At 42.8% G+C, this 55133-nt stretch overlaps 1 protein-coding gene across 1 annotated transcript; it reads left to right on the top strand.

Annotated features, from left to right (window-relative positions):
- The first annotated feature begins 28971 nt into the window (after positions 1–28971).
- vwa1 (von Willebrand factor A domain containing 1) lies at positions 28972–42140 on the top strand. The gene is made up of 6 exons (XM_039008224.1): positions 28972–29374; positions 33590–34147; positions 35072–35404; positions 35613–35888; positions 36145–36426; positions 41166–42140. Exons 1-6 carry the CDS (start codon positions 29290–29292, stop codon positions 41192–41194), a joined length of 1563 nt encoding a protein of 520 aa, XP_038864152.1. The 5' UTR covers positions 28972–29289; the 3' UTR covers positions 41195–42140.
- Positions 42141–55133: the final 12993 nt, after the last annotated feature.

Here is a 55133-nt window from a genome sequence, read left to right as displayed (position 1 = left end):
GCACAATATCTAAGTCTCGAGGTTTTGCTCGCCTGAGGTAGTGGGGTCTACAGCTTATCATGAGATACTCTATCTACCCAGAGAGTTTTCATCTGTATGTTTCGTAGCTGTCTACATACCACCACAGACCAATGCTGGCACTAAGACCGCACTCAATGAGCTGTATTCCGCCATAAGCAAACAGGAAACCGCTCATCCAGATGCGGCGCTCCTAGTGGCTGGGGACTTTAATCCAGGGAAATTTAAATCCGTTTTACCAAATTTCTATCAGTATGTTAAATGTGCAACCAGAGGGGGAAAAACTCTAGACCACCTTTACTCCACACACAGAGACGCGTACAAAGCGCTCCCTTGCCCGCCATTTGGCAAATCTGACCAAAGTTCTATCCTCCTGATTCCTGCTTACAAGCAAAAATGAAAGCAGGAAGCACCAGTGACTCGGTCAATAAAAAAGTGGTCAGATGAAGCAGATGCTAAGCTACAGTACTGTTTTGCTAGCACAGACTGGAATATGTTCCGGGATTCTTCTGATGGCATTGAAGAGTACACCACATCAGGCACTGGCTTCATCAATAAGTGCATTGATGAAGTCAACCCCACAGTGACCGTACATACATACCCCAATATGTTATCTAGAAGGAACATCATGGGAAAATAAGAAATATGAGGCATTCTGCGCAGGAGCTACAAGTTCAGTTCATATGATGCCACCTAATGACAAATCAATATTAAAAAAACGAGCAAAAAAAAAACTGATTTGAAACATTGCATAGTAATCAGATGTAGGCTAACACTGATTGAAACATTGCATAGTCAAATCTGATTTCTCGGGATGCAACACTGATCATATGCTTTTCAATTGATGAGCATATGTGCACTTCACAAGAGGTTTCAAAGAGAAAAGACCAGACAAAAGTTTATGACTCAAAACCACAGTTTCAGAAGTTTATAAAACACTGTACATATGTGGGTGTAACGGATGTGAAATGGCTAGCTAGTTAGCGGGTACGCGCTAGTAGCGTTTCAATCAGTTACGTCACTTGCTCTGAAAACCTAGATGTAGTGTGCCCCTTGCTCTGCAAGGGCCGCGGCTTTTGTGGAGCGATGGGTAACGACGCGTCGTGGGTGTCAGTTGTTGATGTGTGCAGAGGGTCCCTGGTTCGCGCCCGTGTCGGGGCGAGGGGACGGTTTAAAGTTATACTGTTACATGGGTATGCATGTAAACACATTATATCATAGCTCAATGTGATGTAAAACGCACATTTATATTAGGCCTACTGCTTATAAAGCAGAGCACCTCTTTCCATAACAGCTGGTATCAGAATAGCACTTGGGATGTCAAATTAGAGGTTGACACGGGAGTGAAAATGTATTCCTGTCCTGTCTTGTCCGCCCATTTTTACAAGCGGAAATCAGAAATAACTTCCTCCATTAGCTGCTGTCTGTTTTGTCCCGGTCATCACTAGTTACCACAGTCACAAAGTCATAAACACAGCTTAACCTTAATCACACTGCTTAACTCTAACCTAAAACTTAATTTGAGTTTTCATGCATTTTTATGATATAGGCAATTTTGACTTTGTGGCTGTGCTATCTAGTGGAAATCGTCTGTCTCCCGCTTGGGTTGTGAGTAGCCATAGCAACTGCTTTGTTTGTCTGCTGCTCATCACTCACGAGACCATTGCCTGCACACACAGCTAATAACAACCACATTAACCTGTCTAGCCCCGGGGTTCCGCTAGCGCAACCCCCCCCACATTCCACTGAAAAGGCAGAAATATTTAACTTTCACACATTAACAAGTCCAATACAGCAAATGAAAGATAAACATCTTGTGAATCCAGCCAACATGTCTGCTTTTTAAAATGTTTTACAGCAAAAACACCACGTATATTTATGTTAGCTCACCACCAAATACAAAAAAGCACAGACATTTCTTTCACAGCACAGGTAGCTTGCACAAAACCCCCAAATAGAGAATTAGTCACTAACCAAGAAACAACTTCATCAGATGACAGTCTTATAACATGTTATACAATAAATCTATGTTTTGTTCAAAAAATGTGCATATTTCAGGTATAAATCATAGTTTTACATTGCAGCTACAATCACAAATATCACCAAAGCAGCTAGAACAATTACAGAGAGCAACCTGAAATACCTAAATACTCATCATAAAACATTTATGAAAAATACATGGTGTACAGCAAATGAAAGATAAACATCTTGTGAATCCAGCCAATATTTCAGATTTTTTAAGTGTTTTACAGCGAAAACACAATGTAGCATTATATTAGCTTACTACAATAGCCAAACACACAACCGCATTCATTCACCGCAAAGGTAGCGATCGCAAAAGATATAAAATTATTCACTAACCTTGACAAACTTCATCAGATGACAGTCCTATAACATCATGTTACACAATACATATATGTTTTGTTCGAAAATGTGCATATTTAGCGGTACAAATCGTGGTTTTACAATGTGAATACGTAGTCAAAATGCACAAAATTGTCCGGAGATATTTTAGACAGTGACCTAATCTAATCAAATAACTCATCATAAACTTTACTAAAAAATACAGGTTGTACAGCAAATGAAAGATACACTAGTTCTTAATGCAACCGCTGTGTTAGATTTTTAAAAACAACTTTAGTACGACATACAGCTTACGTTATAGCGAGACAGCGCCTGCAATGAGGGCGGAAAATAGAACTAAACATTTTCCACAGAAATACAAAATAACATCATAAATAGTTCCTACTTTTGCTGAGCTTCCATCAGAATGTTGTACAAGGAGTCCTTTGTCCAGAATAATCGTTGTTTGGTTTTAGAATGTCCTCTTCTCCTGTCGAATTAGCAAACATAGCTAGCCATGTGGCGCAAACGTGCCCAACTTCACATGACGAAAAGAAAATTCCGAAAATCGCAATAAACGTTCAATAAACTGATATAACTCGGTTTAAAAAAACTACTTTATGATGTTTTTATCACATATATCAAATAAAATCAGAGCCGGAGATATCTAACGTGTATACCGAAAGCTTTTCAGAAGGCAGTCTGGTGTTCCTTCTCGCGCCTTCGAAGACAATGAAAATTCCAGACACGTCATTCCAAAAGCTCTTGTTCGGCCTCAGATCAAGCTAGACACCCCATTCCACCTCTCACTGCCTGTTGACATCTAGTGGAAGGCGTATGCAGTGCATGTATATCCATAGATTTCAGGCAAATTAATAGGAAGGCCCTGGAACAGAGCCTCGATTTCAGATTTGTCACTTCCTGACAGGAAGTTTGCTGCAAAATGAGTTCTGTTTTACTCACAGATATAATTCAAACGGTTTTAGAAACTTGAGAGTGTTTTCTATCCAATAGTAATAATAATATGCATATTGTACGATTTAGAATAGAGTACGAGGCCGTTTAAATTGGGCACAATTTTTTCCCAAAGTGAAAATAGCGCCCCCCCTACACACAAAGAGATTTGGGCAATGAAGGCAGCCCTTCCTCTTACGCAGAGTCGGATGAACTCATGGATATGGGCATGTGCAATTGTGGGTCTCCGCGATTCTTCCGATGGCATTGAGGAGTAAACCACATCAGTCATTGGCTTCATCAATAAGTGCATCGATGACGTCAACCCCAAAGTGACCGTATGTACATACCCCAAACAGAAGCCATGGATTACAGGCAACATCCCCACTGAGCTAAAGGCTAGAGCTGCCGCTTTCAAGGAGCGGGACTCTAACCTGGAAGCTTATAAGAAATCACGCTATGCCCTCCAACGAACCATTGAACAGGCAAAGCGTCAATACAGGACTAAGATCAAATCGTACTACACCGGCTCCGACGCTTGTTGGATGTGGCAGGGCTTGCAAACCATTACAGACTACAAAGGGAAGCACAGCCGAGAGCTGCCCAGTGACACGAGCCTACCAGACGAGCTAAACCATTTCTATGCTCGCTTCGAGGCAAATAACACTGAAGTATGCATGAGAGCACCAGTTGTTCAGGACGACAGTGTGTTCCTATCCACGCAAACGTCCCACCGGCCAATAGCCAGGGAAAATACAGCGCGCCATATTCAAATAACATGATATAAAAATCAAACTTTCATTAAATCACACATGTAAGATACCAAATTTAAAGCTACACTCGTTGTGAATCCAGCCAACATGTCAGATTTCAAAAAGGCTTTTCGGCGAAAGCATAAGATGCTATTATCTGATGACAGCACAACAGTAAACAAACAGAGTAGCATGTTTCAACACTGCAAGCACGACACAAAACGCAGAAATAAAATATAAATCATGCCTTTGACGAAATTCTTTTGTTGGCACTCCAATTTGTCCCATAAACATCACAAATGGTCCTTTTGTTCGATTAATTCCGTCGATATATATCCAAAATGTCAATTTATTTGGACCGTTTCATCCAGAAAAACACAGCTTCCAACTATCGCCACTTCTCTACAAAATATATCAAAAGTTACATGTAAACTTTACCAAAACATTTCAAACTAATTTTGTAATACAACGTTAGGTATTTTTAAACGTTAATAATCGATCAATTTGAAGACGGGATGATCTGTGTCCAATACAAAAGAAAACAAACTGACGCAACTTTTTTCGTAACGTGGCTCTCTCAAAACATGTACTTCATGTGACCCTCATTTACGATAGCCTTACTTCTTCAGTACACAAAGGAATAACCTCAACCAATTTCCAAGGACTGGTGACATCCAGTGGAAGCGGTAGGACCTGCAAGCAAGTCCATTAGAAATCTGGTGTCTCTAAAAAAACTAATTGAAAAGACAGTGACATCAAAAAAATACAAATTCTGAATGGTTTGTCCTCAGGGTTTTGCCTGCTACATAAGTTCTGTTATTCTCACAGATATGATTCAAACAGTTTTAGAAACTTCAGAGTGTTTTCTATCCAAATCTACAAATCTATAATATGCGTATTGTTAGTAAAACGTTTACTGTTGACAGGAGAACAAGAGGAGACAATAGGACGAGGTGGATAATTTTATAATAAGGCCGTTTAATCACATGTAAAGATATCTTAGTAAAATCTTGCAGCAAGGCTCTTTCTGTCTGATTCCTATTGAATCGTCCGGGAAAGAGATAGTTTCAAGAACGGTACAGTATTATATAGACAACAAGCAAAGTAGGTAGATCTGCGAGTCTGGCCTTCCGATTGGTCAATCTGGGTCTTGGGTAGTCCTGAACAGGCCTGGTGTCCACGTTCCATTGGTTCCTGAGATAGTTCTTTGTCCTGAGCTCCAAGCATGAGTTGTGTGTGTCTGTGTGATTGTCATGGGGGAGGGGAGTTGTGGGTATCGTGTATATGTCTAATGAGTCCAGCATATGTCCAAGAGAAAGAGGGGGTGTGTATGTTGTGTCAACTATAGCTAATGTTGAGAAGTTGTTAAAACAAGTTACCAATATCTAATACAATTTCTTACAAATCCCCCTCTTCACGTCTCACAAGAGACGTGACATAAAAGTATATAAAAAGACAAAACTAAAGGATAAAATTTGTCAGAAGACAAATTTTTAATTCCCTCTCTTCACGTCTCACAAGAGACGTGACATAAAAGTATAAAAAGACAAAACTAAAGGATAAAATTTGTCAGAAGACAAATTTTTAATTCCCTCTCTTCACGTCTCACAAGAGACGTGACATAAAAGTATCTTAGTCCTCAAATAGATAGACAGGTCCAGCTTCCCCATCATCAAGCAATGGGAACATTTGGGCCCTTTCCTGATTAGGGTCTATAGCGGCAGTTATAACACGACTAGCAAGCGTGCGCGCACATGGAATGCAACAGCATCCACAAAGTACAAGAATGGCCGCAAAAACAGAAATTGATACTAGGATGGAGGAAACCAGCGTCTTATATTTACCAAAAGCATCCATCCATGAGTCCCACATAGTAGTGTCCACTCCAGAATGCTGCTTCATCTTACCATTAAGGGTACGAAGTCCCTCCAATGCTACAGTCAGACTCCCATCCGTAGCTGTGTTATTGGGAATGAAAGTACAACACTGTTCACCAAACATTGCACAGACCCCCCCCCGTTCAGCCAATAACATATCAACCGCGATTCTATTTTGAAATGCCATCAGGGACGTAGCTGCCAATTGTCCATGGACCGCCTCGAAGCCTTGTTGAGTCCAATTGCCCAGTTTCTGGACATTAAAATGAATGTAGTTAATTCTGTCCACATTTTTATTAACTGTACACCACCAACAAAATGATGATTCAAACCCAGCTGTCACTTGGTCCACCAGTTTATATTCATCTGGCACCCCCTAGGGACACCAATAGCATCAATGTAAGTTGAGTCGTAACTGAGCAAGGACCAAAAAGGAGACCACTCCAATAACTACACCTGGAGTGGCCAACCACACATTAGTAAACCAAAAAACGAGAATATGTTAAACCCTCCGGTCCATCCCTCTATACAACCTGTACCAGGTGGGCTCGTCGCCACCCGGGAACTTCAAACCTTCACAACAGGGAGGACAAACATCACTTTTTATTCATTCAACAACATCATCTACAGCAAACCAAGGGTCCTCCTCTGTCAACCCACTCTCCTGCGGAAGCTCGTTTTCGTATCAGCCTCTCCAACTGGAGCATCAAGCAGCGGCATCATACCAGAGGCCCCTTACACATCTGTAACAAACTTCTTCAAACAAGGTACGATACAGGCTACACAGAAATGAAAAACAACAACTAGTGTCAGAAATCCAGTAATCATCATTGCAGTGTACTTACCAAAACAACCACCCAGCCAGGGGAACAGTCCACTCTCCTCCACACCTGCAAGACCCTTCATCTCCACTGATAACCTTGCCAACCCACTCAGAGCTTTTGAAATGCTCCCATCCGGACTAGTATTGTTAGGAACAAACGTGCAACACTGTTACACCTCCCTAGTTGGCCAGACTTATGTCCAGTGTTAGTCTATTGTGTCTACTGGTTTGTGAGGTAGCATCCAATTGTTCAGCCATCCCTGTAAGTCCTGTGTGGGTGTGTTTAACAAATCATCATTAATTATAGTAGATATAATTGATCCAGACCTTTTGTTTTAGCATCAACAATAGCTGGGCCAATGATGGGCATCAGATGCCACAGGCCATCATTCCTGGTTAATGTCTGGAATTCGTGGGGGACCCCTATTGGGACCCCCAACAGGTTGGTGTGCATGTTATCTGTACCCTCGGACCAAGGAGCGTCACGTTTCTGCCGTCTCCTGGGTTGGTCCCAAGCCTCTGTGTCCTGTGTAGCTCCCAGAAGTTGATTAGCTATAATAATAGGCAATGGTGGTATCAGACTGGCCAAAACACATGAGCAACGACAATTTCCTTTCAAAAATGGGGTCAACCGCCTGGCAGGTCCACACATCCACCATACATCAGCAACACCTCTAGTTCCTAGTGGTATTAGTGATGCAGGTAGTAGCAGGGAGCCTTCCATAGTCTATACCTCTACCTGTACCAGTGATACAGCTGTTATATCCCCCATATGCCTTAACTCCCCACGGTACCTTCTGGGGAGGGACCACTGGGAACACAAGACTCAGAGTTTTACACAGGGTTGAATTTGGCTTGAACTTTTCCAATATGCACATCCAACCTTCCCCATTACTTAGGACAAATGGGTGAGCAGCCAGAATAGGTCTGGCATGTCCACATACGACACAGTCCTTTCTATTAAGTGTTTTGTAGGCCAACCACATATTCTCCCTTTCCTCATAACCAGTTTCAGTCCCCAAATGTTCACTATCTGAGATGTCTTTTATATTTATTATCTGTACCAGATTGGAGAGCTTAGGTGATGGCGTGGGACTTGGTCTTGAAGTGGTGGAGGAGGCCGGCTGAACCCTGGTCCGTTGGAACTGGTGGTGGTTCTGGCAGCACTGCGACGGTAACATCCCCATCGTATCCTGATCAGACAGCTCAGGACTACAAGCAGTCCTGTAAAACCCCACCCTCTCCCAGAGAACACATCATCAGCCAGAGATCAAGCAACACTTTCACTTCTATGAACGAACACAGTGAGGAAAGGTCGGGGGCAGGGAATTCTTCATTAAGGAGTTGATCCCCGAACTCTATTAGCAACGGTTCTTCTCCTTAACTCTGTGATCATTCGGCAGTGTCAGTGTGTCTCACCCTCCAAGTGCGATATGCCCCCAGGTCGAGTGATTCACCTTCTCCCTTAATTCACCTGCAATGTATAAACTCTTGGACATACAGGTTTGGTTAACAAACAGTTCCTCATTTGTTCTTTCTGATTATATATTTAACTTCTATGCCTAATTTTTTTTTAACTATAAATGTTTAATTTTAAATAAGTTTATTATCCAATAGGCCCCATCCTTTCCTAGTCCACAATGTACCCTCCTTCGTTTGATACCTGGCTCTGGCCAGGTATCAACCTTACCTACTCTAAATAATAACTTAGTACATCATATTCTAGGAACGTCCCTTTTATTCCCCGCATATCCAATTCTCCCTTGGGCGTACATTCATATCTATTCTTTTCCAATTCTCTGTCAAGTGACTTATCTACTTTGAAATGTATCTGTGCTGCTTATATATGTTAACCCCTTTCTCTCCTATCTTATTTCACAGCCTACCTTGCTCATTTCCTGGTCCACCCTCCCCACTCTGCTCTCAAACCTTCAAGGTCTCAACAGTGCGGGGTAGACCCATCTGTCTGCCTTTTTCTATGTGTTCCTTTACAATATTAACTAAGTGTCTCACTGTTTTGACTTTATCTGCATGGATTTAAAAATAACAACAGGTCTTATAGTGTCAATCTTTAAAGTCCTAACATAACCTTAATTAACCTATCTCTATCTTCTAATGGCCAATACAAATGCTTACCTTATGGTCAAGAGTTATAAACTCTATTATAATCAATTTACCTCAAAACTAGTATCCCAAATGACACAATCTCATTATTCTCACTACATTTCCCCGCGAGTGATCAAGTCGCCGGAAAATGCAATGGAAACAGAAAACAGGTCAAAATGTTACACCTACATTCGTGTTCCATATCTAGACATACCAAAAGAACCCTTTATCTTCTCAAAGTCCCTTGCCTAAATAAAACTCAGAAAGTAAAACTCCTATTCCCATATGAGTGTATTCTTTTAAGATATCTTATCTCTGGGTACACGGAAACCCTTAACCTTAATGTTTACTTCAAAAAACAAAATTATGTCACCAGCATTCAACCAGGCCCCCCCCGTCGGCTGGGAGACCATTGGGTGCTGCAATACTGCCATCTTCTGTCCATTCTCTGCACAGCTCTCCACCCACTCTTATTCAACCTTCTCAATTTGAGCAATGTTAGTTCCTTATTTTAACTATTGTTTTCCAAATTTTTAATTTTTTTTATTTTTTTTTAAATCTATTATTATCTAGTTAGACTAGAGTGTCCGTGACATACATCCATGGGGATCCGGTTATAGTTATTCTATTAACCATGTGAAAGTGCCCAGGGACACCCCAAATATCAGTAGGAATATCACAAATAAGGGGCCAGATATCCCTAGCCTTGTTCAGGGAGGGAGAAATATCCCTCTAACTGGGCGAGGTTCCTTTATCAGGGGAGGCGGAGTTTGATTCCGCATCACCTGAGTCAGAAATGTCTTCATTTGGAATCGAATTTAAGCTGTTTAAATCAGCTCTGACTTCTGTCAGTGTTCTAGAAGGGATTGGGGCTGGAGTGCAATGTGTGAGGTGGTGCCAAGGTGCGCCTGATTTACCTTTGACCTGGACTGAGTGTGAAGTAACCTCCCTCACTTCGTACAGTCCAGTCCACCTGGGTTCTAGCCACTTTCTCTTGTGGACATTAACCCCACCCAGTCACCAATTTTCCCTCAGTGGTGCCGGATCTCCCGTCAGCTTCCCTGTTGGACCTTGTGAATCTGTGTGAAGAGAGCTGCAGAAAGTTCCGTCAATTATCAGACATTACAATTTGTTGTACATCAAGGGCGGGCATATGACCTCCCTTCCTTGGTGGACCAAGCATGACTCCTCCAGCCATTGTCTCATGAGGAGAGAGATGGGTGCCTGCACCTGGAGAGGCTCTCATGGCCAGCAACGCCAGGGGCAGGACTTCAACCCAAATCAACTTCAAACCTGCACATACATTTGATTGGCGCGTTCCACGAGACTTATGAGATTGTGGCCTGTACACTAACCCCATCATTAAACAACAATCAGTTGACATTTACACATCCGACCCTATTGGTACATGGAGCGTTTGTCATTAAACAATACACATGAGTTCGGTTTGCAGCCACTTAATGACCTATTTTGCATCCTCCCTTGCTGTTGGTATTGCCTCAACCCATTTAGAGAACCTGTCTACCATAACTAACAGGTACCTTTTTCCATTTGTCACATTGTCTTTCCCCATATCTGTGTGTGTTGGTGAGTGGTTCGTTCCCCAGGTCAGGTCTCCGTTTCAGTTCCTGTGCAGCTCTTTCTGCACAGGAGTGGGGTAGACCTTCAGCATTGAGTGCGTCTGCCATGTTTTTGTCAGTGTTGACAAATGTGATGTGTGATTGTGTGCATTTATTCTGGATTTTCGTTTTCCTTTCAGCGCTGAACGTGAATTCTTTGCTCATCAGATATGCTGCAACCCCATGGTGGGTGTGGATTTCCAATGGATGGCACATTATCATGTGGGCTGTTTTTCCAATAGCTTTTGCCACTGCAGCCACATACCTGGAGCATGTGGTTTGCCCTTCTTCAATGTGGTCCAGTTTGGAGGAGTGATACCTCAACACTCTACTCTCCCCCTCTAGGTTCTGGAAAAGGATGGATGATGTAAATCCTTCTTTTTCAGAAACATCCAGATGGAACTTGTTTTTTTTTTTAGTCAGGTGCTGTTAGGGCTACTGCCACTTAGAGATCTGTTTTCAAGAGTGCAAAAGCCTTTGATGCTTCAGTAGTCCAGGTCAATGATGAGTGTAGGTTAGTGGTGAGCAGCTTCAGGGCCATGGGGCATATTCGTCAGCCATGCCCTGAAAAGGGGGAGGTGATTGCTGATTCGGGTCTGGATTGGGGTGATTGTATGCGGGTTGAAGGGCCGCACATGGTTGATACATCATTGGCCTGACTCCCCCTTGGTCTAGGGGCGTATCCTCGTCCCCTTTTGGCCAGAAACTGGCTTTGGGCCGGGGTTATTGGGTGCGGACACTGTCGCACCATATGCCCAGCTTGTTTACAATTATGACAGCTTCCATAAGATCCAGAGTACCTCTGGGGCTGTCCCCATGTGGGTGAATAGTTTGATTGTGGTAGTGGGTAGTAGGGTTGTAGTGGTGGTTCCGACGAAGGGTATGGCTGAAGCGGGTAGGCATACGGCAGTTGGAATGGCTGCTCCTGGGGTGGGTGTATAGGTGGTCCCTGCTGGGTGAAGATGGGTAGTTGTTGTTGCTGTATCATTCGGGAAACAGTTTTTTCAATAATTTGTGAGATTTCTTGTTGGTCTTCAGCCACCATCTGTTTCTTGGGTTTCTCTCCTTTCTGGGCCTCTTTCAATTGTAGTTTCAAAAGTTGTACCTGTAGGGACTGGATTTGTGTTTCAGCCCCTCCCTTATCCTTATTGTATTGGGTGATGTGGTGATGCACATGGGAGTTGAACTGAGCCTGGGGAATTGCCATTAACCCCACAGTGCCCCTGAGATGGATTGGGGCCGATGGGGCTGCTGTGGTGGTAGGTGGGGCGTCATTATTGTTGGGCCTGCCCTCTTTGGTGTCAGTTGGTGCTCCAGTGCCCACCCCCATCGTATCAGGTTTCCTGTAAGGGAGAGCTTTCCTAATTTCCTCAATCGCCCATAATCCTATTTTCATCTCAGCCTCTGCCTTTTCCCTTTGCTTTGTTCCTGCCTTTTTAAATAAGTGACTCTTATTCTTATCAACTTTACATTCTATCCCTTGCTTCACTGCTTCCTCCAATTCTTTCTCCATAATGAGGAGTTGCCCTTTTGATGGGGCGACTCCACTAAGGAAACCTGCTTGAGTCCATCTCAGCCTCACTTCTTCCCAAATTCTTTTAACGGGTTTGTAGTGTAATTTCCCGCCTGCTCTGTCTTTCATTCTCTGATCTAAATATTCGTTGAATTTGTGTTTGGGGACGATAGTCGTGGTCATTTTGTCGTTAAGCTATGTCTGGGTCTATTATTATCTTTGTTATCTTTACTTTACTATTACTATTACTATTACTATTTACTATTATTATCTTTACTTTAGCCCGTCACTGATCGAAACCAGCGATGTATTTTTCTTCCTCTAACCTCCCCCAGTCTCGTGTCCGACTCGCGTGGACAAAGAATTTTATTGCCGTGTATTCGATGAATTATTTTCGTTTTCCAACAATATTTCAGCTATATCTTTTTGAAACAATATACGAATATATTCACGCGCTCCTGTTATAATTGGAATGACAGTTTTAGGTACTTATAATAAAAAATATTATTGCTTTTCGCTTATTTAATTAATTAAATACTTTGGCAAAATATTTCAGAAGTTTCCTTTGGGGACAATATACTAATAATTCACGCGCTTCTATAATAATTTTCAAATTAATTCTAACCCTTAAGGATTTACCAACAGCAGAAGAGGGGAAAACCAGGTCAACTCATCAGCCGTAAATGGCTGCTTCAACGCGGCCCACAGATTCTGACTCGGCGGTCACTATGAACTGCAGCCCGAACTCAGCATATAGCTAATTAGTAGCATTCGGTCTCGTGGAACGTTCAATCCCCCACATTGCGACAACACAACTTACACATACAATTACAACACAACTTACACATGCAATATCACATTAGATTTCTCACGTAACACCTAGCTAAATATAGCTACTGCACGACTATTTGAATCGTATTATATTAATTATGGATTCTTCACGGTACCCCTATCTGATCGACTGTCAAATATGGCCCGACTGTGTGAATCGTTATATATTTTTATTTTTATTTTTTATGGGTCTTCACGGTAACACTTAGCTGATTTGCCAAATCTAACTACTGCCCGGCTATTTGGATCCCATCTTTTAATTGTGGATTCTTCACGGTAACCCCTATCTGATCGACTGTCAAATATGGCCCGACTATGTGAATCGTTATAAAGCTTATCCTTCACTGTACACCTACGCGATCAGCATACCACGTAGTGTCAGACTATGTGAATAAGTCTTTGACCTATTAATACTTAGATATCTGTACACAATGCCTTAAATTCTAAACAATTCCACATAAATTTAGCAACAATTCACACTCACCACAGTACTCCTGATCATTGAATTTAGATATTGGCTATAATACAATAAACAGATTTTGGTTAAACGGGCATCTGCTCACCTCTTTAGTTTCGAGCTCTCTGATCAGTTTCCTGGGTGGGTTGAATCGCGATTCTCCCTCGAAAAGGTCACCTCTCCTCTGGAATCTTTCTCCCTCTCGTCTCCTGTCCGATTAATTTTCTATTGGGCCGAATTCAAAGATGAAACCATCCTCTGCTTACCAAGTCTGTTAGTAAAACGTTTACTGTTGACAGGAGAACAAGAGGAGACAATAGGACGAGGTGGATAATTTTATAATAAGGCCGTTTAATCACATGTAAAGATATCTTAGTAAAATCTTGCAGCAAGGCTCTTTCTGTCTGATTCCTATTGAATCGTCCGGGAAAGAGATAGTTTCAAGAACGGTACAGTATTATATAGACAACAAGCAAAGTAGGTAGATCTGCGAGTCTGGCCTTCCGATTGGTCAATCTGGGTCTTGGGTAGTCCTGAACAGGCCTGGTGTCCACGTTCCATTGGTTCCTGAGATAGTTCTTTGTCCTGAGCTCCAAGCATGAGTTGTGTGTGTCTGTGTGATTGTCATGGGGGAGGGGAGTTGTGGGTATCGTGTATATGTCTAATGAGTCCAGCATATGTCCAAGAGAAAGAGGGGGTGTGTATGTTGTGTCAACTATAGCTAATGTTGAGAAGTTGTTAAAACAAGTTACCAATATCTAATACAATTTCTTACAGTATCTTATATTCTGGGGATGAGTAGCAGGCAGTTGAATTTTTGCATGCTATTTTTCCGAAAGTGAAAATGCTGGCCCCTGCCCACAAGAAATTAAACAGGTCAACATTCACAAGGCCGCAGAGCCAGACGAATTACCAGGACGTGTACTGCGAGCATGCGCTGACCAACTGGCAAGTGTCTTCACTGACATTTTCAACCTCTCCCTGTCTGAGTCTGTAATACCAACATGTTTCAAGCAGACCACCATAGTCCCTGTGCCCAAGAACACTAAGGTAACCTGCCTAAATGACTACGTCTGTAGCCATGAAGTGCTTTGAAAGGCTGGTCATGGCTCACATCAACACCATTATCCTGGACTTCCTGACGGGCCGCCCCCAGGTGGTAAGGGTAGGCAACAACACATCCGCCACACTGATCCTCAACACAGGGGCCCCTCAGGGGTGCGTGCTCAGTCCCCTCCTGTACTCCCTGTTCACTCATGACTGCATGGCCAGGTACGACTCCAACACCATCATTAAGTTTGCCGATGACACAACAGTGGTAGGCCTGATCACTGACATTGACGAGACACTCTATAGGGAGGAGGTCAGAGACCTGGCGCCAGGACAACAACTTCTCCCTCAACGTGATCAAGATAAAGGAGATGATTGTGGACTACAGGAAAAGGAGGACCGAGCACGCCCCATTCTCATCAATGGGGCTGTAGTGGAGCAGGTTGAGAGCTTCAAGTTCCTTGATGTCCACATCACCAACAAACTAACATGGTCCAAGCACACCAAGACAGTCGTGAAGAGGGCACGACAAAACCTATTCCGCCTCAGGGGACTGAAAAGATTTGGCATGGGTCCTCAGATCCTCAAGAGGTTCTATAGCTGCACCATCGAGAGCATCCTGACTGGTTGCATCAGTGCCTGGTATGGCAACTGCTCGGCCTCCGTCCGCAAGGCACTACAGAGGGCAGTGCGTACGTCCCAGTACATCACTGGGGCCAAGCTTCCTGCCATCCAGGAACTCAATACCAGGCGGTGTCAGAGGAAGGCCCTAAAAATTGTCAAAGACTCTAGCCACCCTAGTTATAGACTGTTCTCTCTGCTACTGCATGGCAAGCGGTACCGGAGCGCCAAGTCTAGGACCAAGAGGCTTCTTAACAGCTTCTACTCCCAAGCCATAAGACTCCTGAGCATCTTATCAAATGGCTACCCAGACTACTTGCGTTGCCTCCCCCACCCCCTCTTTTACGCTGCTACTCTCTGTTATTATCTATGCATAGTCACTTTAATAACTCTACCTACATGTACATACTACCTCAATTACCTCGATTAACCGGTGCCACCACACATTGACTCTGTACCGGTACCCCCTGTGTATATAGTCTCGCTATTATTATTTTACTGCTGCTCTTTAATTACTTGTTCCTTTTTATTTCTTATTTGTATTTTTAAAACTGCATTGTTGGTTAGGGGCTTGTAAGTAAGCATTTCACTGTAAGGTCTACACCTATTGTATTTTGCGCATGTGACTAATACAATGTGATTTAATTTGAAGTGATTTGGTTAAATAGCCCTGTTCACAAGTTATTAATTTGACTCTGGAAAAAGAGATTGTATTTACTTACAATGTGGCAGTAAAGAGAAATACTTTGATGGAGTTCACTGGTGACAAAATGAAGTCAGTGTTTCCCAAAGGGTGGGGCCGGACCCACTGGTGGGTCGCAGCCCATTTACTTTTGGGTGTTGCAAGGAAAAAAGTTTGTTTACTTGGTGCGTAAAAGGAAAAATCTGAAAGCCATGCGACAGAGAAAAAGTTATAATCACTGTTTTCTAAGGGATTATTTGTAGCTTATGTATCAAGTTTGCGAAACAACTTTGGCAATACATTATATTCCTTGATATATATCCGACAGATCCTATCTTGATTTTGTAGGAGGTAGCCGTCAATCCTTTAACCTTGGAACACTCCTGACTATCTCCTTTATCTATCCCCCCAGGTAAAACACACATTTCCGCATGCGTCTACTCTGAGCTATGTGACACACGCTTCAATTCTGTGTGAGATCAGCCTTAGACAAAGGATGGATTGATTACTCTTTGACCGCAGACAGGTAGACAGCAATGCTCTTGCAGACAAGTTCAAACAACCCCACTGGTACCATATCACTGACGGACAATGTGATGCCTCTTTTCATTTCCCTCTCGTTCCTTGACAAATTAAAATAAGGCAGACAGCCTCACCGACTGACCCTAGGGCACTGAGAAAGGGAGGGAGAGATATAAAGGAGAAGTGAAACATGTGGAATGAAAGGAAAACATTGATAATAGTAGAGTATGTTAACAGGCAGGATGAGCTGGGCACACTGACTGTCATCTTCCTGTGATTGAGAAGTAATTTGTCTTTGTATTTATGAAGCATCCCCATTAGTTTGGACTCTTCCTAGGGTCCAAAACAAGATTAAGGCAATTACATCACAAAAAAATATAAATAAAACAGTACATCATACACCACTATTCTAACACTACATATCTACAATACAAATTGTATAATACAACAATAATACATTACAATGTACATGTGTGTATCGTGCCTGTGTGTGTCTCTTCACAGTCCACGTTGTTCCATAAGATTTGATCTATTTTTTTATCTATCTGTTTTTATCTAAATCTATACGGATTTAAATCTATCTGATTTTACTGCTTGCATGAGTTACTTGATGTGGAACAGAGTTCCATGTAGTCATAGATCTATGTAGTACTGTGTTTCCCAGAGTCTGTTCTGGACTTGGGGACTGTGAAGAGACCCCTGGTGGCATGTTGTTTGGGGTATGCATGGGTGTCTGAGCTGTGTACCAGTCGTTTGAACAGAAATCTCTGTGCTTTCAACATGTCAATACCTCTCACAAAGACAAGTAGTGATGCAGTCAGTCACTCCTCCACTTTGAGCCAGGAGAGATTGACATGCATGTTATTGATGTTAGCTCTCCGTGTACATTTAAGGACCAGCTATGCTGCTCTGTACTGGGCCAACTGTAATTTGCCTTTGTCCCTCTTTGTGGCACTTGACCATATGACTGGGCAGTAGACCAGGTGCGATAAAACTAGGGCCTGTAGGACTTGTTTTGTTGATAGAGATGTCAAGAAAGCAGAGCAGCGCTTTATTACAGACAGACCTCTTCACATCTTAGTTACCGTTGAATAAATATGTTTTGACCATGGCAGTTTACAATCCAGGGTTACAGTTTAGTCTCCTCAACTTGCTCATTTTCTACATTATTCATTACAATAATTGGTGGAGGTTTAGTGAAGGATTTGTCCCAAATACAATGCTTTTAGTTTTTGAAATATTTAGGACTAGCTTATTACTTGCCACCCATTCTAAAACTGACTACAGCTCTTTAAGTGTTGCAATGATTTCACTTGTTGTGGTAGCTGACATGAATAATGTTGAGTCATCATACATAGACCCACAGTCTTTACTAGTGCCAGTGGCAGGTCATTAGTAAAAAACATTTAAAAAGTAAGGGGCTTAGACAGCTGCCCTGGGGTATGCCCAACTCTACCTGGATTATGTTGGAGAGGCTTCTATTAAAGAACACCCTCTGTGTTCTGTTACATAGGTAACTCTCGATCCACGATATAGCAGAAGGAGTAAAGCCATAACACCATTTTTTTCAGCAGCAGACTATGATCGATGATGTCAAAAGCTGCACTGAAGTCCAACAAAACAGTGCCCACAATCTTCTTATTATCAATTTCTTTCAACCAATCATTAGTCATTTGTGTAAGTGCCATACACGTTGAGTGCCCTTCCCCATAAGTGTGCTGAAAGTCAGTTGTTAATTTGTTTACTGTGAAATAGCTTTGTATCTGGTCAAACACATTTTTTTTCCAAAAGTTTACTAAGGTTTGGTAGTAGGCTGATTGGTCGTCTGTTTGAACCAGTAAAGGGTGCTTTACTATTCTTGGGTAGCGGAATGACTTTTGCTTCCCTCCAGGCCTGAGTGCTCACACTTTCCTGTAGGCTTAGATTGAAGAGATGGCAAATAGGGGTGGCAATATAGTCCGCTATCATCCTCACTCATTTTCCATCCAAATTGTCAGTCCTAGGTGGTTTGTCATTGTTGATAGACAACAACAAAAAATATAATTTTCCACAGTCACTTTACAGAATAAAAAATTACAATGCTTGTCTTTCATAATTTGGTTAGTTATGCATGGATCTGTATGTTCAGAGTTTGTTGTTGGGATGTCATGCCTAAGTTTGCTAATCTTGCCAATGCAAAAATTCATTAAAGTAGTTGACAATATCATTGGTTTTGTGATGAATGAGCTATCTGATTCAATGAATGATGGAGCAGAGTTCGCATTTCTTTGCACAAAATGTCATTTAAGATGCTCCAAAGCTTTTTACTATCATCCTTTTATATAATTTTTCTTTGTTTCATAATACAATTTCTTGTTCTTTTTGTTTAGTTTAGTCACCTGATTTGTCAATATACAGTACATTTGCCAATCAGCTGTGCAGCCAGACTTATTTGCCATTCCTTTTGCCTCGTCCCTCTCATTCATACCATTATTTTCTTAATTAATAGGTGCATGCTTATTTGTAACTGCAATAAGCAATATCATAAATATGTCAAGTGCAACTTCTGGTTGCACCACATTACACATCTTGTGAGAGATATGAGTGCAGGTTTGCACTGCTGTCTGTCTCCACAATATGTACACGCAGTTGCACACTCAGATACACACACTGTTGTTGTGTTTAGCTTGCAGAAACTGGGATGTGCAGCTGTGGGTACATCCGCAGTGGAATCTGTTAGGGCAGGTTCAGAGAGATTTGGAGAACTTGGCAACCAATCAAAGGTTTCATAAAGTAAACCCTTACTTGCATCCACTCGCTCCAGAAATAAAGAAGCAGAAGAAGAATGTACACAAAGACATTCATATAGTCTATGACCCCCAGCTACGGTACCTGGATCAGGAAAACACAATGGCCAACTCTTAGCAGATCCTTGCTTAGAGGACTAGTGAGTACGGAAAGTAAGGTTTGCACGTATGTAAGCAGTGTGTGTAAACAGTGCCTTCAGAAAGTATTCAAACCCCTTGATTTAGTCCACATTTTGTTGTGTTATAGCCTGAATTAAAAATGGATTACACAAAAAACATTTTTCACCCATCTACAGACAATACCCCATAATGACAGTCAAAACATTTTTAGAGATTTTAGCAAATTTATTGAAAATAAATTACAGAAATATCTCATTGATTTAAGTATTCACACCCCTGAGCCAATACGTGTTAGAATCACCTTTGGCAGTGACTACAGCTATGAGTCTTTCTGGGTAAGTCTCTAAGAGCTTTGCACACCTGGATTGTACAATATTTTGCATATTATTCTTTTTTTTTTAATTCTGTCAAGTTGGTTGTTGATCATTGCTAGATAGCTATTTTCAAGTCTTGCCATAAGTCAAAACTGTAACTAGGCCACTCAGGCACATTCAATGTCATCTTGGTACGCAACTCCAGTGTATATTTGGCCTTTTGTTTTGGTTATTGTCCTGCTGAAAGGTGAATTTGTCTCCCAGTGTCTGTTGGTAGGCAGACTGAAGCAGATTTTCCTCTAGGATTCTGCCTGTGCTTAGCTCTATTCCGTTTATTTTCCTCCTGAAAAACTCCCTAGTCCTTGCCGATGACAGGCAGACCCATAGCATGATTCAGCCCCCACCGTGCTTGAAAATATGACACTCAGTGATGTGTTGTGTTGGATTTGCCCCAAGCATAACACTCAGGACATAACGTTCAATAGTTTGCCATATTTTTAACAGTTTTACTTTTGTGCCTTATTGCAAACAGGATGCATGTTTTGGAATATTTTTTATTCTGAACAGGCATCCTTCTTTTCACTCTGTCATTTAGGTTAGTATTGTGGAGTAACTACAATGTGTTGATCCATCCTCAGTTTTCTCCTATCACAGTCATTCAACTCTGTTACTGTTTCAAAATCACCATTGTCCAAACCGTGAATTCCCTGAGTGGTTTCCTTCCCCTCTGGCAACTGATTTAGGAAGGACGCCTGTATCTTTGTATGGACTGGATATATTGATACACCATCCAAAGTGTAATTAATTACTTCAGCATGCTCAAAGGGATATTCAATGTCTACTTTATTTTTACCAATATACCAATAGGTGCCCTTCTTTGTGAGGCGTTGGTTCGTTGGAAAAACCTCCCTAGTCTTTGTGGTTGAATCTGTGTTGGAAATTCACTGCTCGACTGAGGGACCTTACATATAATTGTGTGTGGGGGTACAGAGATGAGGAAGTCATAAAAAAATCATGTAAACACTTTTATTGCTTATTTTGTGACTTGTTAAGCTCATTTTTACTCCTGAATTATTGAGGCTTGCCATAACAAAGGGGTTGAATACTTATTGACTCAAGACATTTCAGCTTTTCAATTTTTATTAATTTGGAAAAGAATTGGGGGGGAAATCCACTTTCACATTATGGGGTATTGTGTGTAGGCCAGTGACACAAAATCTCAATTTAATCCATTTTAAATTCAGGCTGTAACACAACAACATTTTGAAAAAGTTGAGGGGTGTAAATACTTTCTGAAGGCACTGTATGTGTACACATGAGTGTTACTAAGGATGCAAGGCAGCTGTGACATAAAGGGAGTGTGTGGCGTATTAAGAGTAAGGTCATGATATCACGAAGGGAGGAAGGAATGGAGAATGCAGTTGTATTCGGCCAAGGCCAAGACGTGCTGGAAAATACACTGAGAGAAAATCTCACACAGTATGGGAGGAAGAGGGTCAGAGAAAAACAAAGAATTAAAAGGGCTTAGGGAGATGATCACAGTGGTGCTTGAGAAGAAGAGAGAGAGAACGAAGGATAAAGGGGGGCCTAGGTGGAGAAGAAGAGAGAACAGAGGAGAAGAGAGGGAGATAGTGTGGCCTTGTAGCCGGAGAGGTGGAATCCTTATAATGTGAACAGTGACAAAAATACTTCTGCACAGAGCTGGAGGTTTGTGAGCACTTGTGTTGTGGTACATTTTAATTTTGCAGTCTTTCCACCAGATTTTATGACAGAACGTGGGAGTAAGAGCTTGGCTTGTGGAACTCTGACATCGATGACTCATGACACTGACCTTGGTCCATGGCTACTGAATAACTTGCTGTATATTTTTACCAAATGACAAGCTATTGAATGGAAGTTCAAGTCACAGTACAAGAATAAATTACATTTGGCTGGTACATTTTCTATTAAATGTTATTAACAAAGTAATTATTAACAGTGTTGTATGAAAATCATTCATTTTTTTGTTTATCCATTAAATTGTAGAATATAATTAGTACTGTAACCACATCTGAACAAATTGTTAAGAGAAATGGATTACAAAGCCAGTTATCATGGCTCTTAGACTGGCTATTTAGATATATCCATTTCAGTGTAAATTGTGAAAGACTTACCCCCATATGTTTCTCTGTAAATGAGCCATTTATCAGCATGACCACATTGGACCCCAACTCTAAATATAGACAGTCCTTGTCACAATAAGGCCAGTCCTCTGGAGAAGACAGCATATCTTTAGAGAGAACTTCCATGAGTCGATCTTGGCAATATGGGAAACTGTAATATTTCACTATGGAATCTTGAAATGTTGCATAGAATTTGGGAAAGACTCAATGCAGATTATAGCACAGATGTTTATCATTGCTAGATGAATATAGCAGTTGTCATTCATTCACACAAAGACAGTGCACAGACGAGTGTAGTATGTTTTACTTCCTAAATTCAACATACATACTGTTTGACATATCCATGAAAACGAAGTCAAAAGTACTGTGCATTATACGGTACGCTGTGTTTAATGTAACTTGTCAAATTTGTTTTTGAGGTCTTATGATGGATGATCGTTTCCCTGTGAGCTAGATGCAGTTTGGCTGCTGGCTCCCAAAGCATGGTGGGATCCCTTACAAAAGAAAACATGACAAAATCACATGTGGTTTTTGGACACATGTATGAACACACAATAATGAACAAATCACATGTTAAAAAACCTTTATATATTTTTTTCCATGAGTCAGACACGTATTTTTCACATGTGAATTCGTTTTTTTCCATAAGAGTAAGACACGTGGTAAGGTGGCATCTTATGACGGTGCCATGTTGAAAGTCACTGAGCTCTTCAGTAAGGCCATTCTACTGCCAATGTTTGTCAATGGTAATTGCATGGCTGTGTGCTCGATTTTATACACCTGTCAGCCACGGGTGTGGATGAAATAACCGAATCCACTATATACAAAAGTATTCGGCAATTTCAGCCACACCTCAACCCCATTGAACACCTTTGGGATGAATTGGAACACCGACTGCGAGCCAGGCCTAATCGCCCAACATCAGTGCCCAACCCCACTAATGCTCTTGTGGCTGAATGGAAGCAAATCGCAGCTGCAATGTTCAAACATCTAGTGGAAAGCCTTCCCAGAATATTGGAGGCTGTTATAGCAGCCAAGGGGGAACCAACTCCATGTTAATGGCTATGATTTTGGAATGAGATGTTCGACAAGCAGATGTCCACATACGTTTGGTCATGTAGTGTATGTGGATTTTTCACATACTTTTTTTTTTTTCATGTTATTTGTCATTTTTCACATGACTCAGACACACGGTTTCCCAACCTTTCACATGTGATATTCTAAGCTTCACATGTGTATCTTTGTAACCGGTGGGATTACAACCCGGGTCTCAGCCAATGTCTTGACCATTCGACCAAGAGGGCCGACATTGGGTTTTCTTCCCATTTATTATCAATTTCTCTCAATCTCAGAATATTGACTGTTCAATTAAAAATAGGTCTGTCAAATGTTTAAAAATGTAATTGAGTTAATCGAAGGATCACAAATGAGAAAATCACAAATTCTGAATTTAAGTAATAATTGAATTTAAGATATTTTATGTTAAAAGCATTACCAGAATACTGACATCTTGATTTTGTCCAAAGTAACGCTTAGCAAAATCAGGTAAATTGATAAACGCACATTTTCTTTAACCTCAATGTCAACTTGTTTTGACATTGCATTTTTAGCTGTATAGATGATGTATTTTTGATGTTTTTTGTGCATTTTGAATGCTTTCAGACAATGCAATAATCAAGATTATTTTTTTAAATTGTGCACAAAAATGTGCTCGAGTTAATTGATTAACTCTGACAGCTCTAATTCAAAATCATCTTTTTGTGGAAAAGAATCTGTCAACATTCATTCCTGAAGCAAACACATTCACACATTTTCAAATTCCTTAAAATCCCTTTTAGGACTGTGTATTAAATGTAACAAAAATAAATGGACCGCTAACAATTACAGAAGCTAAAAATAGCTAGCTAGGAGGAAATGGAAGGCTCGCTATCACCTATCAATAAGCTAGCTAGCGGTTAACAATTAGCATGTGACCATTTAGATACAAATTTCATAAAAAGTAACCTTCTAAAATGCATGTACACATTTAAATACACTCAATATGAGCCCTAGTTTGTAAAAATACAAAAGTGAGCATGTGAATGGAAAAATCTCCCTCGTTTTTCAATAGGTCAAAACAATTCAATAATACATCAAAATGACCAGAAAACTCAACACAGTTTAGTTAAACATGTTATCTCTGGATTTAAAAAAAAAAGTTACCAAACCTACAAACCAGAAAAGAGGATTTAAAAAATAAAGAGACACGGAGAGCTAGCTTCTTTGTTCTTTTTCTGTGCTTCTTCCAATTGTCAAGGAGCAACGCGTTAGAAGAGAGGCGCATCCCTGCAGCAGTAACACTCCGAATGACTCTCCCTAGTGGTAGCGCTAAGTATACATACAGTAGGGCAAAAAAGTATTTAGTCAGCCACCAATTGTGCAAGTTCTCCCACTTAAAAAGATGAGAGAGGCCTGTAATTTTCATCATAGGTACACTTCAACTATGACAGACAAAATGAGGGGGAAAAATCCAGAAAATCACATTGTAGGATTTTTAATGAATTTATTTGCAAATTATGGTGGAAAATAAGTATTTGGTCAATAACAAAAGTTTATCTCAATACTTTGTTATATACCCTTTGTTGGCAATGACAGAGGTCAAACGTTTTCTGTAAGTCTTCACAAGGTTTTCACACACTGTTGCTGGTATTTTGGCCCATTCCTCCATGCAGATCTCCTCTAGAGCAGTGAAGTTTTGGGGCTGTTGCTGGGCAACACGGACTTTCAACTCCCTCCAAAGATTTTCTATGGGGTTGAGATCTGGAGACTGGCTAGGCCACTCCAGGACCTTGAAATGCTTCTTACGAAGCCACTCCTTCGTTGCCCGGGCGGTGTGTTTGGGATCATTGTCATGCCACGTTTCATCTTCAATGCCCTTGCTGATGGAAGGAGGTTTTCACTCAAAATCTCACGATACATGGCCCCATTCATTCTGTCCTTTACACGGATCAGTCGTCCTGGTCCCTTTGCAGAAAAACAGCCCCAAACCATGATGTTTCCACCCCCATGCTTCACAGTAGGTATGGTGTTCTTTGGATGCAACTCAGCATTCTTTGTCCTCCAAACACGACGAGTTGAGTTTTTACCAAAAAGTTATATTTTGGTTTCATCTGACCATATGACATTCTCCCAATCTTCTGGATCATCCAAATGCTCTCTAGCAAACTTCAGACGGGCCTGGACATGTACTGGCTTAAGCAGGGGGACACGTCTGGCACTGCAGGATTTGAGTCCCTGGCGGCGTAGTGTGTTACTGATGGTAGGCTTTGTTACTTTGGTTCCAGCTCTCTGCAGGTCATTCACTAGGTCCCCCCCGTGTGGTTCTGGGATTTTTGCTCACCGTTCTTGTGATCATTTTGACCCCACGGGGTGAGATCTTGCGTGGAGCCCCAGATCGAGGGAGATTATCAGTGGTCTTGTATGTCTTCCATTTCCTAATAATTGCTCCCACAGTTGATTTCTTCAAACCAAGCTGCTTACCTATTGCTTATTCAGTCTTCCCAGCCTGGTGCAGGTCTACAATTTTGTTTCTGTTGTCCTTTGACAGCTCTTTGGTCATGGCCATAGTGGAGTTTGGAGTGTGACTGTTTGAGGTTGTGGACAGGTGTCTTTTATACTGATAACAAGTTCAAACAGGTGCCATTAATACAGGTAACGAGTGGAGGACAGAGGAGCCTCTTAAAGAAGAAGTTACAGGTCTGTGAGAGCCAGAAATCTTGCTTGTTTGTAGGTGACCAAATACTTATTTTCCACCATAATTTGCAAATAAATTCATAAAAAATCCTACAATGTGATTTTCTGTTTTTTTTTTCTCATTTTGTCTGTCATAGTTGAAGTGTACCTATGATGAAAATTACAGGCCTCTCTCATCTTTTTAAGTGGGAGAACTTGCACAATTAGTGGCTGACTAAATACTTTTTTGCCCCACTATATATATCAAAAGCAACACCATGAAGGACTACAATAATAATGGAGTAGATGGCTCAGAAATAAGAAATCACTCATTTTAATGCACTTCAATTATTCTACTCAGGTAGGCTAAGTAACCTTTTTACAGAATGGCATTACAGAATTTGAGGAAACATTGCTACTGCAACATGTTAACACCGCCTTTTCAAATGAGGAGAATAACACTATTTCACCCCCACATGTTAACTTGCAATTTTCACATGTGTAGTTTTTTTACATGTGAAACTGCAAATGTGATTGTTTTTCACATGTGAACTTGCAATTCTACATGAGAAAGTGAGATTTACACATGTGGAGGTTTCTTACATGTACAACAGCAAATGGATTTTCACATGTTAATGTTTTTCAAATGTGAACTTGCAATTCACATATGAGGTGAAGACGCTATTCTCCTCACATGTTGAAATGTGGTGTTTGTATGTCAACTCTAAATTTAATAAATATGTATCTTTTTTATATGTAATTTTTTTGTAATGGATATCCTGCGTTTGGCTAGTCATTTTGTCCTGAGCAGTTTATTAAGAAGTGACCATAAAACAGTAACAGTGTGCATAGCATCTGCCCTTGGCTTGGAAGTCCTCTGTTACTCTTTGGACCAGTATCTCACCATCACCCTGAGAACAGACAGTTTTTATTTTACAGTTTCCTATCAGGACTTCACAAACAGACCTGGTAAAAAAGCTTGCATGATGAGCAATGTGCAGGATCCAGACACAATGAGCAGGAAGATCTAGTGATGCAGGAACAGAAGAGTCAGAGCATGCCAGGAAGACGCTGTGCATTTTTGGCAAATAAGAACTTCAACACGGCCCAGTGATGGGAAACCCCTCTGACTTCCCCTTCCTGACTTATTTATACTTTTATTTATGGCTGGTGTCCAAGTCAAATCTATCAGAACATGGCATGCTACATAAACCTAACATTTCTCAATCTCACCAAAGAAGGGGGAATAACTGGCAAGTAGTGAAGGAGAGAACTGTCTTTACTAATGAAATGGGATTTCCATTGTGATGCCAGAAGCACTGGGGCCAACGTTTTAGTGGTAAATAACAGCGGGAGCGCTACTATGTGCCAAAGTGACAAGAGGCTGTATAAAACCCAATTACAAATGGTGCTCAGTTGTATAAACTTCAAGTGTTCAGAATTCAACAAAATAGATATCTCCTCTCATGTAATGCTGTTTCTCTGTGTTTCCATGTTGTCACGCTGTGAGGGTTGTCATATGGGACTCGTCATCCATCTGCGTCTTCCACCTCCCTTACTCTTTCACTTCCCTTCCTCCCTTATTCCCATTGCCTTGTCCACTGCCAAAAATGGTCAACTAACCACTCTTTGCAGCTTTGCCCAATCACTTTCAATGAAACTGTACTACAAAGACACATGAATCTCAGAGGAGCTTACTACTCTTTATAGGGAATGTGCAAATAAGTGAACAAAGACAACCACTTATGGTTTCATAACCTATGCTTATTGAGAGGATAGAAATGTGTTGACATGAACGTGTGTGAGATTTAAAACATTTCCTTTCCTCTGGTCCCCCGGTAACAACATGTTATGTGAATTGCATACAGCCGGGCCACTTACCTGATCCATCAGTTAAAACCTGCATGCCATGGACATACACACACACACACACACATACATACACATATGGTACACACATACCACTGCAAAGTTATTCCAGGTGGGTATTTCTAACTGATGTACTGCTTATTGGACAGTTGAAAGAGCAGGACTCCCATCTGCAGACATAAACAGTATACTATACAGTGGGGTCAGTGACCAGACTGAGGGGGGCAGAAGGGGTTGCATGTAAGGGCAAGTTCAGTGTGTGGGAAACACGATTCAAAACAGCCACTCAATACTGTAGGTCAAACACAACATACTATTCTGTTAGGAAATGGTCAACTACTTATCTTTCATAGAACAGCGCCTATCTTTCACAGGTTTGTATAGACTCAGTGTTTAGTTACTAGGTGTGTGATGGGGTGTTCTGTTACAATGGAACAGTAGAAATAAGCTTAGGTCATGTGATGTGTCACCAAGGTCTCCAGATATCAGACCTTTGTCCCTTCTCTTAATTCCCACTTTCGTCTTCTACCCTATCCCCACTCCTCATCACCTCTCTCTCTCTCTCTGTCTTTCTCTCATAAGCATGCTGCTTTTCACTCTCAAACAGACACCATCTCAATATCACATTCTCCAAATCTCCTGAGGCACTATAGGCTGATGCAATTCAATCAAAATAATATTTACCATGGAATCTATTTTGCCAACTTGAGCAGTTCATGCTGAAGTCCAAGAGCTTGACCCCATAATTGTGTCCCTCTGTCAGTAAACAGATTACCAGTCATCTGACAGTTTGTCAGCATACTGTAATTCTATATTCATAAAAAATGCTTTACATGTTCTTATAGTCTCACATTTAACTAAACATGCACATAGCCCACTGGGCAAAAACTGGTTGATTCAACGTTGTTTCCACGTCACTTCAACAAAATGCAATGTGATGTGATGACGTTAAATCGACAAAGAAAATTGATTGGATTTGCAAAAAGTCATCAACGTAAGAGAATTTCATATTTTTTTCTTCCCAACTTTTAACCAAAATCCAATGACATGTAGAAATGTTGATTTCATGTTGAATTCATGTTAGTTGATAACTCAGCGAAATGTACATAAAAAGTAGACGTTGAACTGATGATGTCTGTTCCCAGTGGAAGGCCAACAAATGAAATAGACAATAGCCTACATGTAGGCCTATCCAGGGGTGGACTGGGACCAGAAAACATCCCTGGCATTTCTAATACACTGGACCATTTCTTTTCCCTTTGAGGCCCCCACACCAGCTAATTTTTCTCCTTGAGGCCCCCCGCACCGGCCCATTTTATTCCTTGAGGCCCCCATTATTCACCAGATCATTATTATTTTGCACAAAAAAAACAAGTTAGACAGGCCCACGGGTCTAAAAATGGACCAGCCCATCTGGCATTTGCCCGAAATACCACAAAACCATTCCACCCCTGGACCTATGATCTTGAAAAGGCACTCTCATTCCAAGGATTTTAGTGCTGAAAGTCAGTGGCCCTCAGATAAGGCTCCATAATTAACTGCATTTCTTAGTTTTAATTGTCTAAATAATAATACATCTCCATTAGTTAATTTCAAAGCTGAAAGTTAAAATTCTTCCTTATATTGTTTTACATTTTAAAGACTCTCTTCGCTTTTTGCACGATTGTCTAGTTTGCCATAAAATGTAAAGATATGAGAAAATGGGCACCTTTCCAGAGCAATGACGTTTGGCCAGAGCTCTTGAGCCTATTGCTATTCGAAGTGTCTTGAAAGACCGTTAAGAAATAAGGGAGTGAACACTGGAGGGGAGGGGGGGAGTCAGAGCGAAGAATCGACTAGAATGCTCGCGCTTTTTACCTTGCGCGCGCTAACTCACGGAGGCTACCCGAGCAACTAACAGACAACATTTGATCTGTGGGAAATATTACAAGAATGTAATGTTCCAGAAAAGCGGAAACAAAACGGGAAAGTCTCGGTGAAAGTGAGAATTGGGGATATGAAGTTTCAAGCCGCAATTTATAGCCTAAGTACCCTGAATGGAAGGATCATTACCATTTCAGTTGGAGCGACGGTTCAGGAAATGAACACATTTTTGGAGGAAACTCTATTGATATCATCATAATTCTTTCTACCGAAATTGATCACAATAAACACTTGAGATGGAGAGTCGGATTTTGTTTACTTGCATACTGGTTGGAATGTTCCTGCGGAAATCATGTGGTCAAAACTCAGCAACTGAAGAAGGTGAGCATTGCAGGTGGTGGCCGATGGTCTAGTGGTGGGGTGACTGAGAGACTAGGGAGGAGAAGTCAGAGTATCTCCAACTGGTGTTATTATATTAAAGGCACAATACTTGTATCATCTGTCATATAATTTCTACACTGAGTATACAAAGCATTAAGAACACCTGCTCTTTCCATGACATAGACTGACCAGGTGAATCCAGGTGAAAGCTATGATCCCTCATTCATGTCACTTGTTAAATCCACTTCAGTCAGTGTAGATGAAGGGGAGGAGACAGGTTAAGGAAGGATTTTTAAGCCTTTGAGACATGTGTGCCATTCAGATGGTGAGTGGGAAAGACAAAATATTTAAGTGCCGTTTTGTTTTTCACGCTCAACAGTTTCCAGTGTGTATCAAGAATGGTCCACCACCCGAAGGACATCCAGCTAACTTGACACAACTGTGGGAAGCATTGAAGTCAACATGGGTCATCATCCCTGTAGAATGCTTTTGAAACCTTGTAGAGTCCATGCCCTGATGAATTGAGGCTGTTCTAAGGGCAAATATAAGGAAGGCATTACTAATGTTTGGTATACTCAGTGTATGTTGATATCTGTTCCTGACTTTAACACTATGTGAAATTGATGTGCTTATTATTCCATGCGATGTAAATTAAAACAAATGATTGATTATAACACCATTACTAATTACTGAATGCTTGTTACAACCATGCATGTGGTAGTTAGAGCTCATAACATATACTGTAATGGTGAAAACTAAACTTGCTGGTGAGTCAGTTCCATCTGTCAGTGGTCTGTCTTTATGACTCAGTGTAAGTGTACAGTGTACAGACTTCTCACACAGACTTCCATTTATAGAGAATAGACAGGCTTTGACTAACATAGCTTAATTACTTTCTATGCGTCTCACTCAAACATAGAAATCAGTGGCGGTCAGTGCCGTTTATGATGAGGGAGGACAGCATGTTGGAAGACTGTCATTCATATTCCATTCAACCCAGTTCAATGTAACATCGATAGGTTTAGGCAACTACATGATACTCCAATTTTCCCTATATCTATCATGAGGTTGCTACAACCTAGCCTATGAATAAAAGTTTACAACGTAGGTGCACACAGGTTGAGAGAAAAACAGACAGTGACGCATGGCCAGACAGTGACACATTCAATACTGCCTTAAGCTAGATACAGGCAAGAGTGTTTATCTAGGGCGTAATCATTAGTCCAACAGTTGCAAATGAGAGTTTCTTTTAGACAAATTCAGGTATTTTTTTATCTCCGTTTCATTTGCATCCGTTTAAGAAAAGTTTTTCAACAGAATCGGCAGAATGAATACACCCCTGATCACTTTCATAGTAGCCACATTGTATTCATTCTAGCCTCTATGCACTCTCCTCCTCCCTTTGTTTGTGGACTTCAATGAACAATACATCAGCTGTATGTGACCAGGTGAAAAAAACTTTCCAAGCCAAACCATGTCATAACCGCAACACACAGCCTACATAATTGTCTCCATATTAGCTAAAGTAACGTCCTAGTCAACATAGCTAATATAACTAATGTGTTAGTAAACCCGCTACAATCATGCAGTAATGCTACAGTGTATAGTTAGTAAGCAGTTAGACCGGCAGGCCCCGGTGACAATACATTAATAAAACGAAAAGCTTACCTTGACTTGGAAGACTTTCAGTGTTGTGTTGGATAGTCATAGCCAGCTAGCTAACATAGCATCCCACTGTTTGAGGTGTTTGAGTAACTAAACTAGCCAGCTGCATTTGCTAGCTAAGTAAGTTAAACTGAAAATGAAAAAAAATTGGTTTCTCTCTCTCGCTTCTCCTTAATTTTTGAAGAAATTAATTTGTTGAAAACTGTTAAACTATAATCTTTCTCTCTCTTTGAGTCAACTACTCACCATATTTTATGCACTACAGTGCTAGCTAGCTGTAGCTTATGCTTTCAGTACTAGATTAATTCTCTGATCCTTTGATTGGGTGGACAACATGTCAGTTCATGCTGTAAGAGCTCTGATAGGTTGGAGGATGTCCTCCGGTGTCATAATTACTGTGTAAGTTTATGGAAGGGGGTGAGAACCAAGAGCCTTCAAGGTTTTATATTGAAGTTAATGTACCGAGAGGAGAATGGAAGCTAGCTGTTCTCCGGCTACACCATGGTGCTGCCCTACAGAGTGCTGTTGAGGCTACTGTGTTTTAATCAATTATTTGGTAATGTGAATATATTTAGTATAGTTTTATCTAAAAAGGATAACTTTTTCAATGTTTTATCATTTTTATTTTTATGAAATTCACTGAGGAGGATGGTCCTCCCCTTCCTCCTCTGAGGAGCCTCCACTAATAGAAATGCTTTTAATACTAAAGACCGGCAGAGAATCACAGATGATCCAGGTTTGATCCCCTGTGATGATGTATTTTGATCCTACTTATAGCCTACTGATGGTGATATAACCACATAATGTTTTAGAACCAAGAAGAGCTGTGGAGGAGGCCTTTTCTAACACATCTGAGCTATGTGTATGTGTGCGCGCACATGCATGCATGCATACGTGTGTGTGTGTGTGTGTGTGTGTGTGTGTGTGTGTGTGTGTGTGTGTGTGTGTGTGCATGCATTTGTGAAGCAGGTCTAAAGAGTTATTGTCAGTTACTCCCATGCCCATGAAGACTCTGTGGTTTCATAATTTACATTCAGTGTGTAACCACTAATATACAGTATTAGTCAAGCTTGTTCAGGGTGTACTGTAAACCTAACACCGCAATAAAGCTAATACTAATGTACAAGACAGTTCAGACCCAAACAGTTGGTTTACAGTAAACATAGAGACCAGAGAGACACAGACAGAACTACAGTTTACTGGGGCTTAACATTAGAGGCCATATGTGCAGTGTAACTGCAGCCCCTCCCTCTTAGGGAGCTGGAGTACAAAGTCCAGATGTGCGTGCGTGTGTGTGTGCATGTTTGAGTGTACACTCGTCTTTCAACACTACACTCTTATCAGTACAGCGACCACACATCGAGTGTCAAATTGAAGCTGGAAAATTAACATGGCACATCTCTCTCTCTCGCTCTCTCTCTCTCGCTCTCTCTCTCTGTATATGGGTATACGTCTACTACCGCACATTCCTCTTCTTCTCACAAATGGAACTGCCAATACACACCTCCCCCTTAACATTTCTCTCTCTCTATTCCCACCTACCCTCCTCCTTATACCACCAATATAAGGAGTTCCTACAGTTCTCCCCCTCACCCCTTCTTACTCACTCTCTCACTTTAATGAGAAGCACTGCTCCGTGCTACTGTTATGAAATATGGAACATTTGTAAAATGTTGCCTAGTCTAAATGTTATGACAGTATTTTCATCCATCCCTCATCTGGCCACCCCTCCTCTGATCTATCTCACTTTTTCATCCCTTATTTTAGGTTGGCCTGTTTGTTTTGATCTGGTCTTATCGCTGTAATTACTTGTTTTCCACTCATTTCCTTTCTTCGGACAGTTCACACCTCTCCACACATTTTTTCTCTTTTCATTTTGTTTCAGTTTCTCCCGCTTTCAGACTTATGGCATTTTCTATAAAGGTTTTAATGACTGTGGGACAGTGTTGTTCCAAGGAGGTGGATGGTGAGGGGGAGATTCTTTGTGTGTGTGTGTGAGTGAGTGTGTGCACACTCACATACTGAACAGAAGGAGGACCACTGGAAAAAGTTAAGGGAGGGAGAAGGAATCAGAGAGAGAGTGAGAAAAGAGAGAAAGTTGAAAATAGCAGTGGGTTTTCCCACAGATGCTCCACACAGTCTCAGTGAGTTCTGGGATTGTACTTATCCCAGTAAATGTTTGGCTGGCTATCATTGATAATTAGTTTGCTTCTCTACGGTAAGTTTGTGGGTAAACGAATAACTATACCACATTGTTTCCCTGTTTCCCACATACACTACAATTAGTGTATCTCACACATCTATTATAAGCACTATGCTTATAGAAAGTTCCCCATCGTGAAGACCCACAGTGGTGTAAATATTGCTTAACTCTGGGAGTATTTAATTCTCAACAGTATGCTGTGACTTATTAATTTTCACATAATATTAGCATTATATTCTATAGCCTATAGATAGGGTATATAGAATATAGATTCATATCTCTGTAAAAATCTAGTGGATGTTTGTCCACCACCTGTAACGCTCTCCTTTCCTTTTCTCTCCTCTCAGTGTTGAACTGCTGTGAGGGCGACATCCTCTTCCTATTGGACTCCTCGGGCAGCGTCTCATCCTATGAGTACTCCCGCATGCTGGGCTTCCTGTCCGAGCTCCTCCTCCCCTTCTCATTGGGCGAGGACCAGGTGAGGGTGGGGCTACTGCAGGTGGGCACCCAACCCCGCCTCGAGTTTGGCTTTGATGCCCACAATACCCAATCTGGCCTCCAGGAGGCACTGGGGAACACCAAGGCTCTGAGGGGCGACACCAATACAGAGGAGGCCCTCAGGATGGCCAAGGACTGGGTGCTGAAGCCTGGAGGGGCCGGGGGGGCCAGGACAGAGCTACCCAGGGTTCTAGTGTGGCTGACGGACGGGGTGAAGCCGGGTGATGTGATTGGACCAATGGAGGAGCTGAGAGAGGAGGGCGTGGCCGTTCTGGTGATCTCCACGGGCCACGGGAACTACCAGGTGCTGCGGCAGGTGGTCACCCCACCTGTGGAGTCACACCTGTACTTTGTGGACATCGACGATATGAGTATCATCACCGAGGACCTGAGGGATGCCATTATTGGTGAGTGTGTGTGGCATTCTGTGTGTCCAATTTGATTCCTCAATTGACAGCAATTGACATGGACCTGACACGTTCTTTTGAGCTCTACTCTAGACTTTGCTGCTGTACAAATGCATGTCTCCATTCTACTCCTTTATCACATACCCACTCCTAGAGACTGTGAGACATAGAGGGAATGCAGTGACAGTGTATGTTAGACTGTAATGAGAGAGGGGGGGCTATTAATAAAGAAATGATCCTACCGTGCCCCTCTATGGTGCCAGAGATATATAGAGGGTATTTCTCTGGTCAGATAGAGTAGCAGTCATTTGGACACAATCACTTCCAGTAAACATATGTAGCTCTAAGACAGGATGCATACTGTAGTGATGGGCAGACGCATAGTGTAAATACAGGTTCTTTACGACACAGAAGGAGAAATCCATGGTCCCTCTAGCGAGTGCCTGAAGTTCCTATCCTCTGACACTGAAACCTTTCTTGGGTTTGCTATTTGTTACAGAAGTATCTTCAGAACTGGGTTGTCTATTTCGAGAGGTTTTATGGCATGCAATGTGAATGCATTGGGGAACCCACAGTCTGTGTGTCTGTCTGAGCTTCTCTCTTTCATCCTTTTCCTCCCTCTCTTTTTTGCCATCTTGTTCTGGTTATCCAAGGATGAATGCTCACCAGTGAGAGAAAGGAATCCGCACACTGTGATAATATGGTCGTAAAGGTGTTTAGGCAAGAGGAGGCTGGTGAAGGGAGGATGGCTCAAGTAATAGCTGGAATGGAATGAATGGAACGGTATACCGCCATCGTCCCAATATACCGTTCCATTCATTCAATTTCAGCCATTACAATGAGCATGTCCTTCAATTTAAAGTGGAGTTTTATATTTCACCAGTGTTTCAGTCCTTCGGTCTCGTTCTGTCTCTCCTCTAACAGAGATCCTCTGGGCTGAACGGCTCCAGGTGCGAGATGTGTCCACAGACAGCGCTGTGCTGCAGTGGCGACCGGTTTTGGCCGGTTTGACCGGCTATTATGACATCCGGTTTGGACCGGCTCCCAGTGGGGGAGTGGTTGGAGGAGGAGCAGGGGGGCCTGGTACCAGCCCCAGTACCAGCGGTGGCCAGTACCAGAGACTCACCCGGCCAGGGGACTCTAGCACGGCCAGGCTGACGGGACTAAAGCCAGACACCACCTACACAGCCACACTGACTCCTGAGTCCAACCTGCAGGTGCTCAACCCCCTCTCCGTCACCTTCACCACTAAGCCAGGTAAGAGGTGGCATGTTTACATTTGACATTTACAACATTTACATTGTTAATTGTAACAATGTTGGGATGTGGTGTCTTTGGGGTGTCCAGCATGGGCACCCTGTATACCGAATATTCTTTAGTCACTTTCGACAAAAGCACCTGGTAAATCACCAGATTATATATATTTTAATATTATATTATTACATATAACTTATCGTCTCCTCAGAGGTGTTGAGCCCAGCCGTGGTGACGGTGTCTGACTCAGAGGCCAACAGTGTGAGGGTGAGCTGGGGTCCTCTGCAGCCAGAGTCTGTCCAGAGCTTCCAGGTGGAGTACTCAGCACTCCCGGGGGGGAAGCTTCACATGACTACTGTGGGCCGGGAGCAGAACTCCACCATGCTGACCAACCTCCAGCCAGACACCCAGTACCTGGTCACCGTGAGCGCCCGTCACTCCTATGGCCAGGAGAGGGCCATGTCTGTCAAAGTGTGCACTGAGGAGGGTAAGGAGCATATAGCATTATGGATATGTTCTTAGGCACAGATGCGGTATGGGATTAGCCTCAAAGTTTTTAAACTGAAGCAATAAAATGGGAAAATGCTAAATGTACTATTACCCTTCACATACCACTGTATAGATGCAGCACGTAGGCCTTTTTCTCTCTCAATTTAATTTCAATTGCTTTATTGGCATGACGTAACAATGTAAATATTGCTAAAGTGTACTTTGGAAAATGAATCCCCTCCCTCCCTTCTCAGTGAGGCCGGATCTTGCAGACCTGCGGCTGACCACGGTGGGCAGTGACTCTGTGCAGGTGGACTGGAAAGCCAGCATGGACGGCCTCAGGGGCTACTGGCTCACCTGGGAGGGACAGGACGGCCACGGCTCTACCACAGCCCAGCGCTCCTCCTTCTACCTGCCCCCCAACTTACTGTCCACACGTCTGACACACCTGCCCCCCGCCACCAGAGTGTGTGTGTCGCCTGTATACCGGACGACACGCGGGAAGGGCCTCTGCTGCACGGCCCAGTTTTATTCAGGTGAGAGAATGGGCTGCCGCCATTTTGAATGAGGATATGAACCCTTCAGCACTGTTGGTTGGGGTCAGTTAATTTCAGTTGTGTTGAGTTGGTCAATTGGAGCAAACATGGATATTTTAAAGGCATGTTCAATTGGATCCTAGAATTGGTGCTTTTGAATGCATCCAAGCCAACTCTTTGTTTGGATAAGGATGAGATTTGAATTACATTTTGAATCTGAAAAGGTTGTCATAATGATGAGACCAAGGCATAGCGTGAGTAGAGTTCCACATAATTTTTATAAACTGAAACTCACCTAACAAAACAACAAACGAAACGCTACTGATGTGCACTAAGGCAACTATACATAGACAAGATCCCACAACACAAATGAGGAAAATGGCTACCTAAATATGATACCCAATCAGAGACAACGATAAACAGCTGTCTCTGATTGGGAACCATATCAGGCCAACATAGCCATACAAAAACCCCTAGACATACAAAAACCCTAGACATACAAAAACTAGAGTACCCACCCTAGTCACACCCTGACCTAACCAAAATATATAGAGGTAGAGGTAGTCTTTTTATTGCCCATATTACAACATTGATTCACTGGTAGCATGTCGCCAGGACTCCTGAGAATTGTTTTAACAACTCCAAAATAGTTCCTGCTAGACAGGATGTTTCTATAAAGAAATGTATGAGCCTAATAGTAAAGACATGTAATTTAACTGTCAAAATACATTTTGATGACCTTTTAATTTGGCATGAACTTTACCAGTCATGATGTTTTCATCTTATTGTCAAACAAATTAATTCAAAAAGTATGGTACAGGCATATGTTCGTCCAGTCCTCTAAAATAAATTCAGCAACCAAACAGTGCACTGTGCACTCCGCCATTTGATGAATGGAAAGAGACATCTGTTAGAAAGTTGGTTGCAATTTCAGTTTAATCCACCAGAAAAGACAGAACAAATAATACAACAACTATTGTGATTAAACGCCAATATACTAACTCATTGATTAAAAAACCCCATTAAAAACAAAAAAAAGAGGTATAATCTTAGTAAATGATATCATAAATATGACTGGTGGAGTTATGTCACACATGCAGCTAACAAAAATATATGGAATTGTCTGCTCTACACAAAATTACAATCAACTAATTGCAGCATTAACGCAAAAACGGAAGAGGCAAGTGGAATGGGGAAAAAGTTTGGAACTTGTTTGGTCAGCCCTGCGTTAAAGACCAACATTGGTTAAAGAAAATTGTGATAAATAAAAAAGTATACCACTTTTATTTAAGGACCAAACAATTGACAGCTGTGTCATATAGATTGCAAAATAGTTGAAGTGATTTTCGATGTACCGATTCCATGGCACATTTTATGAACTGATACGCAAAATGACACCGGTTTCAAAACTTTTTCAATTTAAATTATACAAAATTCTTGCAACCAATAGAATGTTATATATGGGGATACAACCATCCCAGCTCTGCAGATTTTTATGCGAAGAGACAATCAATACATCATTTGTTTTGGTACTGTCCATATGTAGCTTGTTTTTGATCGCAGGTCCAGGAATGGCCGAAGAATTGCAACATTTACCTGGAGCTAACTCTGCAGATAGCACTACTGGGTGATTTGAAAAGTCATAGTCAATCGATCAATAATGTAATAATACTTTTAGCAAAAATGTTTTGTTAATTTACAATCTGTAGAAACTATGAGAATAGAAGCGATCAGAACTTTTCTTTATTTTTCAAGTAACAGACACATCTCAACATCAACTGTTCAGAGGAGACTTTGTGAATCAGGCCTTCATGGTCAAATTGTTGCAAAGAAACCACTACTAAAGGACACTAATGAGAAGAAGATATGTGAGATTTTTGGTTCCAACCGCCGTGTCTTTGCGAGCGCAGAGTAGGTGAACGGATGATCTCCACATGTGTAGTTCCAACCGTGAAGCATGGAGGAGGTGATGGTGTGGGGGTGCTTTGTTGGTGACACTGTCAGTGATTTATTTACAATTCAAGGCACACTTAACCAGCATGGCTACCACAGCATTCTGAAGCGGCACGCCATCCCATCTGGTTTGCACTTAGTGGGACTATCATTTGTTTTTCATCAGGACAATGACCCAACACACCTCCAGGCTGTGTAAGGGCTATTTGACCAAGAAGGAGAGTGATGAAGTGCTGCATCAGATGACCTGGCCTCCACAATCACCCAACCTCAACCCAATTGAGATGGTTTGGGATGAGTTGGACCGCAGAGTGAAGGAAAAGCAGCCGACAAGTGCTTAGCATATGTGGGAACTCCTTCAAGATAGTTGGAAAAGTATTCCAGGTGAAGCTGGTTGAGAGAATGTCAATAATGTACAAAGCTGTCATCAAGGCAAAGGGTGGCTTCTTTGAAGAATCTGAAATATTAAATATATTTTGATTTGTTTAACACTTTTTGGGTTACTACATGATTCCATGTGTTATTTTATAGTTTTGATTTCTTCACTATTATTCTACAATGTAGAAAATAGTAAAAATAAATAAAAACCCTTGAATGAGTAGGTGTGTCCAAACTTTTGACTGGTACTGTATATATACAGTGCCTTCGGAAAGTATTCAGATCCCTTTACTTTTTCCAAATGTTGTTACGTTACAGCCTTATTCTGAAATTGATTAAATAAAAACCTTATTTATGTAAGTATTCAAACCCTTTGCTATGAGATTCGAAGTTGAGCTCAGGTGCATCCTGTTTCCATTGATCATCCTTGATGTTTCTACAACTTGATTGGAGACCTCCTGTGGTAAATTCAATTGATTGGACATGATTTATAAAGGCACACAACTGTCTATTAAAAGGTCCCACAGTTGACAGTGCATGTCACAGCAAAAACCAAGCCATGAGATCAAAGGAATTGTCCGTAGAGCTCCGAGACAGGATTGTGTCAAGTCACAGAATGGAAGAAGTTTGGAACCACCAAGACTCTTCCTAGAGCTGGCTGCCAGGCCAAACTGAGCATTCGGGGGAGAAGGGCTTTGGTCAGGGAGGTGACCAAGGACCCGATGGTCACTCTGAGAGAGCTCTAGAGTTCCTCTGTGCAGATTGGAGAACCTTCCAGAAGGACAACCATCTCTGCAGCACTCCACCAATCAGGCCTTTATGGTAGTGGCCAGACGGAAGCCACTCCTCAGTAAAAGGCACATGACAGCCCACTTGGAGTTTGCCAAAAGGCAACTAAAGGACTCTCAGGCCATGAGAAAGAAGATTCTCTGGTCCGATGAAATCAAGATTGAACTCTTTGGCTTGAATGCCAAGCGTCACGTCTGGAGGAGACCTGGCACCACCCCAACGTGAAGCATGGTGGTGGAGGCATCATCATCATGCTGTGGGGATGTTTTTCAGCGGCAGGGACTGGGAGACTAGTCAGGATCGAGGCAAAGATAAACGGAGCAAAGTACAGAGAGATCCTTCATGAAAACCTGCTCCAGAGCACTCAGGACCTCAGACTGGGGCGAAGGTTCACCTTCCAACAGGACAACGACCCTAAGCACACAGCCAAGACAACGCAGGAGTGGCTTCGTGACAAGTCTCTGAATGTCCTTGAGTGGCCCAGCCAGAGCCCGAACTTGAACCCGATCGAACATCTCTGGAGAAACCTGAAAATAGCTGTGCATCAACACTCCCCATCCAACCTTACAGAGCTTGAGAGGATCTGCAGAGAAAATGAGAGAAACTCCCCAAATACAGGTGTGCCAAGCTTGTGGCGTGATACCGAAGAAGACTGGAGGCTGTAGTCGCTGCCAAAGGTGCTTCAACAAAGTACTGAGTAAAGGGTCTGAATACTTATGTAAATGTGATATTTCCGTTTTTGTATTATTTATAAAATTGCAAACATTTCTAAAAGCCTGTTTTTGCTTTGTAATTAAGGCGAGATTGTGTGTTGATTGATGAGGGGGGGGGGGAAATGATGTAATCCATTTTAGAATAAGGCTGTAACGTAACAAAATGTGGAAAAAGTCAAGGGGTCTGAATACTTTCCGAAGCCACAGTATATATATATTTACAAAAAATATATGGGGGATTGGAAATGATGCAGACAATTATATTGATGGAAGCTACAATATATCTGCAATATTAAAGCTGATCTGCCCCCTAAACAAAACAAAAATACAAAAAGAGACGTGTTACAAAACACCAAAAAGTCTAATTACATTCGGCGTCTTGCTGAAGAAAGGACCTTTTTTGTAGAAAGAAAAGTTGGGACACCTGAAAAGGGGCTGAGATACGGGACTGTCCCGGGATAACAAATGCAGCCACATGGGAATTTATTTTTTAAACCATGACACAGAGGTAGGGGTGTGTGTTTAATTTGGAATAAGCTTTCATTTTAATATTTACCACTGTAGCAGTACAAATTGCATTTGAAACAAATAGGAGAATGGTTAAATAAGTATTATTTAGAGACCCCCCCCCCCCCCTCCAAGTTTGACATTGTTGCATCTAGTTCATGTCTCATTCTGGGGGTCTAAGACCCCAACTGGGCCCTCCGTAATTAGCACTCTGCCACTAGATTCTGTCTGACCCCAAAGTAACCACACCAAAAAGTAGTTGTGGTTATGGCTACTGGGGTTTCTATGGCAACTAACTAACAGTGTTCATTACAGTTTGACATGGAATGCCTCTTGGCTTGCTACTGGGAAGGTCTGATGTAAGGTTTTAATGTGCGTCTGTTTCCTTCTGCCTTTCAGATGCATCGGCTTGGGGCCACAGATCATAACATTGCTGAGTTTAACAGGCACTGTACTATGGCAAGGATGGAGGGAGGAAGGAGAAGAACAGATAGAAGAACAATACATCTGAACTTGCATCCCTCTCTCAGTTCATTCTATCCTCTCTGGACATCATCCACAATACACGAGGCCTTTGGCTTACAAAGCACTTGTGTTTAATAGATACTGATACAATACATATAGGCTTACTGTACTATAAAACTGTTGCTCTATTAGTCAGCACCCTAACTGAACTGTGGGTTGCAATCTTCTGCAATGCAGACATCTTGATTTTCACATATTGCCTAAAACCTGTAATCACACTTAAAACATTTGTTTGTTTGACTGTTTGTTTTTGATATGATCTTAAGATAGAGGTTGGCCAAGCATAGCAGTCTAGATCAAGCTAATTCTGGTTTGCGGTATCATACAAGATGTAGTTTTAATCAAAAAGATTAACGTACAGTAACACATTTTTCGAGCAACTATGCAATATACTTTCAATGTTTCCCAAGGCACCCACCCCTAATATTTTGTAACATTGAATACATGTGTGCGCAAACTCAGCTTAGACTTTAATTGAAGGGCAAGTGAACACAGAACCCTTAATAACAGAGAGGAACTCCTTTGAACTAATTACAAATCCCAAACAGATTCTCTATGTGGCTACACTGATAAAACTACAGACAGATGTTCTACTAGTGAGATGTTGCAGATGTGTTTTTGATAAAGAATGGTCACACTGATATTTTCCAGGATTGTTTTGACTCATCATCACCAACACTTATACATGGAGGTATTGGCAAACTGTTACATTGGATGATGCTGTATTCAGTCATACAGGTTGGCCATTGAACCAGGGGGCATACAGTGGGTATCATAAGTATTCATACCCCTTGACTTTTTCCACATTTTGTTGTGTTACAAAGTGGGATTAAAATGGATTTAATTGTCTTTTTTTGTCAACAATCTACACAAAATAATATGTTATGTCATAGTGGAAGAAAAATTCTAACATTTGTAAGAAATAGAGTAATATATCTTGATTAGATAAATATTCAACCCCCTGAGTCAGTACATGTTAGAAGCACCTTTGGCAGCAATTACAACTGTGAGTCTTTCTGGGTAAATCTCTAAGAACTTTGCATACCTGGATTGTACAATATTTGCACAGTATTCTTCAATTTGCAAGTCTTGCCATAGATTTTCAAGCCGATTTAAGTCAAAACTGGAGCTAGGCCACACAGTAACATTCAATGTAATATTGGTAAGCAACTCCAGTGTATATTTTGGCCTTGTGTTTTAGGTTTTTGTCCTGTGAAATTTGAATTTGTCTCCCAGTGTCTGTTGGAAAGCAGACTGAACCAGGTTTTCCATTAGGATTTTTCCTGTGCGTAGCTCTATTCCGGAGCTTTTTATCCTAAAAAACTCCCTAGTCCTTGCTGATGACACCATGCTTGAAAATATGAAGATTGGTATTCAGTGATGTGTTGGATTTGTCCCAAACACAACGTTTTGTTTTCAGGACATTAAGTTAATTTCTTTGGCAAATTTAAAAAAAATAGTTTTACTTTAGTGCCTTATTGCAAACAGGATGCATGTTTTGGAATATTTTTTATTCTGTACAGGCTTCTTTCTTTTCACTCCATCATTTAGGTTAGTATTGTGGTGTAACTACAATGTTGTTGATCCATCCTAAGTTTTCTGCAATCACAGCCATTAAACTCTGTAACTGTTTCAAAGTCACCTTTGGCCTCATGGTGAAATCCCTGAGCAGCTTCCTTCCTCTCTGGCAACTGAGTTAGGAAGGACGCATGCATGCCCGCGGGAAGATGTTTTGGGTTAGGGGTGCGGGTTGAGGGACGGGGAGTATTTTTGTTTGCTCATACAGGATCAATAAAGGTCTAGTTAATCATTTGTGTGATTTTTAAAAAATGTATTTATTTATCAGGGGGTGATGCAGCACCCTTACTTCCAGAAGCTATGATATCTTTGTAGTGACTGGGTGTATTAATACAGCATCCAAAGTGTAATTAATAACTTCACCATGCTCAAAGGGATATTCAATATCTGCTTTTGTTTTACCCATCTACCAATAGGTGCCCTTCTTTGTGAGGCGTTGGAAAACCTCTCTGGTCTGTGTTGGATCGGTGTTTGAAATTCACTGCTCAACTGAGGGATTTTTCGTATGTGTGGGGTACAGGGGGGGGGGGGGGGGGGTGGGAGTGGGGTACATTATTCAAAAATAATGTTAAACACTATTATTGAGTCCATGCAACTTATTATGTGACTTGTTAAGCCTAAATTTACTCCTGAACTAATTTACGCTTGCCTAAACAAAGGGAGTGAATACTTATGCAACAACTAGATTTTAGTTATTTAATTTGTAAACATTTGTAAAATTTTATTTTCACTTTGACATTATAGAGTATCTTGTGTAGATCACCATTACATCTATTTCAATCCTACTTTGTAACACAACAACATTAAAAAAATCTAAAGGGGATGAATACTTATGATGCCCACTCCACTGTAGGTATGCAGAGGAAATATAAATGATTTTACCAAATTCCTTTGACCATGTTCATACTGTAATGTGTGGAGATCTGTTCACAGTATCTGGCTCTGTTTACTGCTGGTCTCTGCTGCCTCCCTGTGGAAGTTGTACTGATGCGTTTTAGATCTACATTTTTAGATGCGTTCAAGGTTCTAGGTTGGTTCATATTCAATAAATTGGGAGTTGTACATCAGTTAAGACACAGGGACTGAATGCCTTTGACTATTTATTGAGGATCGGGATGCTGATTGGAGGAATTCATTAAGGAAGGGTTGATAACAAAAGGGATTGCAGAAATTAGGATGAATGTGAATCAGATGTATGCCCCGCCTTTGCTGATTGGCGAGGAAAAGCGATTGGTTGGAAATGGAGGTTGTCATAGGATGAGTCTTATTTCATGGCCCTCACAATATTCTAGTTTTCTCTTCTCCCTCTTTGCCATTTTCGCCTCCTGCTTTTTTTCTTTTAATTGTTGCTTCCTTATTTTCTTCTGCCTATTTCTTCTCTTTTAATCGCTTTTTTCTCCTCAGCTCTCTTTTTTGCCTCCTACTGCACTTGCTTCTTTTCCTCCTCCTGTTCCCACACTATCCTTCTCTTATATTTTCTCCCTCTCTTTATCCCTCATTCTCTGTTTCTCCCAACACCTTTTCTCCTCCTTTCCCATTATCACCTGTTCTGTCTTTTTGCCTTTTCTTCCCTGCTTTTGCCTTCTGCTGCAATTTCTTGAGGATCTGCTGTTTGTTCTTTAACTCCTGTTCTATGAATTGTCTTTGTTGTTTAACACCAGTCTCTCCTCTTCATCACCCTCATTATCACTCAGAGGTTTCTTTCTCTTTTTTTCTCACTCTCCTTTAGGGACTCCTTTCCCTTCCTCCTCTCTTCCTCCGTTTCACTGTCACTCTTGAGAGGTTGTCTCTTGTGCAGAGGTCTCCTCATTCTGGAGGATATTTCTCAGAGGGAGTCCATAGATTCAGTCTCACCCACTGAGTCCTTCTCAGAGGTTACAACCCCGGGAGGTCCAGAGCAGGAGCAGCCATTGGCGAGGACAGCAGGAGGGGCTTGGCGTGTGGTACTGGAGGATGGCACTGAGGGCTCGGGGGGAAGAGATGCTGGGGCACGCTCCCTGGTCTGTCCAGGGTGAGGTGCAGCTGGGTATGGCAAGGGGGAGGGGGGGCAGGCAGGGAACTTAGTGCAGGCATGTCTGGCTGGCTTTTGAAAATACCAGCTCTGCCCTGAGAAAGGATGGGCAGAGTTGGGATGCATGATGGAGGAGGCTGACTGCTGCTTCACCACTCTGTGTGGAGCCAGACAGAGGGGTGGACGGATAGACGAAAATACAGACGGAATTTAACCCGACTCTAACCTTACCCAGAGGCCAAAGCTGGTTCGAAAGTACATCATTATTACAATGAAATGACCCCCATCTACAAAACAGGATGATGATCTGGCCTTACCTCCTCCTGTATGGCTCTCAGAGTTTTCAGCTCCTCACAGATTATCTCATGTCCATCCCTCTCTTTTTCTGAAACGTGTTCACTCCCACACGTCCTCCTGCGAGTCAGCCCTGCTCTGAAGGAGGATGGGAAGAGTTGGGAAATCGGGATTCTGAATGGAGGAGGCAGATGGCTGATTCACCTCGCCACTCTGTGTGGAGACAGACAGAAAGGCAACATCATAGAAGATCTCCCAGTGGCCATTCCACAGTCCTCTTCCCCATTACAGATACAGGAAATATCAGAATGGTCAGTTCTATCTGGGAGGCTTGGGACCTCCCTACCCCATTGAAGTTGACATTTAAAATGGTTAAGGTTAGGGTTAGGTAAGGGTTAGGGTTTAGAGTAGGGACGTCCGAAGGAACCCGGATAGCACTGACCTATACAGAATAAATATATTTTTCTCCCTCGGTCTCCTGCTGTTTCATGGTCACACCATCCCACACCTCCTCCATATTTTTCTGCATTTTTGTCTGAAAGGCTTCTGTCTCAGTCTGTAAGGCTTTCATTTTAGTCCTTGTAACACAATTGAAGGTAAGCGCCAGGTGCAGACAATGTTGAAGTAACAAAAGTTTATTAAATCAAACACGGGCAGTCAAAGGTAAGGACGGCAGGCAGGCTCAGAGTCAGGTCAGGCAGAGGTCGGTAATCCAGAGTAGCGGAACAAAGGTACAGGACGGTAGACAGGGTCAGGGCAGGCAGAAGGTCAAAACAGGCACTATAGACGGGACAGGAGCAAGGGGGAAAACACTGGGAGGTATGAATGAACAAAACGAACTGGCAACAGACAAACAGAGAATACAGGTATAAACAGACAGGGGATCATGGGGAAGATGGGCGACACCTGGAGGGGGGTGGAGACAATCACAAAGACAGCTGAAACAGATCAGGGTGTGACAGTACACCCCCCTCCGACGTCCTACCTGGGCGCATATCTGGTTGACCGGGGTGTTGCCATTGGAAAGCCGCGACGAGGCCTGGGTCCAGGATGTCTCTGGCGGGGACCCAACACCTCTCCTCTGGGCCATAATCCTCCCAGTCAACCAGGTACTGGAACCCCCTTCCCCGAGGTCGAACCTTCAGGAGACACCTCACCGTGTAAGCCGGTTGGCCGTGGATGAGAAGGGAGAGAGGGGTGGGCCTGGAAACAGGAGACAAAGGGCTGTGAGACATGGGTTTAACTCTGGACACATGAAAGGTAGGATGTATACGAAGGGTCCGGGGCAACAGAAGACGAACAGCAGAGGGGCTAATGATTTTGGAGATGGGAAACGGATCGATAAACCGGGGGGAGAGTTTTCCGGATTCCACCCAGAGGGGCAGATCCCAGGTTGACAGCCGTATCTTCTGCCCGAGACGATACCGGGGACCCGGGGTCCGGTGGCAATCCGCTTGTTGTTGATACCTGGAGGTGGTCTTGAGGAGGGCCGACAGGGCTCTCCTCCAGGTAGGTACGACGACAGTGGCGGACAAACATCTGGGCAGAATGAATGCCGACCTCATCTTCCTGCTCAGGGAAGAGCTGGGGCTGATACCTCAGGGAACACTCAAAAGAAGATAGGCCCGTGGCAGAGCAGGGAAGGGTGTTGCGGGCGTATTCGACCCACACCAGCTGCTGGCTCCAGGTGGTGGGGTTGATGGAGACTAGGCAGTGCAGAGTAGTCTCCAGATCCTGGTTGGCTCGCTCCGACTGGCCGTTGGACTGTGGGTGGAATCCGGAGGACAGGCTGGCCGACGACCCAATGAGGGTGCAGAACGCCTTCCAGAACTGAGACGAGAACTGAGGGCCCCGGTCAGAGACCATGTTAGGATGGCGGTCTTGCCATCAGATGGAGGAAGACTCATAACAAAGTCCAGGGAGATGTGGGACATGGGATGGTGAGGGACAGGCAGAGGTTGGAGGAGACCAGCCGGAGCTTGTCGAGGAGTCTTGTGGAGACGTCAGGGACCATGGTGGGCCACCCAAAGCTTTGTTGCACAAAAGCCAGGGTCCAGGACCACGGAGCGGAACGCGTCAGGCACGAACATCCGGTTATCTGGACCCCCCTGGGGTTTCGGCTGGGAACACTGTGCCTCCCGGACCTGTTTACCTATACCCCAGCTGAGTGCCGTCACCAGGCACGAGGTGGGAAGGATGGTCTCAGGCTCCGGGGTAATAGCCGTGGGGCTATAACGGTGAGACAGTGCATCCGGGTTGACATTCTTGGACCCCTGCCGATATGAGAGGGAGAAGTTGAACCGTGTGAACAGCAGGGCCCATCTAGCTTGCCTGGAGTTGAGGCATTTGGCGGTGTGGAGATACTCCAGATTTGTGTGGTCCATACGATGAACGGGTGTTCCGCCCCTTCCAGCCAGTGCCTCCATTCTACCAACGCCATCTTGACTGCAAGAAGGTCACGATTTCCCACATCGTAGTTTTTCTCTGTGGCTTTGAGGCGATGGGAGAAAAAGGCGTAGGGATATAGCTTCAGGTCCAATGCTGGGACAGGACTGCCCCCACTCCTATATCAGACGCATCGGCCTCTACCACGAACTGAAGGGAAGGTTGAACCAGGATGGGAGCTGTGGTGAAGCGATGTTTTAGGCCCGGTCAGCAGCAGGGGACCACGTGAACAGAACCTTGGGAAAGGGGAGTGCTGACAAGGGGGAAGCCAGGGTGCTGTAACCCCGGATAAAGCGGCGATAGAAGTTGACAAACCCCAGGAATCGTTGCAGCTGCACCCTGGACGAAGGCTGGGGCCAGTCCACCACCACTCTCACCTTCCTGTGATCCATCTGGACACTCCCAGCGGAGATGATGCACCCCAGAAAGGGGATGGTGGAGCGATGGAACTCGCACCTCTCTGCCTTAACAAACAGCTGGTTCTCCAGGAGTTGTTGAAGAACCTGTCAGACGTGGAGCACATGTTCTTGGGGGGAGCGGGAGAAGACGAGGATGTCATCAATGTAGACAAAGATGAACCAGTTCAACATGTCGCGGAGAACATCATTTACCAGAGCCTGTAACACAACAGGGGCGTTGGTGAGGCCAAATGGCATGACCAAATACACATAGTGGCCGCTGGCCGTGTTGAAGGTGGTCTTCCACTCATCCCCCTCCCGTATCCGCACTAGGTGGTAGGCGTCCGTAGATCCAGCTTGGAAAACAAGGTGGCCCCCTGAAGCCGCTCAAAGGCCAAGGAGATGAGTGCTAGCGGGTAGCGGTTCTTCACCATTATGTCATTGAGTCCCCGGTAGTCGATGCCCGGGCGCAGGGTCTTGTCCCTCTTCTCCACAAAGAAGAACCCGGCGCCGGCAGGAGAAGACGAAGGACGTATAAATCCTGCAGCTAGGGAGTCCCCAATAAAGGTGTCTATAGCCTTGGTCTCCGGTCCCGACAGCAAGTACAGTCGTCCCCGGGTGGAGTGGTGCTAGGGAGAAGGTCAATCCCGCAGTCATATGGTCGGTGCGGTGGAAGCGAAGTGTCCCGGGCCTTGTTGAACACCTCCTGAAGATCCTGGTACTCCGCGGGAATGGCAGAGACGTCCGGGGCACCTTTCGAGGCACCAGGAAGACGTCCCGGGGAAGGTTACGCTGACCTCAGACAATGGCCGTGGCAGAACGGACTCCAGCCAATGATGGCACCAGTTGATGAGGTGATTGTGTCGCTGGAGCCAGGAGAATCCCAAAACCACGGGAATCTGAGGAGACTTGATGAGCAGGAATTGAATAGTCTCGCTGTGATTACCTGACACCTGTAGGTTGATGGGAGTGGTATTATGTGTGACCCAGCCCGTCCAGCGCTCTAACATCCATGGGAGTGGAGAGGGGATGAGTGGGGATGTTCAGCTCGGAAGCCAGGGTAGTGTCCAATAAGCTCTCATCGGTCCCAGAGTCAATGAGGACCTGGAGAGATTTGGACTGGTTTCCCCTCAGTAGAATGGCATGAAAAGGGTTGTGTACAAGGGAAGCAGGAAAGTTCTCCATATGGCTCACCAGAGTACTCGCTCCTACCAGTGAGCCTGTTCTTTTTAAAGGACAAGAGGCCACAAAATGACCAATACAGGCAACCCTTCAGGTTGATCCTGAATTGCCGTTCCACTAGCAACAGCCCAGCTCTACCTAGTTGCATAGGCTCAGGAGCGGTGACTAAGCCTTCTTCGGTGACTCTCGGGGAAGGTCGGGAGGCCTCGGGTTCTCTCAGCAATGGGATCGTCGGGGACTTCCGGGATTATTCGGAGGCAAGGTGAAATCCCTGGATATCAGCGTGATGAGATGGATCACTCCAAGATAGCCTGAGGGGAAGGAAGAGGGGGAAGCTCGAAAACGAGGACACATTGAGCTAGAACAGACAGGTGCTCTGCTCTCCATTGAAGCTTCTCGGGGGGGGGGGGGTGGTAAGCGGGGCTCCCGAGAAGGTGCCATGACCGATGAGACGGCACTGCAAGCAGCTGGGTTACTGAGGGGTTGTGGGGTTACCACCGTGGTAGGCTGCCTCCCAGACAACCCGCGGAAATGCTCCAGCAAAATGTCCAATGCAAGGTCATGGTGTTCAACATTTGGACCCCCTCCATAAGGCCACGAATCAGTTCCTCATAATTCCCGATGGTGGCTCCTTGGGAGGAGATGGCGTCGCACAGCTGGACCGGGTTTGCTGGGTCAGTCATGGCTAGTTTGTACTAACACGTTTGAAGGTAAGACCCAGGTGAAGACGATGTCGAAATAACAAAAGTTTATTAAATTGAACACGGGAAGTCAAAGGTAAGGACGGCAGGCAGGCTCAGAGTCAGGTCAGGCAGAGATCAGTAATCCAGAGTAGCGGGGCAAAGGTACATGACTGCAGACAGGATCAGGACAGGCAGAAAGGTCAAAACAAAAAAAACAAGAACTAGAAAACAGGCACTATAGACAGGACAGGAGCAAGGGGGAAAACACTGGTAGGTATGAATGAACAAAACGAACTGGCAACAGACAAACAAAGAATACAGGTATAAATACACAGGGGATAATGGGCGACACCTGGAGGGGGGTAGAGATAATCACAAAGACAGGTGAAAAAAGATCAGGGTGTGACACCTTGCTGCTATTCCATGTTGGAGAATCTTGAACATTGCTGTCTCCATCTTCTGGCTGAGCTCTGTCAGCTTCTGGTCGAACTCAGAAAGCACATTTCAAAATTCCAGAAGTGAATTTGACAAATATTTTCTAATATACACTACAGGTCGAAAGTTTTAGAACACCTACTCATTCAAGGGTTTTTCTTTATTTTTCTTATTTTCTACATTATAGATTAATAGTGAAGACATCAAAACTGTGAAATAACACATATGGAATCATGTAGTAACCAAAAACATGTTAAGCAAATCTAAATATATTTTATATTTGAGATTCTTTAAATAGCCACCCTTTGCCTTGATGACAGCTTTGCACACTCTTGGCATTCTCTGAACCAGCTTCATGAGCTAGTCACCTGTAAGATGGCGCCGAAGAGGTTGGCTGAAGTTTTACACGCCCGTAATCAATTGTGCTATTTTGTTTGTTTCTTTGCATTGTTTGTAACTTATTTAGCACATAATGTTGCTGCTACCGTCTCTTATGACCGAAAATAACTTCTGAACATCAGAACTGGGATTACTCACCAAGAACTGGAAGAAGCTTTTTCCTTTAACGAGTCCGACGAGAAAAATATACTGCTTTCCTGGGAACAGGCCCAGATCCCCGTCATTTGTGTGAATAAAAGGCGGAGGAAAGAGGATGCATATCAGGCTTCCTTTTGAGAATCCGTAGGCGAGGGAGTAAACTCCCACTGCCATCAATTCTACTTGCTAACATGCAATCATTGGAAAATAAAATTGATGGTCTACAATTACGATTATCCTATCAACGGGACATTAAAAACTGTTATATCTTATGTTTCACCGAGTCGTGGCTGAACGATGACATGGATAACAGAGCTGAATGGATTTTCAATGCACATGCAGAACAGAGAAGCTATGTCTGGTAAGACGAGGCGTGGGGGTGGGGGTGTGTGTCTTTTGTCAATAACAGCTGGTGCGCAATGTCTAATATTAAAGAAGTCTCGAGGTATTGCTCGCCTGAGGTAGAGTACCTTATGATAAGCTGTAGACCACACTATCTATATTATTCGTAGCTGTCTATTTACCACCTCGGACCGATGCTGGCACTAAGAGCGCACTCAACCAACTCTATAAAGGCCATAAGCAAACAAGAAAATGCTCACCCAGAAGCGCCACTCCTAGTTGCTGAGGACTTTAATGCAGGCAAACTTAAATCAGTTTTACCAAATTTTTACAGCATGAACATTTGCAACCAGAGGAAAAAAAACTCAAGACCACCTTTACTCCACACAGAGATGCATACAAAGCTCTCCCCCGCCCTCCATTTGGCAAATCTGACCATAATTCTATCCTCCTGATTCCTGCTTACAAGCAAAAACTAAAGCAGGAAATACCAGTGACTCGCTCAATACGGAAGTGGTCAGATGCTACGCTACAGGACTGTTTTGCTAGCACAGACTGGAATATGTTCTGGGATTAATCCAATAGCATTGAGGAGTATACCACCTCAGTCATCGGCTTCATCAATAAGTGCCTCAACGACGTCGTTCCCACAGTGACCGTACATACATAACCCAACCAGAAGCCACGGATTACAGGCAACATCTGAGATAAAGGCCAGAGCTGCAGCTTTCAAGGAGCCAATAAGAATAAACGCCTATAAGAAATCCCGCAATGCCCTCAGACAAACCATCAAACAAGCAATGCGTCAATACAGGATTAAGATTGAATCTTACTACACTGGCTCTGATGCTCGTCAGGATGTGGCAGGGCTTGAAAACTATTACGAACTACAAAGGGAAGCCCAGACATGAGCTGCCCAATGACGCGAGCCTTCCAGCTGAGCTAAATGTCTTCAATGCTCGCTTCGAGGCATGCAACACTGAAGCATGCACGAGAGCACCAGCTGTTCTGGATGACTGTGTGATAACGGTCTCGGTAGCCGATGTGAGCAAGCCCTTTAGACAGGGCTTGCTCACATCGGGCTTTCACAAAGCCGCGGGGCCAGATGGATTACCAGCACGTGTACTCAAAGCATGCACGGACAAACTTGCAAGTATCTTCAACTGACATTTTCAACCTCTCCCTGTCCGAGTCTGTAATACCAACATGTTTCAAGCAGACCATCATAGTCCCTATGCCCAAGGAAGCAAAGGTAACCTGCCTAAATGATTACGGCCCTGTAGCACTCACATCGGTAGCCATGAAGTGCTTTGAAAAGCTCGTCATGGCTCACATCAACAGCATCCTCCCGGTCACCCTAGACACACTCCAATTTGCATACCGCCCCTACAGATCCACAGATGATGCAATCTTAATCGCACTTCACACTGCCTTTTCCCACCTGGACAAAAGGAAAACCTATGTGAGAATGCTGTTCACTGACTGCAGCTCAGCGTTCAACACCATAGTGCCCTCTAAGCTCATCACTAAGCTAAGGACCCTGGGACTAAACACCTCCCTCTGCAACTGGATCCTGGACTTCCTGACGGGCCGCCCCCAGGTGATAAGGGTAGACAACAACACGTCTGCCACGCTGATCCTCAACACTGGGGCCCCTCAGGGGTGTGTACTTAGTCCCCTCCTGTACTCCCTGTTCACCCACGACTGCGTGGCCAAACACGACTGCGTGGCCAAACATGACTCCAGCACCATCATTAAGTTTGCTGACAACACAGCAGTGGTAGGCCTGATCACAGACAACGATGAGACAGCCTATAGGTAGGAGGTCAGAGAACTGGCAGTGTGGTGCCAGGATAACAACCTCTCCCTAAATGTGAGCAAGACAAAGGAGCTGATTGTGGACTACAGGAAAAGGAGGGCCGAACAGGCCCCATTAACATCAACGGGGCTGTATAGGAGTGGGTTGAGAGTTTCAAGTTTCTTGGTGTCCACATCACCAACGATCTATCATGGTCAAAACACACCAAGACAGTTGTGAAGAGGGCACAACAATACCTTTTCCCCCCCAGGAGACTGAAAACATTTGGCATGGGTCCTCAGATCCTCAAAAAGTTCTACAGCTGCACCATCGAGAGCCTCCTGACTGGTTGCATCACCACTTTGTATGGCAACTGCTCGGCATCTGATCGTAAGGCGCTACAGAGGGTAGTCCCTTCCTACAGTACATGTACAAATTACCTCTAACCTGTACCCCCGCACACTGACTCTGTACCGGTACACCTGTATATAGCTCGTTATTGTGTTTTATTATTTTTTACTTTAGTTTATTTGGTAAATATTTTCTTAACTCTTCTTGAACTGCACTGTTTGTTAAGGGCTTGTAAGCATTTCGCGGTAAGGTCTACACATGTTGTATTCGGCGCATGTAACAAATAACGTTTGATTTGATTTGAATGCATTTCAATTAACAGGTGTGCCTTCTTAACAGGTGTGCCTTCTAAATTTGTGGAACTTCTTTCCTTCTTAATGCATTTGAGCCAATCAGTTGTGTTGTGACAAGGTAGGGGGGTATGCAGAAGATAGCCCTATTTGGTAAAAGACCAAGACCATATTATGGCAAGAACAGCTCAAATCTCACTAAAGGCATCAGTCATACAAAAGTTATACTTAAATCCAAACTGGTTCTCTAGTAGATTGGTACGAATGTCTCATCCTATGTTCAAGAAGGGCCTTTTCCCCTTTATTCAGATTACACCTGCTCACTTTCGGTTGCTTGAAAAGGAAATAATCTCCAAAATATCTTTATTTTTTAAGCAAGCCTTAGAAAGTTGGTTGCAATTTCAGTTTAATCCACCTGAAAGGACGGAACAAATAGTACAACAAATCTTGTGGTTAAATTCAAATATAGTAATTGATAAAAAAACTGTATTTATCGAAGAAATGTTTAAAAAAGGTATAATTTTTGTGAATGATATCATAAATAGGACTGGTGGAGTAATGTCACACATGCAGCTAACGCAGACATATGGAAATGTCTGCTCTACCCAAAATTACAACCAATTAATTGCAGCATTACCACAAAAATGGAAGAGGCAGGTGGAAGGGGATAAAAGTAAGGAACTTGTATGTCGGCCTTATATTAAAGAACATAAATGGTTAAAGAAAAGTGTGATAAATAAAAACATATACCAATTTCATTTAAGGACCAAAAAACTTACAGCTGTGCCATATAAATTGCAAAATAGTTGGGAAGAGATTTTCGATGTACCCATTCCATGGCACATGGTGTATGAATTGATACGCAAAACAACGCCGGATTCAAAACTTCGAATTTTTCAATTTAAATTATTGTACAAAATTCTTGCAACTAATAGAATGTTATATATATGGGGGATACAATCTTCCCAGCTCTGTAGATTCTGCTGTGAGGAGGCAGAGTCATTAGACCATTTATTTTGGTATTGTCCGCATGTAGCTCGTTTTTGGTCACAGGTCCAGGAATGGTTGAAGAATTGCAACATTTGCGTAGAACTAACGCTACAGATAGCAATACTGGGGGATTTGAAAAGCCATAGTCAATCAATCAATAATATAATAATTATTTTAGCAAAAATGTTTATTTTTAATTTACAATCCGTGGAAGCTATGAGAATAGGAAGATTCAAATCTTTTGTGAAGCATCACAGCACAGTTGAAAAATATATGGCAAATAAAAATCCGAAATGGATGATGTTGGAAGATAGATGGGAAAGGTTGAGTGGAGCTGAAGGGTGGGACTAATAACAAGATAAACAATGTAGGGCATACGGGATCTGTGAAATGTGTATAGGTGCGGAGCTATTGTGAAATAGCACAGTTACAAGTGGAAATCAAACTGGATGGACAACAGAAATAGAGGAAGGACTAAGAACAAACAAGAGAGAACTATTATAAAGTA

This window comes from Salvelinus namaycush, chromosome 14 (genome assembly GCF_016432855.1).
Source record: "Salvelinus namaycush isolate Seneca chromosome 14, SaNama_1.0, whole genome shotgun sequence".
Lineage (NCBI taxonomy): Eukaryota > Metazoa > Chordata > Actinopteri > Salmoniformes > Salmonidae > Salvelinus > Salvelinus namaycush.
The sequence above is the reverse complement of the archived record's forward strand: the minus strand, read 5'-3'. Positions and strand labels throughout refer to the sequence as shown.

What these genes read in the sequence shown, in the direction of transcription:
- vwa1 (XM_039008224.1), top strand. Translation starts at nt 29,290, where the DNA reads ATGGAGAGTCGGATTTTGTTTACTTGCATACTGGTTGGAATGTTCCTG. An exon ending in AAACTCAGCAACTGAAGAAG is followed by an intron (nt 29,375 to 33,589) that starts GTGAGCATTGCA and finishes CTCTCCTCTCAG; the next exon opens with TGTTGAACTGCTGTGAGGGC. An exon ending in CCTGAGGGATGCCATTATTG is followed by an intron (nt 34,148 to 35,071) that starts GTGAGTGTGTGT and finishes CTCCTCTAACAG; the next exon opens with AGATCCTCTGGGCTGAACGG.